Source organism: Somniosus microcephalus, unplaced genomic scaffold, assembly GCF_052327205.1.
Source record: "Somniosus microcephalus isolate GS21.2 unplaced genomic scaffold, FLI_Smic_1.0 unresolved_chr4, whole genome shotgun sequence".
In the NCBI taxonomy this organism is placed as follows: Eukaryota; Metazoa; Chordata; class Chondrichthyes; order Squaliformes; family Somniosidae; genus Somniosus; species Somniosus microcephalus.
In genome coordinates, this window is record NW_028225182.1 from 21,160,636 (window position 1) to 21,232,724 (window position 72,089).

General features: G+C 46.4%; 2 protein-coding genes across 2 annotated transcripts; one reads left to right on the forward strand and one right to left on the reverse strand.

Annotated features, from left to right (window-relative positions):
* Positions 1-21,626: 21,626 nt before the first annotated feature.
* Positions 21,627-23,373, forward strand: LOC147090026 (putative G protein-coupled receptor 139). The gene is made up of 2 exons (XM_085977027.1): positions 21,627-21,672; positions 22,472-23,373. The coding sequence occupies exons 1-2, from the start codon at positions 21,627-21,629 to the stop codon at positions 23,371-23,373; spliced, it is 948 nt and encodes a 315-aa protein (XP_085833153.1).
* A 1,088-nt stretch (positions 23,374-24,461) lies between these two features.
* Positions 24,462-33,738, reverse strand: LOC147090027 (protein NYNRIN-like). The gene has a single exon (XM_085977207.1). The coding sequence runs from the start codon at positions 29,501-29,503 to the stop codon at positions 27,194-27,196; it is 2,310 nt and encodes a 769-aa protein (XP_085833333.1). The 5' UTR covers positions 29,504-33,738; the 3' UTR covers positions 24,462-27,193.
* Between the last annotated feature and the right edge of the window lie 38,351 nt (positions 33,739-72,089).

A 72,089-nucleotide genomic window follows, 5' to 3' on the forward strand; every position in this document is an offset into this window, starting at 1 on the left:
GAACACCTCGCTAAGGCCATCCCCACGCCACCACTACTCGCCATCAAACAGCCGCCTTACCTCAAACAGACCATCATTCGCAGCAAATTACCCAGCTTTCAGGAGAACAGCGACCATGACACCACACAACCCTGCCACGGCAACCTCTGTAAGACATGCCAGACCATCAACACAGATACCATCATCACACGTGAGGACACCACCCACCAGGTACATGGTACATACTCATGTGACTCGGCCAAAGTTGTCTACCTCATACGTTGCAGGAAAGGATGCCCCGGAGCATGGTACATTGGCGAGACCATGCAGACACTGCGACAACGGAAGAACGCACACCGCACAACAATCACCAGGCAGGAGTGTTCCCTCCCAGTCAGGGAACACTTCAGCAGTCAAGGACATTCAGCCTCTGATCTTCAGGTAAGCATTCTCCAAGGCGGCCTTCGAGACACACGACAACGCAAAATCGTCGAGCAGAAACTGATAGCCAAGTTCCGCACTCATGAGGACGGCCTCAACCGGGATCTTGGGTCCATGTCACGCTACATGTAACCCCACCTGACATAGAGTCATCCAGACTCGAGTCGTCATTGGCTTGTTCTCTCTACACAGACGCGGCCGGACCTGCTGTGATTTCCAGCAAAAAAAAATTTTTTTTTTTATTGTCCTTTGTTTGTTTTTTGTTTTTCATACAGACCCCAGCATCTGCAACATTTGACCCCTGGTGACCACACCTCATTGTTCTTTGATGTAATGTTTTCTTGACTGACCTGTTTGGACACCATCCACACCTTTGATTGCTGTGATTATCTCTCTGCTGAGGTAGGATAAAGGGCAGTTAGAAAGATTACCTGTAATCATCTGGCAGTGTTCTCTGACTATATATGCTGTGCCTATATGTATCTCTTCACTTCACCTGATGAAGGAGCAGCGCTCCGAAAGCTTGTGATTTCAAATAAAGTTGTTGGACTATAACCTACAGTTATACAGGGCCTTGGTGAGACCACACCTGGAGTACTGTGTGCAGTTTTGGTCTCCTTAGTTAAGAAAGGATGTCCTTCCCATAGAGGGAGTAAAGCAAAAGTTCACCAAACTGATTCCTGGGATGGCAGGACTGTCGTATGAGGGGAGATTGGGTCGACTAGGCCTGTATTCACTAGAGTTTAGAAGAATGAGAGGAGCTCTCATTGAAATGTATAAAATTCTGACAGTGCTAGACAGACTGGATGCAGGGAGGATGTTTCCCCTGGCTGGGGGGCTCTAGAACGAGGGGTCACAATCTCAGGATACGGGGTAAGAGATTTAGGACTGAGATGAGGAGAAATTTCTTCACTCAGAGGGTGGTGAACCTTTGGAATTCTCTACCACAGAAGGCTGTGGAGGCCAAGTCACTGAATATATTTAAGAAGGAGATAGATAGATTTCTAGAACAAAAGGCATCAAGGGGTATGGGGAGAGAGCGGGAATATGGCATTAAAATAGAGGATTAGCCATGATCATATTGAATGGCAGAGCAGGCTCGAAGGGCCGAATGGCCTACTCCTGCTCCTAATTATCTATTTTTCTATGTTTTTCTATGTTTCCAGATACTTTAGCACAAAAGTCTAGGCTGACGCCTCAATGCAACACTGAGGGTGTGCTGCAATGTTGGAGATGCCATCTTTGGAATGAAACATTACACCTAGGACCTGTCTGTCATCCAAGGTGGACGGAAAAGATCCCATGGAACTATATTTTAGAATAGCAGGGGAGTTTTCCCCGGTGTCCTGGCCAATAGTTATCACTCAAGCAATATTACCATGACAAAAGCAGATTGGGCCGGATATTCTGATCCCTATGGACATTGGAAATGCCGGTTTCAGGCATGCACTGCGAATGCGCTGGAAACCGGCATTTCCGATCTGTCAAGAAAGCTCTCGACAGATCTTCCGGCTGCCCTAGAAAAGGGCCTCTGCGGGTGGATAGTTCTGCTTTTTGGAGACCCTCCACCCACAGAAAACCCTTACAATTCTTGCCCCTGGTAAAAGCAGTTGTAAGGCCTGCTTTTACCAGGATAAGAGTTGAAAATTTTTTTAAATAAACGTTATTTCCACAAATTTATCGTTTAAAATACTTTTTTAAAAAGTAAAGTTTATTTTTAGCCCCGTAAAAAGACTTTAATTATTTTTTTCAAAAATTTAAAGTTTTCTTTAAAATAGTTAATTTATTTGTACTTTCAAGTCATTTTAAAACTGTTATTTTTTAAAAGATTTATTTATAGTTTTACTATGTTTTGGGGGTGATCTCCATTCATATATTTGACAGGTCTTCCTGTCACATGTATGAAGGGAGATTCCCTTCTTTGATTGTCTCCCCATGGCCCACGTGATCCCAAGGACGCTGTGAACTACCTGCGCCTCTGGGATACGTGGGCCCTGCGCACCGGCAATTTGGAGAGGCCCAGCAGCGGAACTCTGCGTCTCCCGGGAGCCCTCGGGTAAGGGCGCAGATTTCTCCAGGTCGCAGTGCACCGCCTGCGGGAGGCCTGCGATTGGAATATCTGGGTCATGATCTGGTCTTCATCGCGTTGCTGTTTGTGTGATCTTGCTGTGTGCAAATTGGCTGCCCTGTTTCCCAAAATAAAACAATGACTACACTTCAAACGTACTTCATTGGCTGTAAAGCACTTGGGTATGGCCTTGAGATTGTGAAAAGCGCTGTGTCAATGCAAGTCTTTCTGTTAAAAAGGAAAAGCATGCAGGCTACTGGGAAAGAGTTGGACAGTGGGACTAATTATAACGTATGTTCAAAGAGCCTGCACATGCATGATGGGCTGAATGGCCTCCTTCTGTGCGGTATGCTTCCAGCATCCTATGACTTCGATTGAAAATAAAATAAAGCAGTTGCAAATCAGGCTGCTGTGTCACAATCAGCTTATGACTGAAAGCCAATTGTGGCCCTTCTGTCAAAGTACATGTGTGACAGAATTAAAAATATTTAAACTTTTTCAGGATTTCATGAATGTTCCTCTCAGCACTCTGCCGTACTTGTGGAAATTGCTCTTTTCCCCGCTGGGAATACAGCGTGCCAGCAATATGGTGCGATGTTTGTTCTCTCTTCTGGAAATGATATCCTTAATCAGGAGCTGAGTTGAGTCTCTGGAGGGTTCTCCCCTGTGTCATAAAGGGAGGCCCTTTTAACGCGAGACCTCAGTGTGTCACTGGCCTCCACCATGGAGAGACATCACCGCTTCTCCCAGAAAATGCACCGGTCCTCCATCGGTCAGGTCGGAGCCATTTACTACCCGATTCTTGCAGCTGTTGGTGTTCCTGGTAGGTGACTGTAACCGGTTAATGTTACCCCACTGCTGATCTTTGCTTTCTGGAGTGTAAGTGGTTGCTTTGCTTTGGCTGCTGTAGAAAGATCCTAAGTTTCTTTGCTTACTTTCAATTAATTAAAACTCATTTTTCTGATTGGGGATGGGGGGTTGGATGGTAGAAACATAGAAACGTAGAAGATAGGAGCAGGAGTAGGCCATTCGGCCCCTCGAGCCTGCTCCTCCATTCAATGAGATCATGGCTGATCATCCAAACTCAGTACCCGTTCCTGCCTTCTCCCCATATCCCTTGATCCCTTTAGCCTTAAGAAATATATCTAACTCTTTCTTGAATATATTTAATGAATTGGCCTCAACTGCCTTCTGTGGTAGAGAATTCCACAGGTTCACCACTCTCTGGGTGAAGAAATTCCTCCTCATCTCAGTCCTAAATGGCTTTAGACTGTGACCCCTGGTTATGGACTCCCCCGCCATCGGGAACATCCTTCCTGCATCTAGTCTCTCTAGTGCTGTTAGAATTTTATAACTTTCAATGAGATCCCCTCTCATTCTTCTAAACTCCAGTGAGTATAAGCCCAATCGACCCAATCTCTCCTCATACATCATTCCTGCCATCCCAGGTATCAGTCTGGTGAATCTTCGCTGCACTCCCTCCATGGCAAGAACATCCTTCCTCAGATAAGGCGTCCAAAACTGCACACAATACTCAAGATGTGGTCTCACCAAGGCCCTGTACAACTTCAGCAAGACATCCTTGCTCCTGTACTCGAATCCTCTCGCTATGAAGGCCAACATACCATTTGCCTTCTTAACCTGCATGCTTACCTTCAGCGACTGGTGCACAAGGACACCCAGGTCTCGTTGCACTTCCCCTTCTCCCAATCTATTGCCGTTCAGATAATAATCTGCCTTCCTGTTTTTGCCACCAAAGTAGATAACCTCACATTTGTCCGTGTTATACTGCATCTGCCATACATCTGCCCAGTCACCCAACCTGTCCAAATCCTACTGGAGTTTCTCGGCATCCTCCTCACAGCACACACGCCCACCCAGCTTTGTGTCGTAAATTCAATTTTTAACCATAAGGTGAACGGGGCGGCTATGGTTCCCCCGTCCTTTGTACAGCTCTCCTGAGTTTTGAGTGAGTTGGGTGATGGGTGTCGGTTCCTATATCATCTGTTTTATGCTGTTGCTGAAAGATAACCCTGTGCCCCATTACGTGATTGCTTTATTTCCAAATTATGGTGTAGGTATCAGAGTAGCAGACTCGGTAGCAGGTTTGCCTTTGAATCAGGAAATTGTAGTTTTGAGATCCAGGACCTGGGAATGAATTTCCTCAGAGATTTCTGATGGCACAGACTAACCTCTGTGGATCTGATCTGGAAACCTCAGCTTACATTGCCGTTAGGTGGGGATTTCCGTGGTTCTTCTCACACAAAGTTATCGGCAAATGTCCCCGAAATTTAGAATGGTAACTGACACTTTGAAGGATGTTTGGTCTGACTGCAATATCACTGGACAAAGCCGGTTCGGTGCTGATTTCCCAATGGTTGGCAGAGAGTTTATTCATGCGGGAGGCAGCGCGAAATGAGCGCTGGTGAATTTTCAGCCTGCTATATGCGGCAATTGAAGGGAATATCTGGCGGAGTGTAAAACAGGCGCTCGATTCGCTATCGCCAGTTTTGAGGGCTGCTCCCCAAGATCAATTTCAGCAAACTGTATCTGGTAAAATGTGGGACTGAACAATGTCGTACTGAAATACTTAGAGATGGTGCAGTAATAGCGCAAAGCATGAGATAAGCACTGCTGACACACACCAGGCAAAAATGGAGACAGAAACAGAGATGTGTCTTTACCTGAATCTTTATAATGTCTTTCTAAAATGAGTCAAATCGCTTGGAATGCAAAATATTACTTTGAAAGTTAGTATTGTTTTAATATAACAGTAGTCAGAATAGACAAAGTCCTATAAGGGGAAGGGAAGGATATTGAAATCTAGAGTTCAGTGAATAACTAAAGATTTAGAGATTAGGATGAAACCGAAAAAAGACTGTTATGATAAACGACAGATTCATAGTACAGTGGAGAATCAAACAGAATACAGGAAGTGCCGAGGAGAACTGATAAAGGAAATAAGATAGGCAACGTGAATATGTGAGAAAAGATTAGAGGGTAAAATAAGAGGAGACAGTAAAATCTTTTAATCATATAAATAGTAAAATCATAGTCAAAGGAGGGGTAAGGCCGATTCGGGATCAAAAGGTAGATCTTCTTGTGGAGGCAGAGGCACTAAATTAATATTTCGCACTTGTCTTCACCAAACTAGAGGATTTTGCCAAAGTCATAGTAAAGGGGGACGTAGTCGAGAAATTGAATAGGATGCAAATAGATAAAGATGAGCCAATTAAAAGGAAAGCAGCGCTCAAAGTAGAAAAGTCACCCTTTGGATGGGATGCATCCTGGGTAACTTAAGGAAGTAAGGGAAGAAATAGCAGCGGCTCTCGCAACACTCGTTCCATCCTCTGTGGCTATGTGAGTGGTGCCAGAGGACTGTAGGGTTGAAAATGTTACAAACCTGTTCGAAAAATTGGACGCTGTTAAAACCGGTAACTTCACAAAGCAGATGTGAACAAATTTGGAAATATAGTGGCCAGTGAGAAGGATAGTGATAGGTTTCAAGAGGACATAGACATGTCCAGGTGGAATGGGCGGACACGTGGCAGGTGAAATTCAATGCAGTAAATTGTGATGTGGTACATTGTGGTAGGAAGAATGAGGAGAGTCCACACATACTAAACGATACCATTTCAAATGGGGTGCAAGAACAGAGTTCTGGGCTGTTGGTGCACAAACCTTTGCAGATGGCAGGACAGGTTAACAAAGCAGATAATAAAGCATGTGGGATCGTGGGCTTTATAGAAGCTTAGAATACAAAAGCCAGGAAGTTATGTTAAAATTATATAAAACACTAGTTCGGCCCCAGCTGGAGTATTGTGTTCAATTCTGGGCACCGCACTTTATGAAGGACGTGAATGATTTGGGGAGTGTACAGAAGAGATTTACTAGAATGGTTCCAGAGATGAGGGATTACATTTCGGTGGATAGACTGGAGAAGCTGGTGCTGTTCTCCTTAGAGCAGAGAAGACGTGAGGAGATTTGATAGAGGTTTAAAATCATGAAGAATTTAGACAGAGTCAATAAAGAGAAATTGTTTCCAATGGCTGAAGGGTCGGTAACGAGAGAGCACAAATTTAATGTGATTGGCAAAAGAGCTAAAGGCGACAGGAGGAAATAAATATTTAGGCAATGAGTGGTTAGGATTTGCAATGCACTGCCCGATAGGTTGGTGGGTACAGATTCAATAGCTGCCTTCAAAAGAAATGTGATAAATCCTTGAAGAAGAAAACATTGCAGGGATATGGGGTAAGAGCGGGACTAACTTGATTGCTCTTCCAAATAGCCGGCGTAGGCACGATGGGCTGAATGGCCTCCTTCTGTGCTGTAATAGTTTATGGGCTAGATTTTCAGTTGCTTGCGCCAGCAGTTAGCGCCTTAAGAGAAGTGATTTTCGGGCACTATGTGTGTAGCGCCCGGGCGCAGCGCAGTTTGCGCCCCACCCCAAATTAAGTTGCCCGTTAGCGCCGGCGCAAAGTTTAGCGCCCGCCCGGATGCGCGTGCAGAAAATGACGTCACATCCTCGTGCAACGCCCTTTGGCCGCCCCGATTGCAAACTTCAGTCGGACCGCCCCATTGTGCGGTGGGCGGCCGGAGCGTTTGGAAAAAGGAACGCAACACAACCAGTGCGGGCCCCGGGGGCGCTAATTAAAGGGAACGTCCTCTCCAGTATAAAGGCCAGCCTTTTTTCAGAAAACAGTCTTGTGCAACGCATTTCTGGAGACACAACAAGGAGGATAGCTAACTGGTTTCAAGCAGCAAGAGCCAGGTATTTTTGGACTCAGGCCATAGCGCTGCAAGTGGCCATTTGGAAATTAGACTGTTTGCCAGGATTTGATGGGGGCTGCATGGGGTGCCAACGCGCAGCTGCAGCGCCATGTCCGTAGGGCTCGCAGACGCATTGGGAGAGGGGCAGCCCTGGCTAGAGGCAGAGGGGGCTACAGGCGTCGGCCACGTAGGCCTTACCCAGTCAGGCTATACCGCCAGCAGCGCTCCTACCTAAACATGAGTGCCGCGCGATGTGTTAGAAGGCTCCGATTCTGAAAGGAGGTGATTGCAGAGATCTGCCACCTGCTTCGCTGAGATCTGCGGCCAAAGCTCAGGTGCAGGACGTCTCTGTCGGTGGAAGTGAAGGTGACGGTGGCATTGAACTTCTATGCCACCGGCTCCTTCCAATACGCTGCTGGGGACATAGCAAACATCTCCCAGTATGGCGCGCATCGCTGCATCCGCCACGTGACCGAAGCACTGTTCAGAAGGAGAAGCCAATTCATCTCCTTCCCCATGGCTCTCGAGAGCCAGCATCAGCGCGCATTGGGATTTGCCAGACTCGGGGAATTCCCCTTGGTGCAGGGTGCCATTGACTGTACGCATGTGGCTTTGCGGGCCCCTCTGGAGCATGGCGAGCAGTATCACAACAGGAAGGGCTACCATTCTCTGAATGTGCAGCTGGTATGTGACCACAAGCAGCGCATCATGGCAGTCAATGCCAGCTTCCCAGGCAGCAGCCACGATGCCTTTACCCTGCGGCAGAGTACTGTGCATGACATGTTCCAGGCACAGCCTCCCCCAAGAGGATGGCTCATCAGGGACAAAGGCTATCCTTTGTGCACCTGGCTCATGACCCCGCTCCGCGCGCCCAGGACCGCTGCTGAAGAGGCCTACAACGAGAGCCATCAAACCACCCGCAACATCATCGAGCTAACTATTGGGGTCCTCAAGCAGCAGTTCCGCTGCCTTGATCGCTCCGGAGGAACTCTCCAGTATTCGCCGGACCGGGTCTCCCAATTTGTGGTGGTTTGCTGCATGCTACACAACCTGGCTATCCGCAGGACTCAGGCACTGCCACCTGACGTTGGACCAGCACCTCAGGAGGAGGAGCAGGAGGAGCATGAGGAGGAGGAGGAGGAGGAGGAGCAGGAGTACGTTCCCAGGAGGGAGCGACCAGGGCCAAGGGCCGCACGACGCCACCTTATTACACGGTACTTCTAAGCCCCCTGTCAGGGAATGGCCAGGGGCCATGAGGGAAGATGAATGCAGCCGCTCCACAAGCCCTCAGCCGGCGAAGCCAACAAACACTAAGAAGAACAACCATGGAGACTGCATGAATAAAGATAATTTTTTATTGCACAAAAATGAAAAGCCCTTCCCACATGAATCCCCAAAAACAATAAACGGGCCCCACAAAAAGCCCAACAAACGACTCACTCCCACAAACTGGGGAGGAGTCACTCCACCTTTCTTCAAACCGGGCCTCAACGTCGGCCTAACGCAAAAAATAAGCCCTTCAAAAGCAGAACCATGGGCAAAATAAAGATGGCCACCGCCATATAAAAGGAAAGCTGCCCACACCCTCTACTGAGTGGCCCACGAGGGCGAGACCTTGGCCAGCCTTTTGCCTCCCTTGCCCGGCCTGCTGCTCCTTCGCAAGCTCTGCCCAGTGGCTGCTGCGAGGCTGGGGGAAGGCACCTGAGGCTCAGATACACATCCGCCAGATGCCACTTTGGGGTGGCCTACACGGCGTTTGGGCCTCGAGGGGCCGTCTGCTGAGTGGCGCACCTGAGCCTGGCCACCATCAGCTGCAGCCGCTTGCCCTTGACGCCCCAGTGGGGGAATGGCGGCGACGGATGGCGCAATGTGGGCCAGCTGGCGTCTGGGATGCGCTGGCTGGTGCTGTGGCGCGGTGGCACTCGGCCGGGCCCGCACTGCAGGATCCGCAGCAATCAGCCGACGGGCGGCTTGCTGGGATGGTCCAGCGCGGCAGCTGCCCTGGCGATGCCTGCCTGAGACAGCGCGTGTGGCAGCAGTGAGTGCCCCTGTGGTCCTGGTGTGCGCGCATCACATCCACCAGGGTCTTGACGGCATCAGTCAGCATGCAGCCACTCGCGGCAGTTGCTGCCCCGAACTCGCGCACACTGGTCGCCAGCGACTCGATGGCCTCAGGCATGCGCCCCACCATGCTCATGAGCTCCGTGTGGTGCCGCTCCGAGTCGTCAGCCACCTTATCCAGCTTCCGCACCTCCTCCGAAGTGAAGGTGTCCGGACTGGAGTCGCGACTCTCCCGCTGGGGAGGAGGGGGCCGAACTAGGGGACCCTTGCCGCGTTGGTGACGGCGAGTGTGCCGAGCAGCAGCACTCCCCTCTGATCCTTCCCCCCTTTGGGGGGAAGGCCGCGGGCCACGCGCATGGCTGCTGGGTGGCTGGACGCCACTGGTCCCAGAAGCTGCATTGCCCTGCGACAGTTCCTCCAGGCACTCGTCCAGTGAGGAGGTGTCAAGCATTTCCTCCTCTCCTGCGGGAAGTGACTGTTCCCCGAAGGTCCGGCTTGCTCCTCCTCCTCCTCCTGGTCGGAGGTGCTGTCACTGGCAGCTTCAGGGTCCTGGTCGTCACCAGCTGAAAGCAGGAATGCACAAGAGTAGCTTCAGAGTGAGGAGACGGCGTCAGCGAGGGAGTTAGGACTGGTGGGATTCAGCGCATTGGTGGGACAGTGGCAAAGGAGGTAGCTTACATGGGCCAGTGTGACGCGAGAGGGCCAAAAGGCGAGGTCCTTACCATTGCCGGGCAGTGGAGGGTCGGATACACTGCACGCTGTGGGGACAATCACACGGGCTCCCATGAGCACACACACGCGCTCCTCCAGCCGAGTGAGCTTCTGCAGCTTGGCGCGGCCACCCCTGGCACGGGCCTGGCGATTAAACGCTACTTCAGCCTGCAAGAGAATGGACGGGCTGTAAGTGCGCAGTGAAGCCCTGATGTAGTGTGCACTGCCTCCCATGGTGGAATAGCTTGGACAGAGTGAAGCCCTGATGTAGAGTGCACTGCCTCCCATGGTGGAATAGCTTGGACAGAGTGAAGCCCTGATGTAGTGTGCACTGCCTCCCATGGTGGAATAGCTTGGACAGAGTGAAGCCCTGATGTAGTGTGCACTGCCTCCCATGGTGGAATAGCTTGGACAGAGTGAAGCCCTGATGTAGTGTGCTCTGCCTCCCATGGTGGAATAGCTTGGACAGAGTGAAGCCCTGATGTACTGTGCACTGCCTCCCATGGTGGAATAGCTTGGCCAAAGTGTAGAGTGCCGAATGGCCATTTGATGCTCATGACTGTCCCAATGCTGCTGGCTGAGGGCTGGCCAATAGGACTTTCAGCTCCCTTTGCCCATCATGTCAGGTGTACATGCAAGAATGAGGAGGAGACTGGAAAGGGTACTCACCCTGACAATCCTGGTCAGGTCGTTGTATTTTTTACGACATTGTTTGTGGGTCCTGGGGGCATCGCCGGTGAACGTCACCCTCTGGGCGATCTGCTTCCAGGCTTTGGTGTAGTCATGGTGGGTTGGATTCCTCCCACTCTCTGGAAACAAGATCTTGCGCCTCACCTCCAGAGCTGTGACCATTATGTCCAGATCACCCTCTGAGAAGCGCAGGGCACGCTGACGGGCCTTCTCTGGCGTTGCCATGACTCCCTGGGGCTGAGCAGCAGTGTTGAGGCCTCTTTGCAAGGCTGCAGTGTGCAGGGCGTGGCAGCAGCCCAATTCGTCCCTTCCCCCTTTAACAGCTGGTCGGCACCACGGTGTCTGCTGTCAGTGCAAAAATGACCGCCCCTGCGCTGCGCCCCGCCTGGGCGCTATCCCTCTGGACCGCCGGCTTAGCGCCTAAAGGTAGGAGTGGAACGCCTCTTTTAGCGCTCCACCACTCTCTTAGGGCGAAGCCACTGAATTTCCGGCAACGGGGCGCTACTTTGGGGCGGGCGCTAACTTCGGGCGGGCGCTAAGGTTAGCGCCCCAAAACTGTCTATACTGAAAATCTAGCCCTATGAATCTATGATTATGTACAGACTAGTCAGCCTAACATCGGTGGTAGAGAAAGTGTTAGAGATAGAACTCCGGGACAACTTTCATTGTCACATTGAAAGACAAGGGTTGATGAATGATACAATAGAAACATAGAAAGATAGAAAAATAGGAGCAGGTGTAGGTCATTCGGCCCTTCGAGCCTGCTCCGCTATTCAGTATGATCATGGCTGGCCCTCTATCTCAAAACCATATTCACGCTCTCTCCCCATACCCCTTGATGCCTTTTGTGTATAGAAACCTATCTATCTCCTTCTAAAATATATTCAGTGACTTGGCCTCCACAGCCATTCTACGGTAGAGAATTCCACAGGTTCACCACCCTCTGAGTGAAGAAATGTCTCCTCATCTCAGTCCTAATTGTCCTACCCCGTATCCTGAGACTGTGACCCCTCATTCTACACCCCGAAGCCAGGGGAATCATCTTCCCTGCATCCCGTCTGTTTAGCCCTGTCAGAATTTTATACGTTTCAATAAGATCCCGTCTCATTCTTCTAAACTCTAGTAAATACAGGCTTAGTCGACCCAATCTCTCCTCATACGACAGTCCTGCCATCCCTGGAATCAGTCTGGTGAACCTTCGCTGCACTCCCTCTGTGGCAAGTATATCCTTTCTTAGGTAAGGAGACCAAAACTGCTCACAGTACTCCAGGTGTGGTCTCACCAAGGCCCTGTATAACTGTAGTAAAACATATTTGCTCCTGTACTGAAATCCTCTTGCAATGAAGGCCAACATACCATTTGCCTTCCTCACTGCTTGCTGCACCTGTATGTTGGCTTCAGTGACTGCTGTACAAGGATATCCAGGTCCCTCTGTACATCAACATTTCCCAATCTATTTCCATTTAAATAATACTCTGCCTTACTGTTTTTCCTACCGAAGTGGATTACTCCACATTTATATTTGTTACACTGCATCTGCATTGTATTTGCCCACTCACTCAACTTGTTTAAATCGCCTTGAAGCCTCTTTGCAACCTCCTCACAACTCACAATCCCACCTATCACAGAAATCACAGAAACCCCACAGTGCAGATAGAGGCCATTTCGGCCCAGCGAGCCTGCACCGACACATATCCCACCCGATCCCCGTAACCCCAACACATATCCCACCCTATCCCTGTAACCCCACGTATTTAAGCCCCCTAACACTAAGGGTCAATTTATCATAGCCAATCAACCTAACCCGCACATCTTTGGACTGTGGGAGGAAACCGGAGCACCCGGAGGAAACCCACGCAAACACGGGGAGAATGTGCAAACTCCACACAGACAGTCACCCGAGGCCGAATTCGAACCCGGGTCCCTGGCGCTGTGAGGCAACAGTGCTAACCACTATGCCACCTAGTTTCGTGTCATCAGCAAACTAGTAAATACTTTGAGTTCTGACGAAGGGCCAGCGATCTGAAACTTTAATTCTGTTTCTTCTCCACAGATGCTGCTTGACTTGCTGAGTGTTTCCAGCATTTTCAGCTTTTATTGGAAATATTACATTTGGTTCCCTCATCCGAATCATTGATATATATTGTGAATAGTTGGGGCCCAAGCACTGATCCCTGCGGTACCCCACTAGTCACCGCCTGCCACCCTGAAAAAGACCCATTTATTCCTACTTTCTGTTTCCTGTCTGTTAATCAATTTTCAATCCATGCCAGTATATTACCCCAAACCCCATGTGCTTTAATTTTGCACACTAACCTCTTATGTGGAACTTTATCAAAGGCCTTCTGAAAATGCAAATACACTACATCCACTGGTTCTCCCTTATCTATTCTAACAGTTACATCCTCAAAAAACTCCAGTAGGTTTGTCAAATACGATTTCCCTTTCATAAATCCATGTTGACTTTGTCTAATTCCGTTGATATTTTCTAAGTGTCCTGTTATCACATCCTTTATAATAGACTCTAGCATTTTCCCTACTACTGATGTTAGGCTAACCGGTCTGTAGTTCCGTTTTCTCTCTCCCTTTTTTTTATATAGTGGGGTTAGATTTGCCACCCTCCAATCTGCAGGAACTGTTCCATAATCTGTAGAATCTTTGGAAGATGACAACCAATGCATCCACTATTTCCATGGCTACCTCTTTTAGTACTCTGGGATGCAGATTATCAGGCCCTGGGGATTTATCAGCTTTCACTCCCATTAATTTCTCGAGCACTTTTTTTTTTACAAATACTAATGTCCTTTAATTCCTCCTTCTCGCTAGACCCTTGGTTCCCTAGCATTTCTGGGAAGTTATTTGTGTCCGCTTCCGTGAAGACAGAACCAAAGTATTTGTTTAATTGCTCTGCCATTTCCTTGTTCCACATTATAAATGCTGCTGCTTCTGAGTAAGGAACCTACATTTGTCATCCCTAACCTTTTTCTTTTTACATATTTGTAGAAGCTTTTACAATCCGCTTTTATATTCCTTGCAAGTTGACTCTCATACTCCATTTTTCCCTTCTTAATCAATCTCTTGGTCCTCTTTTGCTGAACTCTAAACTGCTCCCAAACCTCAGGCTTGCTACTTTTTCTGGCAACTTTTTATGATTCTACTTTGGATCTAATACTATCATTAATTTCTTTTGTTAGCCATGGTTTGACCACTTTTCCTTTTGTGTTTTTGCACCAGAAAGGAATGCATAACCGTTGCAATTCATGCATTCATTCCTTAAGTGTTAGCCATTGCCTATCCACCATCATGCCTCTTGATGAAGCTCCTCAATCTATCATAGCCAACTCACTCATCATACCTTTGTAGTTTCCTTTGTTTAGATTTAGGACCCTAGTTTCGGATTGGACTACTTCACTTTCCATCTTAATGAAGAATTCTATCACGTTATGCTCACTCTTCCCTAAAGGACCTCGCACAACATGATTATTAATTAACCACTTCTGATTGCACAATACCAATCTAGGATAGCCTGTTCCCTAGTTGGCTCCTCAATGTACAGGTCTAAAAAACCATCTTGTACACAAGCACGGATCTATCAAATATGTTGGTGTAACGGATACGGTTCCTGAGGGTAGTACGGTTGCGGTTTGTATCTGAACTGTCAGAAGGCGTTTTATAAAGTGACAAAGAATAGAGTTGCTCGCAATATTGATGTCCACGGCATTAATGAGGATATGGTAGCATGGCTACTAATTTCAATAAAGGACAGAAAACAGAAAGTAGTTGTAAACAGTGTTTTTTTAGAATGGGGGGAATTAACATAAGAGCATAAGAACAGAAGAAATAGGAGCAGGAGTAGGCCAATCGGCCCCTCGAGCCTGCTCCACCATTCAATAAGATCAAGGCTGATCTGATCCTAACCTCAAATCAACTATCACTCTACATCCCTCCCGAACCCATGTGATCTCCTGAGAGAGGCGGCAAACCAGATAAAAAACCCAATGGCCAATTTGGGAGAAAAAAATCTGGGAAATTCCTCTCCGACCCATCTAGGCGATCGAAACACGTCCAGGAGATCACTGTCCCTATATTTTCTACAGTACTTACCTTCTGTAAAAGGTGATCTCCATGCCAGCCAGGAACAGGAATAGAACCATCTCCTGAAATCTAACACATAATTAGAACACAAGAAGTAGGAGCAGAACCAGGCTACATAGCCCCTGGGACCGCTCCGTTACCCACAGGGCCATGACCATTCTGAACATAGACTCATGTCCAATTTCCTGCCCACTCCCCGTAACCCCTAATTCCCTTTACTTCTAAGAAACTGTCTATTTCTGTTTTAAATTTATTTAATAATGTAGCTTCCACAGCTTTCTGGGGCAGCAAATTCCACAGACCTACTGCCCTCTGAGTGAAGAAGTTTCTCCTCATCTCAGTTTTGAAAGAGCAGCCCCTTATTCTAAGATTATGCACCTTGTTCTAGTTTCACCCATCATTGGGAACATCCTCACCACATCCACCCGATCAAGCCCCTTCACAATCTTATATGTTTCAATAAGATCGCCTCTCATTCTTCTGAACTCCAATGAGTAGAGTCCCAATCTACTCAACCTCTCCTCATATGTCCACCCCCTCATCCCCGGGATTAACTGAGTGAAGCTTCTTTGCACTGACTCGAGAGCAAGTATGTCTTTTCTTAAGTATGGACACCAAAACTGTATGCAGTATTCCAGGTGCGGTCTCACCAATACCTTGTAAAACTGCAACAATACCTCCCTGTTTTTATATTCTATCCCCCTAGCAATAAAAGCCAACATTCCATTGGCCTTCTTGATCACTTGCTGCACCTGCATACTAACCTTTTGAGTTTCGTGCACCAGGACCCCCAGATCCCTTTGTACTTCAGTACTTTCCAGTTTCTTGCCATTAAGATAATAACTTGCTCTATGATTTTTCCTGACAAAGTGTATAACCTCACACTTTCCAGTATTGTATTCCATCTGCCAAATCTCTGCCCGCTTACTTAGCCTGTCTATGTCCCCTTGCAGGTTTTTTATGCCCTCCTCACTCACTACTTTCCTTCCCATTTTTGTATCATCTGCAAACTTTGATATGTTACACTTGGTCCCCTCCTCCAAATCATTAATATAGATTGTAAAGAGTTGGGGACCCAGCACTGACCCCTGCAGAACACCACTAGTTACTGATTGCCAGTCTGAGAATGAACCATTTATCCCAACTCTCTGCTTTCTGTTAGATAGCCAATCCTCCACCCATGCCTGAATATTACCCCCAATCCCATGATTTTTTATCTTGAGCAATAATCTTTTGTGTGGCACCTTGTCAAATGCCTTTTGGAAGTCTAAATACACTACGTCCACTGGTTCCCCTTTATCCACCCTGTATGTTACTTCCTCAAAGAACTCAAGCAAATTTGTCAAACATGACTTCCCCTTCATAAAACCATGCTGACTTTGTCCTATTAAATTATGTTTATCCAAATGTCCCGTTACTGTCTCCTTAATAATGGACTCTAAAATTTTACCAACCACAGATGTTAGGCTAACAGGTCTATAGTTTCCAGCCTTCTGCCTATTACCCTTTTTAAATAAGGGTGTTACATTAGCAGTTTTCCAGTCTGCCGGGACCTTTGCTGAGTCCAGGGAGTTATGGAAAATTATTACCAATGCATCCACAATCCCTACCGTCACTTCCCTCAAGACCCTAGGATGTAAGCCATCAGGTCCAGGTGATTTATCCGCCTTGAGTCCCATTATTTTACTGAGTACCACTTCCTTAGTGATTTTAATCGTATTTAGCTCCTCCCCCCCTAGAGCCCCTGTTTGTCCAGTGTTGGGATATTCTTAGTGTCCTCTACCCCCAGTGGTTGGTACTAGCACAACTGCTCTTTTTGAAATACATTACTGACTTGGGTTAGGGAATGTAGGGCGTAATTTCAAAGTTTTGCAGATGAAAGAAGGGGAATCCCAGGATATGGGGATAGTGCAGGAAATTGGAGTTGAGGTCGGAGATCAACTTTGATCTTATTGAATGCTGGAGCAGGTTCAAAGGGCCGTATGGCCTATTCCTGCTCCTAAGATCCCTAGAAGAATATTTCATGGAGCCAACCAGGGAACAGGTTATTTTAGATCTTGCACTGTGTAATGAGACAGGGTTAATTAGAAATCTCATAGTAAAGGATCCTCTGGGGCAGAGTGATCATAATATGATAGAATTTCACTTTACTTTTGAGAGTGACTGGCCTACATTCGAAACTAGAGTCTTAAACATAAATGAAACCAATTATTGAGGTATGAGGGGCGAGTTGGCTAAGGTAGATTTGAAAAATAGATGAAAAGTTTTGGCAGTAGGTAAGCAGTGGCTAGCATTTAAAGAACTATTTCAGAGATCTCAACAAAAATACATTCCATTGATAAACAAAAACTCCACTGGAATAGTGATCCAACCGTGGCTAACTAAAGAAGTTAAGGATAGCATTAGATTGAAAGAAGAAGCTTATAATGTTGCAAAGAATAATAGTAAGCCTGAGGATTGGGAGAGTTTCAGAAACCAGCAAAGGATGACCATAAAAATTGATAAAAATGGTAAAATAGAAAATGAGAGAAAACTAGCAAGAATTATAAAAACAGATTGTAAGAGCGTCTACAAGTATGTAAAAAGGAAGAGAGTAGCAAAAGTGAACATTGGTCCCTTAGATGCTGAGACAGGAGAAATGATTAAGGTGAATAAGAAAATGGCAGAAACGTTAATCAAATATTGTGTATCTGTCTTCACAGTAGAAGACACAAAAAGCATATCAAAATGGTGGGGACCCAAGGGTCTAATGAGGGTGAGGACATTAACATATTTAATATAAGTAAAGAATAAGTACTCATGAAAATAATGGTACTAAAAGCCCACAAATCCCCTGGACCTGACGGTCTACATCCTCAGGCTCCAAAAGAGGTGGCTGAAGAGATAGTGGATGCATTGGTTTTGATCTTCCAAAATTCCGTAGATTCTAGAATGTTCCCAGCAGATTGGAAGGTCGCAAATGTAACACTGCTATTCAAGAAAGGAGGGAGAGAAAAACCAGGGAACTACAGGCCAGTTAGCCTGAAATCAGTCGTCGGGAAGATGCTGGAATCCATTGTTAAGACACTGGTATCAGGGCACTTAGCAAATTATAACATGGTTAGGCAGAGTCAACATGGTTTTATGAAAGGGAAATCGTGTTGGACAAATTTATTAGAGTTTTATTTCTTATGTAACTGGAAGGGTAGATAAAGGGGAACCAGTAGATGTTGTATTATGGAATTCCAAAAGGCATTCGATAAGGTGCCAAATAAAAGGTTATTACACAAGACTAGGGCTCACGGGGTTGGGGTTAATGTAGTAGCATGGGTAGAGAATTGGTTAACCGACAGAAAACCGAGAGTAGGGATAAACGGATCTTTTTCAGGGTGGCAGGCTGTAACTAGTGGGGTGCCGCAAGGATCAGTGTTGGGGCCTCAGCTATTTACAATCTATATTAATGACCTAGATGAAGGGACCGAGTGTAATGTATCCAAGTTTGCTGATGATACAAAGCTAGGTGGGACAGTAAGCTGTGAGGAGGACACAGAGTCTGCAAAGGGATATAAATAGACTGAGTGACTGGGCAGTAAGGTGGCAGATGGAGTATAATGTATGGATATGTGATGTTATTCACTCTGGTAGGAAGCATAGAACAACAGAATATTTTTTAAAGGATGAGAAACTTTCAAATATTGGTGCCCAGAGAGATTTGGGTGTCCTCGTGCAAGAAACACAGAAAGCTAGCGTGCAGGTACAGCAAGCAATAAGGGAGGCAAATGGCATGTTGGCCTTTATTGCAAGGGGTTGGACTATAAGAGTAAGGAAGTCTTGCTCCAATTGTACAGGGCCTTGGTGAGACCACACCTGGAGTACTGTGCACAGTTTTGGTCTCCTTATCGAAGGAAGGATATACTTGCTTTGGAGGCGGTGCAACGAAGGTTCACTAGATTGATTCCTGGGATGAGAGGGCTGTCCTATGAGGAGAGATTGTGTAGAATGGGCTGATACTCTCTGGAGTTTAGAAGAATGAGAGGTGATCTCATTGAAACATACAAGATTCTGAAGGGGATTGACAGAGTAGATGCTGAGAGGTTGTTTCCCCTGGCTGGAGTGTCTAGAACTAGGGGGCCTAGTCTCAGGATAAGGGGTCGGCCATTTAAGACCGAGAATAGGAGGAATTTCATCACTCAGAGGGTTGTGAATCTTTGGAACTCTCTGCCCCAGAGGGCTTTGCATGCTGAATCTTGAATATATTCAAGGCTGAGATCGATAGATATTTGGACTCTCGGAGAATCAAGTCGATATGGATGTCGAGCGGGAAAGTGGAGTTGCGGCCAACGATCAGCCATGATCTTATTGAATGACAGAGCAGACTCGAGGAGCCGTATGGCCGACTCCTGTTCTTATTTCATATGTTCTTATGTTCCAGTGCTTATGTTCTTATATTCTTGTGACACAGTATTCAGAAATACAGTACAGGAAACTCTCTTTTTACCGGCACCTAAATAACCGGAAACCTCTCTTAACCGGCAAAATTCAGGAGTAGGTTCAGGTAAGCTTTACTTCATATTAGTGGCTGTGGAACCGGGGCTCCTGCACCTGTTGCCATGCAACTGGGACGCCTGGATCTGTGGCCGTGTACGGGGCTCTCGTACCTTGGTAAGTATACCTCTCTGTAATCCGGACTTTTTGATCAACCAGCACCACGCCGGTCCCGTCGGTGCCGGATAAAAGAGAGTTTCCTGTAAACAGTGTGGAGAACAGCAACAGACTTCAGGAGGACATAGAGAGACTGGTGAACTGGGCAGATACATGGTGGGTGAAATTTAATGCAGAGAAGTGTGAAGTGATGCATCTTTGATGGAAGAATGAGGAGAGGCAATATAAACGAAATGGCACAATTTTAAATGGGGTGCAGGAAAAGAGAGACCTGGGGGGGTTACGTACAATGCAGTTTCGGTCCCCATACCTAAGAAAAGACATACTTGCTCTCGAGTCAGTACAAAGAAGGTTCACTCGGTTAATCCCGGGGATGAGGGGATGGACATATGAGGAGAGGTTGAGTAGATTGGAAGTCTACTCATTGGAGTTCAGAAGAATGAGAGGCGATCTTATTGAAACATATAAGATTATGAAGGGGCTTGATCGGGTGGATGCGGGGAGGATGTTTCCACTGATGGGTGAAACTAGAACTAGGGGGCATAGTCTTAAGATAAGGGGCTGCTCTTTCAAAACTGAGATGAGGAGAAACTTCTTCACTCAGAGGGTAGTAGGTCTGTGGAATTTGCTGCCCCAGAAAGCTGTGGAAGTTACATCATTAAATAAATTTAAAACAGAAATAGATAGTTTCCTAGAAGTAAAGGGAATTAAGGGTTACGGGGAGTGGGCAGGATATTGGACATGAGTCTAGGTTCGGAATGGTCATGGCCCTGTGGGTAGTGGAGTGGGCCCAGGGGCCATGTAGCCTGGTTCTGCTCCTACTGTGTTATAATTCTGTGTTAGATTTCAGGAGATGGTTTTATTCCTGTTCCTGGCTGGGGTGGAGATCGCCTTTACAGAAGGTAAGTACTGTAGAAAATATAGGGACAGAGTGATCTCCTGGAAGAATTTCGATCGCCTCGATGGGTCGGAGAGGAATTTCCCAGATTTTTTTCTCCCAAATTGGCCATTGGGTCTTTATCTGGTTTTTCGCCTCTCCGGGGAGATCACATGGGTTCGGGTGGATGCAGAGTGATAGAAGATTTGAGGTTAGGATCAGATCAGCCATGATCTTATTGAATGGTGGAGCAGGCTCGAGGGGCCGATTGGCCGACTCCTGCTCCTATTTCTTATGTTCTTATGTTCTTATTAAAAGTCTCTGAAGAGACAACCTGTTATGGACGTTATGCATATGGGATCCTTGGCTTTATAAGTAGAGGGATAGAGTACAAAGCAGGGATATTATGCTAAACATTTATAAATCATTAGTTCGGTCTGAGCTGGAATATTGCATCTACTTCTGGGCACCACACTTTCGGAAGGATCTGAAGACCTTGAAGAGGGTGCCGAGGAAATTTACAAGAATGGGACCAGGTGTTACTGACTGCAGTTCAGTGAAGAGATTCCCGATGCTGGGATTGTTCTCTTTAGAGCAGAGAATGTTAAGGGGAGACTTAATAGATGTATCCAAAAATCAAGATTGATTTTGATAGAGGACATAGGGAGAAATTAAATCCATTGGCAAGAGGGTCGGTAATCGGAGAACACAGATTTAAGGTCATTGGCAAATGAACCACTGGGGAGATGAAGAGAATTTATTTATGCAGCGAGTTGTTATGATATGGAATGCACTGCCTGAAAGTGTACTGGAAGCGGATTGAATAGTAATTTTCAGAAGGGAATTGGATAAATACTTGAAAATGAAACTAACTTCAGGATATGGGGAAAGAGCAGTTTAGTGGGACTAAGTGAATCACACTTTCAAAGAGCCAGCACGATGGGCCGAATGGCCTCCATCCTTGCTCCAAGTCCTTTTCCAACACTTTGTGAAGTAATAAAGAAAAACATCCATCTGCGATTGAGACGAAACAAGCCCAACCGCAAACCGGTGGGTCCACCGCCGACTTTACACCGCGTCGAATTTCACTTCCCTTTGATGCCTGGCAGGGGAATCTGGCGAGGGGTATAATTGGCAGTCGCTGGGATAGCGCCTGTTTTACGCTATTGGCCAAAGTTAAGATTAACGCCAGTGGAGAGTAAATCTGGTGGGTGCAAAACGGCCACGGGGTTTGAAAATGCGTTGACCCAGCCAGACCGATTCGGTAACAATCAAGACTCAATTTTCACACAAATGACTGAAAATCCAACTAATGGCCGAGAAATTCGGGTCTCCACGGGTGAGTATGCACGGGGTACTCACCCGTAGGCCCAATGGAAATGCCGGTTTCGTGCATGCACTGCACATGCGCGGGAAACCGGCACTTCCGTTCCCCTGAAAGAAGGGGTTCAGGGGTCGAACACGTGCAAAGGAGAGGCAGCGCGTGCGCATCGAACTTCGGGTTTTTTTGCAGGTTTTCCCGGGAAGGTAAATCTCCAGGAGTTACACATATAAAAAGCAGCCGCAAGGCCTGCTCTTTACAAGGTAAGTGGTGAATTAATTAAAATTAAAACATTTTTTCCACAGGTTTATTATTTTTTAATACTTTAAAGAAAGGTAAGTTTATTTTTAGCCCCGTTAGAAAATAAAATTATTATTTTCAAAAATTTAAATTATTGTTTAAAATAGTTATTTCATGTAATTTATAGTTATTTTAAAAATGTGATTTTTTAAAAAATGTATTTGAAGTTTTAGTGATGTTTTGAGGCTTGAAGTATTGATAGGTTTGACAGCTCTTCCTGTCAAATTTATGAATGGGCATTCCCTGCTACCATTGGCTCTCCATGGCCCACGTGATCCCAGGGGACGCTTCGAACTAACTGCGCCCCTGGGATACGCAAGCACTGTGCGCCGGCAGTTGGAGGAGGCCCAGGATCGGAATCCCATGTGGGCCCACAGCACAATGGCCGGCGCGCTAGGTAAGTGCAGGTCGGGGGCTTGCACCCGCGGGAAGCCTCCAACCCGAATTTCTGGGCCAATGTTTTGGGAGCCTAATGGTCATTTCCCTGTTGATGTTTTTCTTCCTCCATTTCTTGCAGCGAACCTGGTGACGGTTGTGATTTTATCTCGTGGGAAGTGCGGCCTCTCCCAAGCCATCACCCGCTATCTGTTGGCCATGGCAGTGGCGGATCTACTGGTTGTCATCACCGATGTGATATTCAATCGGATTAACGACCTTTATTTTCCCGCTTGCTTCCTGGACTACACTCCTCTCTGCAGTTTGAAATTCGTCCTGGTTTACGCCGCCCTGGACTGTTCCGTCTGGTTGACGGTGGCTTTCACCTTTGACCGATTGGTTGCCATTTGTTACCAAAAGTTGAAGAGGAAATACTGCACCGAGAAAACGGCAGCGGCGGTGATAGGGGCCGTGTCCGCGCTCCTCTGTGTAAAAAACATCCGCTGGTACTTCACCTACCAACCGCTCTATGTAATTAACAACGTCCCGTGGTTTTGCGACGTGAAACTGAGCTTCTACGATTCGGCCGCCTGGGTAACCTTTGACTGGGTTGACACGATTTTAACTCCGTGCGTGCCGTTCTTTCTGATTCTGTGCCTCAATGTTCTGACAGTCAGACACATCTTAGTGGCCAGCAAAGTGCGCAGAGGTCTCCGGGCACAGAACAATGGTGATAATCAACACGACCCAGAGATACAGAACAGGAGAAAATCTATCATGTTACTCTTTACTGTGTCGGGCAGTTTCATCCTGCTGTGGGCCACCCATGTCGCAGTGTTCCTGTATTGGCGAATCACTCAAAGGTATTCGTACCAAAGTTTGGAGGATCCATTTTACATAGCGCTGGAAACGGGGTACATGCTCCAGGTTCTCAGCTCGTGCACGAACACCTATATTTATGCAGTGACTCAAACGAAATTCAGGGAGCAGCTGAAGGATATGTTGCAACGTCCTCTGGTGTTATTTACCCAACTTGTTAAATAAAAAGCAATTTCACGGGCGTCCCATCTGGAACCGGATTTGGGAGAGAGAATAGGAGACAGAGGGGGAAAAATTCGGTATCGCCCTATTTGGGGCGCCGTTATCGGCCGTGAGCAAAAGTTCAGCGCCTGGTGCTAATTATCGCCTCCGACGGCAAACTTGGCTTTTATCGCCCCTGGAGGTGATTGGAGCGCTAAATCAGGCACTTCACACCTGTCTTAAAGCGCAAAGGCCGAGGAGCGAGGCGCTACCTCAGAGTACTGGCGAAGCAAGGAAGGGCAAATCAAAATAAACCTGCAAAGTGCTGCTCAGTAGTCAAAACTCCTTCACACAGCGTTGAATCTCTCCAGAAGTCTCTCTCTCTCTCTCAGAGATGTCACCAACAAAAAAAGGCAGGAAGCGGTCGACGTTAAATAGCGCTCCCCTAGTCCCTTTCTGACAGCAAAACACTCCCCTCAACCTGTCATTGCTAGCGGCAGGCGGTAAGGAGGGGGCGCCACTCAATATCAGGTCCGGGGCGCTACCGGGGCATTGTGCACTCGACTGACGTCACGATCTGCCGACGGAGGAGATCATGGCGGTAGTGTTTAGCGCTGCCGCAAAATGTCTAGCTAATTTCGCGAGCAGCGCAAACATCGCCGCGCCCGGGCGCTAGTTGCTTTGTGCCCCAATTGGTGCCCTCTTAAGGCGCTAATGGGAGGCGCAAACAACTGAATTTTTCCCCCGGAATTTCAAAACGAGACTGGGTCTGCTTCAACCTTGGAAATGATTTTGTCTGAAACAGCCTAACTTATTAGAGATTACAGATGTTGGGATTGTTTTCTTTAGAACAGAGAATGTTAAGGGGAGACTTGGTTGATGTATCCAAAATAATGAAGGATTTTGATGGGGAACATAGGGAAAAATTGCTTCCATTGGCAGGAGGGTCGGTAACCAGAGGACACAGATATAAGGTCATTGGCAAATGACCCAGAGGGGAGATGAAGAGAATATATTTAAGCAGTGAGTTGTTACGATCTGGAATTCACTGCCTGAAAGTGTTCTGGAAGTGACGATCTTGATTCTTTTAGGCGTCAATCTGGTTCAACAATAATCGACTCGAACACTGTTTTCTCAAAGAATAGTCTTTTATTCTTTATCGGCCGAAGCACTCGGTTCTGCTTGACTACCCAGAACTCAGCCGAGTCTGGAATACCAGCTAGGAGCGAGAGCTACGGACTCCCAAAAAGTTACAGGTTATATACACTTCAAAAAGTACAAATTCATCAGTTACTACGCAATTTCCCTTCGCAACACATTACCCTTCAATCACATTCTTTTGAAGACAACTTAGCTATAATCTTATCACAACATCAAAGCCCATTCTTTTACGATCTGTCTTTTTTGATCTAACCATCGGACCTCAAGGGCCGGTGTTTGTTTACTATAGCCTAGGTCCATTTGAGTTGTCAAACCGTGATTGAGCACCGCTCAGATACCAATTGATTATCAAAGGACAGTTGACATTACATGATCTTTATTGTTCTACAATCTAAATTGTTTCAGAGCGGAACTGCCATCTCTGCAAACTGCCATGGTCTGCAAAGTAAGGCTGAAGTACCCCTTTCCGGTCTCACCTAACTAAAAGCAATCATCCCTTACACAAAGCCATTTTGTGCCCATTCTATTTACACTGAAAGGTTCCAGACACCATTTTAATTCATCAGACTGTATTCCAGTAAGGGGTACGTTTCCACATTCCCCCCTTTTATCATTCCATGATAACCATCTAAGGTACCCAGTGATTCTGAGCTTCATCATACTGGTCCATCTCTATCTTATTGAGCCTATTATACTCCTCCTCCATTAATTCTTTCTCAACTTGCTCCTTTACCATCTCACTCGCTTCACCCTCTATATTCAGTAATTCAGTTTCTTCATCTGGTGATTTCCTTTGTACCATTTGACTTGGAATTACAGTTGCTCCTAATCTATTGCAGCAACACTTAATCAGCATGAAAGCCAGAAAAATGCACATGATTATTGCAAGTACCACCACTAACCCATGTAGCAGAGTCTGTCCCATTGATCCCAGCCATCCTCCAAGGATCCAATCAAACCAGCCATCCCCGGGCTTAGGTTTCTTATACTGACTTACTGCATCCCGGATATGTTTGACAATGTTGGTTACATTTTCCGAACTATCAGGGATATAAGTACAGCACTCACTTCCTATCAAGGCACAGGTTCCTCCTTGTGCTGCAAGGAGATAATCTAAGGCCATTCGATTCTGGAGGGCTACTGTTCTAATGGCTACCATTTCGGCACTCATTTCTGCTAGAGCTTCCTCAGTGTCATTGGCAACTATCTCTATTAGCCTTGCCAGGTTCCTTGTTTCATCCATCAAGGTCATTATTCCATAGGGAGGGTTTACTACACCAAAGAATCTTTGAAAAGTTCCTAACTCTCTTATGGTCCTGGATTTCTTAAATTCATGGTGTTCCCCAATCTCATTCAAGTGGTGAATGTAGGGTACTACATAACCTAAGTAACACGAACCCGTCCAATTCCGGGGTAACCATGGGTAGGCTCTGTGACCACATATAAAATAGGTCCCATTATACGCAGTTAGATTATTACCTAGTGACTTACGAACCCTCCACCTCCATCTGATTTCCTCCCCTTCCCACGGTCCCCCATGTGTTCTATTGGGGGTTCCGGTATGATTGAATTGGAAGAAACCTTGGCCACAGCCTTCAGTGAGTTTACATTCCGTTATGTTAACCTCTTGAAAACATTTACTGCGTCCTACTTCTGTACCGCCGGACACATTCTTCGTTAAACATATTGGCCCCTCCGGCCTACCAACCCCTGAGGTATTAACAAGAACAAAGGCTGGAGGCTGTCTATTCCGATTATAATTAGGCTGATACCACCATTGGAAAGTGGTTAAGTCATAGCCTGCCGACATCCATTTATCCCTGTCACCTTCCTGGTTGTATGAATCGTTATAATCGCCGCTGGCGTTCTGGCGCATGACCCATTCTGCCATCTCTGAGGCATTGAACGGGATGGGTCTCAAGGGAATCCCTCCTTTACTATGGATGGGAATATGACTGCAGACCCAACAGCGTGTTAGGTTACTGCTTTTGGCATATTCATAGGACATGTACAAAAAGGTGTTGGTACGTAACTCCCTCCTTTTCCTAATTTCCCTTTTCTATCTAGATCCTGAGCGTCTCGGTGGATCCCTTTCCTGCAACCGTGGGTCTTTAACTAGTACCTTTCTGTAACATCCTCCATTATACATCATCCACGATTCTTTTCCTTTTTCTGGGTTAGTCCTACAAGTAAAATCGAATTTACATTTTTGGTGCCAGCATGGCAAACCCCATCTTTTTCTATTGTCCAAATGTACTTCACGATGTTCCTGTTTTAATAGTCCAGTACAGAAGTCCCATTTAGTCACGTTCCAGGATCTGAAAGCTTTAAGATTCTTGTCTTTGCACTGGAGAATATCTCCTCGGCACAGGTGGACTGTTTTTCCAGGTGTGATTTTCTTACATTTCTTTAGTCGATTGAACGCCCCGCCCGCGAGCAGGATAACGCTCAGAAGCAGTAATAAAGTCCTCATCTTGACTCTTGATGATCAATCGATACTACTTATTAACTATTAATCTGGAAAACAAAGAGCTCACACAAGATCAAAATTAAAAATTTAAAAATTAAAGATTAATTAAATATTGTTACTGTCTTATACTGTGTATACTGTAAAATCTACTATATACTGTACTGATTACAGATCATCTTCTCCCCCCCCTTTTGATTGGTTTCTCCAATCAATTTACGGTGGTGGTGGAAGTACCAGTTTACAGTGGTGGAAGTGCACCCATGCGCTTCTTCCCTCGACCTTAGCTGCAGTCGGAGTTGTTAGTAAGACCTGATATGAACCTTCCCACCTTGGATCTAGACTTTTACGGGTCCAGTTCTTAACCAGCACATACGAACCTGGTTCAATTTTTAGAGAACCAGATAAGTCAGGAAATTCACCATATGCAGCACGGACCTGTGAATGGAACCCGCGCAAAACCTTAGTAAGAGCCAAGACATAGGTTGTCATTTCCTCAGTCATATGGTGAAAATGCACCGTGGTAGGAGCATTTTGGTTCCAGGGAGTCTTGAGTGGTCGACCGTAGATAATCTCAGCAGGTGTAAGTCGTGCTTTACCCGCTGGTGTAGTACGACTTTGAAAGAGAGCAACCGGAAGCAATTTCAACCAAGTGGAGCCGGTTTCGGCTACCAATTTAGCAAGTTTGTTCTTCAGAGTCTGAATGGCCCTTTCGACAAGTCCTGCAGCTTGTGGTCGATGAGCACAATGCAATTGCTGATGAATGTTCAACTGAGTACAAAGTTCCTTGTTCACTTGGGCAGTGAAATGAGGACCATTGTCAGAACTTAACCGAGTTGGAATACCATACCGAGGTATGATCTCTCTCAGCAATACCTTAACAACAGTAGAGGCTTTATTGTCTGTGGTTGGATATTCCTCGATCCATTTACTGAATACATCCACAACGACAAGTACATATTTGTAACACTGACATCTTTCCAACTCAATGTAGTCCATTTGCAGGGCCTCAAAGGGACCCTCAGGCAAAGGGGTTTTTCCCCATTCGCAAGGCACTCCCTTTCCGGGGTTGTGTTGTTGACAAATCAGGCATCGATCGCTAATGTTCTGTGCTATAGCCTGAAGTCTTGGATGCCACCAAGTACTTAGGAGCAAATCACTAACTGCCCTGGCACCACAATGAGTTGCAAAGTGTACACATTCAATAACCCATAAAGCTAGCTCATCAGACATAACAGTCTGTTCCGCGGGAGTAGTCCAGAGTTGTAATACAGGGTTATATACACATCCCAATTCTCTCCACAAATGCTTATCACTATCAGGAGCGTCCTCCTGCAACTTACTCACCTCTTGGATGGTTGGCATTAGTTTTTCCGAGGGAGACTGATTCTTTTTTGAATTTTTAGTCTGCCTCATCATTTGGGGCACAATCATTTGGTGACTCCTAGAAGCATTTTTGGCCGCCTCATCAGCGCGGTGATTTCCTATATCTACCGGGCTTTGGCCAGTGGTATGGGCAGAGCATTTGATCACCGCTATCTGTTTGGGGAGTAAAAGGGCTTGCAAGAGATCTGAGACTAACTGACGGTGAGAGATCAAACTGCCCGAAGAGGTCAGAAATCCTCGATTTTTCCACAATTGTCCAAAATCATGAACTACTCCAAAGGCATATCTAGAGTCAGTATATACATTGATTTGTAATCCTTCTCCCAAAGTACAAGCTCGTATGAGTGCAAACAGTTTGGCTTGCTGGGCAGAAAAAGGGGATTCAAAGGCTGCTGATTCTAAGGTGACACCTTCCTGATTTACAATTGCACAACCAGAAATTCGTTTTCCCATCTCATCAATGGAAGAACTGCCATCCGTATACATGTTAATATCGGGATCTGCAATAGGAGTGTCAGACAAATCAGGTCGGACTGAGGTATCTTCTTTAATGAGGTGTAAGCAATCATGGCTTGGTTCATCACTCTCAGAGGGCGGATGTGCAAGGAAACTGGCAGGGTTGATAGTGCTACAGTGTTTAAATGTGAGCCTGGGATTGTTCAATAAGTATATTTCGTACTTATTTTGCCTGGCAGTGGTCAGGTGTTGGGTCTGCAATTGCCCCAATAACGCAGTGACTGAGTGAGAGCTATACACAGTAATGTCCTGCTGAAGTGTCATGTTAGCAGCTGACTGTAGACTGTTGTAGATGGCTGTAAGGATCTGGGTGCAATAGGGATATCCTAGAGCTACCGGATCCAGTTTTGATGAATAATAAGCTACCGGTCGATTCTTATCTCCATGCTTCTGGGTCAATACTGCTGTTGAGCAATCGTTCATTACTGTGCAATATAACTGGAATGGCCTATCATACAGGGGTCGTCCCAGGGCTGGTGCTTGGACCAGATCCTGTTTTAATTCCTCAAATGCTTTCTCTGCCTCTGGTTCCAGCTCAAACTCTCTCTCTTTAGTCGTGTAGGGAGTCAGAAGTTTGGTTAATACTGCAATATTAGGTATCCACTGTCGACAATAATTAACCATTCCCAGCCACTGCCTGATGTTCCAAGGGGGTCAGTACTTGTTGGATTAAAGCCCATAAATCTCGGGATTCAGCGTTGTACACCTGAATGGTGGTTCGTAAAAAGTCCACAAGTTTTTGAGGTGCTTTGAGGCGATCCGGCGCATTAGTTAGGATAGACATTAATTCATTAGGCTTCCATGGGAAGAATACATCTATGGTGGGGTGAGCTGCGGCAGCAGCCTGATCTGGGTTTGGCATTTTTCTCACTGGAAGGTTCCTGGGTGGGTTACCGGAATGATTTTTGGATTCTGACTCATGATCATCAGAAGGTGATAAATCATTTTCTGAATCGGTAAAGTCACTACATGACTCAGTGTCGTATTCCTGAGTGGACTTATGTTGTACTAACTGTCTGAATCTTTTCTTGTTTATCCATTTGTTTTCCTTCTTTTTCTTCTTGTCACTCCGGGTAGGAGTATAATTGGGCACAGGGCCTGTCTGTCCTGCCGTTTGTAACCGGGTCCGACCACTTATGTGATCAGTAAAACCTGTGGCCCCAACGGGTGAGATAGTTGGGGGTATTCCTGGGGTGAATGGGGGACTATTTACGGAGAGGGTTACTGGAGGAGTAATATTAGACGTCGGTGGTGTGGCCGACGTTGGAAGGGGGGGTAAATATAGTTGTACTGGGGTGGCTGAGGAGGTGGCGCAGTAGGGGTTCTGTATGTCCAATTATCTAAGTCCTCATCTTCTCCATCTCCCTCTGTCAACCTAAGGCCAACCATTGAACTACGTAGTTCATTTTGATCCTTTTTATTTGGCGCCTCTTCAGATTTTGACCTTTTCCCATGAGCACATTCTCTCTTAAGTACTTCAACGGGTTTAAGATTCCCTCCTTCGGTTAACTTTATTCCTAATTTAACAGCATTCCCTTGCCAGCTGGCTAATAGGGAACTGTCTTTAATTTCTTGGCAGTACTGTCGCCAGAGTCCAATTAGTTTTTTAGTCTTACTTCCCATGTTCTTTTTCCAAATCATTTCTTGAGCTCGCTTAACCATTTCTAAACTTTTGGGACCCCCTAGAGGCCATTGTTCACTGCCTAACTTTTTATTTAAACCCCCTGAGAGTTGTCTCAATTGTTGGGCTTTGTCCGGATATTGGTCGCATAATGTTCGTAGGGCACTGCCCTCATCACTCGTTGTGTCTAGGTAATTACCCATGGTTTTCTTACACTAAGGGCTCCTTTTCAGGATTAGAAGAGTTACGTTTTACAATTATCTCATATGTTTCACAGATACCGGCACACAAAACTAAACACCACAATACAATAAGTACAACAGTTAGACCAAACAAAAATACACAGTGAGTCGTCTATATTCGTCAAATCGTAATTTTAGCCTCTGTCACCGCCTGGTACAGGTATTCTTAGCCTAATTATTCTAATCGTAAATTTAGCCTCTGTCACCGCCTGGTACAGGTATTAAACCCTAATTATTCTAATCGTAAATTTAGCCTCTGTCACCGCCTGGTACAGGTATTCTTAGCCTAATTATTCTACTTATACGACCCTTATCTTGCACTCCCCGAGTACAAGTTGCTCGAGCTCTAGAGTCCCCGACTCTCTCTTTTTACTCTCTTTCAAGTATTCTTTTTCTTTTTCTCTAAAATCACTACTTATCTACTTTTTAATCCAATCGGAGCCTGAGCGGACCAAGTGATATACGAGGTCGTCGCGTTACTCGACTTGGACACTTATTTCCTAAGGTTACACAGTATTCACCAGATTGACCCGGATTTCATCGGGACACCACACGAGAGTTAGCGAGTGGCCAAACTTTTATCGGACTTACGGATCAGAGGAAAACCAAAGTGGTCAAATTTAACTATACTCACTCTGGGGGCCCATTTCCTCTGCTCGCGTCCAAGACTAGTTCGGTTCTTGGTTCGCTCTTTCTCGGTGATCATCCGTTGAAATCCCACTTCTGACACCAAATGACGATCTTGATTCTTTTAGGCATCAATCTGGTTCAACAATAATCGACTCGAACACTGTTTTCTCAAAGAATAGTCTTTTATTCTTTATCGGCCGAAGCACTCGGTTCTGCTTGACTACCCAGAACTCAGCCGAGTCTGGAATACCAGCTAGGAGCGAGAGCTACGGACTCCCAAAAAGTTACAGGTTATATACACTTCAAAAAGTACAAATTCATCAGTTACTACACAATTTCCCTTAGCAACACATTACCCTTCAATCACATTCTTTTGAAGACAACTTAGCTATAATCTTATCACAACATCAAAGCCCATTCTTTTACGATCTGTCTTTTTTGATCTAACCATCGGACCTCAAGGGCCGGTGTTTGTTTACTATAGCCTAGGTCCATTTGAGTTGTCAAACCGTGATTGAGCACTGCTCAGATACCAATTGATTATCAAAGGACAGTTGACATTACATGATCTTTATTGTTCTACAATCTAAATTGTTTCAGAGCGGAACTGCCATCTCTGCAAACTGCCATGGTCTGCAAAGTAAGGCTGAAGTACCCCTTTCCGGTCTCACCTAACTAAAAGCAATCATCCCTTACACAAAGCCATTTTGTGCCCATTCTATTTACACTGAAAGGTTCCAGACACCATTTTAATTCATCAGACTGTATTCCAATAAGGGGTACGTTTCCACAGAAGCGGAAGCAATAGTAATTTTCAGAAGGGAATTGGATAAATACTTGAAAAGGAAACAAATTTCAGACTATGGGGAAAGAGCAGTTTAGTGGGACGAAGTGAATCGCTCTTTCAAAGAGCCGGCACAGGCACGATGCGCCGAATGGCCTCCGTTTCTGTGCCATGAATCTATAGTTCGTTTCCAACACATTGTGATGTAATAAAGAAAAACAACCACCTGCGATTGAGGTGAAAGATGGCCAGCAGCAAACTGGCGGGTTCGGGCTCGACGCCCATTTTGCAACGTGTTGGATTTGACTTCCCATTGAAGCCTGGCAGGGGAATCTGGTGAGGGGTATAATTGGTGGTCACTCGGATGTCTAAATTTAGTTACGCAAGTTCATCGTCAGTCCGAAACATTAACAATCAACTAAGTGTAACAAAATAATGCAATGTGTTTTAATAAAAGCTTTTCGAAATATTTATTCTTTTCTATTATAGGATGAGCTTCCAAAACTTAGCAACTGCTACATAGAATTATCTGGAGTTTACAGCACAGGCCATCCAGCCCAACCAGCCCATGCTGGCATTTATGCTGCACTTGATTCTCCAAGTTTGCAGATGACACAAAGCTGGGTGGGAGGGTATGCTGTGAGGAGGATGTTGTGAAACTCCAGTATGATTTGGACAGGTTGGGTGATTGGGCAGAAGCATGGCAGATGCAATATAATGTGGATAAATGCGAGGTTATCCCCCTTGGTGTCAAAAACAGGAAGGCAGATTATTATTTGAATGGCAATAGATTGGGAGAAGGGAAAGTGCAACGAGACCTGGGTGTCCTTGTGCACCAGTCGCTGAAGGTAAGCATGCAGGTGCAGCAGGCGGTTAAGAAGGCCTTTGTAGCGAGAGGGTTCGAGTACAGGAACAAGGGTGTCTTGCTGCAATTGTACAGGGCCTTGGTGAGACCGCATCTTAAGTATTGTGTGCAGCTTTGGTCGCCTTATCTGAGGAAGGATGTTCTTGCCATGGAAGGAGTGCAGCGAAGATTCACCAGGCTGATACCTGGGATGGCAGGAATGATGTATGAGGAGAGATTGGGTCGATTGGGCTTATACTCGCTGGAGTTTAGAAGAATGAGAGGGGATCTCAATGAAACTTATAAAATTCTAACAGGACTAGACAGACTAGATGCAGGAAGGATGTTCCCGATGGCCGGGGAGTCCAGAACCAGGGGTCACAGACTAAGGTTAAGGGGTAAGCCATTTAGGACAGAGATGAGGAGGAATTTCTTCACCCAGAGCGTGGTGAGCCTGTGGAATTCTCTACCACAGAAGGCAGTAGAGGCCAATTCATTAAATGGCTCAGAAATTGGTGTCGTGGGCTTCCCGCGGGTGGAAGCCCCCGACCTACACTTACCTAGCGCGCCGACAGTTGAAGCCTGGCCCTGCGTGGATTTCCTGACAGTGGCCCGGTTCAGCTCCCGGCGCGCTGTGCTTGCATGATCCAGTGGCGCAGTTAGTTCGATGAGCCAGCTGGGATCACGTGAGCACTGGGCAACCAATCTGAGGTTGCAAAAGTTCATTCATGAGTTTGATAGTAAGAACTGTCAAACTCATGAAAACTCCGGGCGCCCAAAACAGTACTAAAACTTCAAATAAAAGTTTTTAAAAATCCCACTAATTAAATGAACTATTAATAACAGTAAAAAAAACTAATTTAAACAATTATTCAAATTTTTGAAAAAAATAATTTTTTAACAAATCGGGTCTAAAAATACACTTACCTTACTGTAAAGTCTTTAAAAATAATAAACCTGTGTAAAAAAAATTCTAACTTTGATTAATAGACCACTCACCTTTTAAAACTAAGTACTTGCGTCTGCTTTTTTCTCGCGTAAAAACTGGAGGCCTTCACGCACGGACAACCCCGTAAAAAAAAAGGAATTTCAGCGCGCACGCGCAGACTCCTGCGCGCACGCGTTCGACCTCTGAACCCCTTGGTTCAGAGGAAAGGAAATGCCGGTTTTCCGCACATGCACTGTGCATGCTGAAAACCGGCACTTCCATCGGGCCCACGTGTGAGTACACGGTGCTTACTCACGCGTTGGGACCCGAATTACTGGGCCAATATATCCAAGAAGGAGTTAGATATATTTCTTAAGGCTAAAGGGATCAAGGGATATGGGGAGAAGGCAGGGACAGGGTACTGAATTTGGATGATCAGCCATGATCTCATTGAATGGCAGAGCAGGCTCGAGGGGCCGAATGGCCGACTCCTGCTCCTATCTTCTATGTTTCTATGTTTCTATGTTTCTATCCATTCTCATCTCACCCTATCAGCATATACTTTTATTCCTTTCTCCCTTTTACACTTATCTAACTTCCCCTCAAATGCACCTCAATTCACATTAACTGATCCCTGTGGTAGCGAGTTCCACATTCCCACCACACGCTGGGCAACCAAGTTTATTCTGAATTCCCTATTTGATTTCTTGTTGACTATGTTATAGTGATGGCCCCCCAGTTTTTCCCTTCTCCATTAGTGGAACCGTTTCCCGTGTTTCTATTCTATCAAATCCCGTCACAATTTTAAAGACACCCAATGGGTCAGCTCTCGGTCCTCACTCCTAAAGAAAAAAGATACACACCCGTTCATCATTCCCTTATAGGTACCACCTCGCATATCTTGCACCGTCCTTGTTAATCCCTTTTGCACCCTCTCCAGTGCCTCTACATCCTTGTCGTGTGGCCTTCGAGACACACGACAACGCAAAATCGTCGAGCAGAAACTGATAGCCAAGTTCCGCACCCATGAGGACGGCCTCAACAGAGATCTTGGGTTCATGTCACGCTACATGTAACCCCACCTGACGCAGGGTCATCCAGACTCGAGTCGACATTGGCTTGTTCTCTCTACACAGATGCGGCCGGACCTGCTGTGATTTCCAGCCAAAAAAAATGTTTTTTGTCTGTTTTTTTGTTTTTCATACAGACCCCAGCATCTGCAATATTTGACCCCTTGTGACCCCACCTCATTGTTCTTTGATGTAATGTTTCCCTGACTGACCTGTTTGGACACCATTCACACCTTTGACTGCTGTGATTATCTCTCTGCCGAGGTGTGATAAATGGCAGTTGGAAAGGTTACCTGTAAACATCTGACATGATTCTCTGACTATATAAGCTGTGTCTTTATGCATTTCTCCACTTCACCTGAAGAAGGAGCAGCGCTCCGAAAGCTTGTGATTTCAAATAAAGCTGTTGGATTATAACCTGGTGTTGTGTGATTTCTTACATTCATCCTTTTTATAATATGGCGACCAGAACTGTACACATAAGAACATAAGCGCGAGAAGCAGGATTGGACCATACGGCCCCTCGAGCCTGCTCCGCCATTCAATATGATCATGGCGAATCTTCGACCTCAACTCCACTTTTCCGCCCAAACCCCATATTCCTTGATTCCCCGAGAGTCCAAAAATCTATCTACCTCAGCCATGAATATACTCCACGACTCAATGTCCACAGCTGTTAGATCGGGTAATTAATTTCAGTGGACCACACTGATTTGAGGTCAACACACTAAAATTAAAGTTTGCGAGTCCGGTGGTAAGTTTGAAATAGTCGATTTATTGCACCACTTGATTTACACTGTTTGACCTCCATTATCCGACTAACATCATATTCAAAATGGCTGGTTTTTATACAGCAGCAGATGTACCCACCCCCTTTATTACCATTGGCTCAGCAGCATGCATGCAGAGCTATGGTTGGTTCAACTACATCACACTGATTGGATCTCTGATACATCAATCATTCCTTTGTTCTCTAGTTAAGCAGAATCATCACTTTCAGTTTTAAGCTAAGATCAGCACTTTCACAGTTTAAGCTAAATCAGCATTTTCATTGTTCTCAGTTTTTAAGTCAGCCGATGTGACGTTACCAGCTGTGATTGGATCTGATACATCACACCATCCTTTGGCATGTGGTCAGCTTAAGCATAATCTGATTTCTTTAAATCATTAGATTTTAATCATATTAAAATCTATGTTATTAAAATATATATATATATATTCCCTAACACTCCCCCCTTTGATTCTTTCAAAAATTGAATCATAAAAATAAAGAGTCAGTTTAAAAATATAATCAATCATTGCTGTGTTTTGCCACTGTCCGGATCAGTGGCTTTTGCACAAATTTACATCAACCAGGATTTTACGTGGCCACAGTAAAAGCCTGGTTTTAATAAGTTAATTGATTTCATGATCTTAAATTAATTAGTGCATCTTAAAAAGTGGGAGGAGCTCCCCTCAGCTTATGGCTTTGAAAAATACATTCAGGTAAAAATTAAAAAGTAAAAAGGTACAAAACAATCTAGCAACTAAATATAACATGCCCCTTTAAGATGTAAAAACAGTCTGCGGCGACCTGCAAGGCGTCTTGGCCGCGGGGCAGCAGCCGCCTGGTGGCAAGCACATTTAATCAACAGAAACACACAATTTGATCCCCATCCTATTGTACAAGGCCTCCCTCTTATCTTTCTGAGGAGTGTTTTGTCAAGATTCTTCAACGGCATTTTATGGCTTCGTGGCTCCTTGTTATCTAGCAGGTGCTATCCTCCCTGTTTCCTTGCATTTTACCATTCCCTTATCATTTCTATTTGTCTTTTGATGCTTGATATTCGACCTTGCTGGCATATATGCTATCTTTTTCCGCTTGCCTGTTGTCAGTCCCTGGTCTAAGAATTAAAATGCATCTTTGAATCTAACAGCTATTTCTTACAATTCCCTTCTTTGAGAAGGAAATATCCTTATTGATTTCTCACAATCGGCTCTTGACTAATCTAGCTAGCTCTTATTGCACTCTCAACTTGGGTGTTAGTTAGTAGGGAGTCTTAAAGATTTCTCCCTTCCTTACAGTCCATTCCTTTGAGGGGGAGGAGCAACCTCTGACCCCTTACTCAAATTCAATTCACTGTTCCGGTGTTCCAATTCTGCCCGCCTGAGAAATCCTCTGTTTCTTCTATCTTTCCTGATGTTATCCCGCCTGGGGTCTCCTCTACATTACTTCGGATCTTCTCTTTCAGTGTGCTCAATTAATTTGTTAGTGCTTGTCAGTCATGGGCATGAGTACCCAATTGGCTTATGTATCAAAGTCTTACTACACACGTTACATATATCAAATACACTATCATTACAAGTTGGATAGCTACCAGAGCATGTGAAATAATACGAACCTAAGGGTGTGCTGATGTATTAAGCCCAATATCCCACCACTGTGAGTTGTCCCCTATGCTGTCAATTTCAATATCTATTCTCGAGTTGTCTTGCTCCAAAACATAAAAATGCTTTAGGGAGGAGTTCAGTCGCATCATGAGCTCACTGAAACCCACAAACAACAGGGGAATGTCGTATCCGAGTATCCGAATTGTGCCACATAATTGTGTAGCTCATACTTTAAAATGTGTTGGTTGATGGGACAGGTCCCGTTAGACCCGTAAAGCATGGTAATTGCAATAGTAGTGACACAGGAGGCACCACTAAAATCACCTCATACTGGATTCGTACTGGTTTTTCCCACGCTCTGTTACCTACAAAACACAATTATTATAGTCACAGTTAAATTCAGCCTTACAATCATTTCAAGTGACATTACAGTTTAACATCTAATCAACATATCATGGATTTAAAAGATTCTCCAGATCTCTTTTACTCGTATCCATCTTGTGGATAATTCTTACTAAACATGATTTCTCCTTAGCCCTCAATTGTCCCAATCCAGATTCCATGTAACTCTCCACTTCAACTTCAATTTCAATCCCTCTAGCAGGTACCAGTGTGTTTAACTCTATTCTGATTGTTTCATTAATTAGATAGTTTCTCGATGGAGTATGTGTCAATGCTTTAAAAGTTGTCTCGCTCTCCTGAGCCACATTAACCATGTCATGTTTTGCTGTTGTCAAGTAACTGAGCATGTCTGAAACCCGTTCTTCAGAGCAAATTCACCATACATTCCTGGATGGTAATTACTTCATATATAACAAATCACATTTGCACACTCATACCGGTATCTCACTATCATGCCACCCATGCCATCCATTACAAGCCTTTCTCGGGCTTTCAGGTATCTTATCAAAAGATTGTAGTCGTCTAATGGCTGAATACTTTTTCAAGGTCTTACTTGCTGCTATTTAAGCTTTGACCTGAGCTCTTGGCCCTCTGCCTGTGATCTGGCCACTTCAGCATGCTTGATTTCAAGCTGATTTTTAGCAGTAACTAGCCCTACATTAATCTCTTCCATTTCTTTCTCCTGAAGTGCTCTTTCCTGTAGTTGTGCTTTCACTAATGCAGATTTCTCAGCTATTAGGCTCTCTAAAAGCATAATCTGTTGCTTAAAGTTATTCTCAAGATTCTACTTTTCTTTTTCCACGGTCTCTATTGTTGCCTGACTTTTCTCAATGTTTTCCGAAAACTGCTTTAACCTGTCAACTTTTTCAAGTAAAGCATCTTCCTTCTCAGCTAGAAGGGAGGCAAGAGAATTTTCATTCTGCTTTGACTTCATTCATTTATTCTCCAAGTCTGAAACCAGTTCTTCCTTGGTCTGGCAATCTACCTGGAAATTTAGTAAGCGGTCGTTCAAATTATTTTCTTCTGCTTTCAGATCATCGATTTCAGACTGATTTTTTTTTTTCAGTTTTGTTTCTGCTCTTTTAAACTGCCTGAGAGCATTTTGCAAGTTCTCATTCAGTAGTGTAATTCTCCTGTTTCAATCTTACACTCTCAATCACTTTCCTTTAATTACATGTGGGATATGTGCATTCCGTCCTTCACTACCCCAATGTTCTGTATTCGGTACACCTCTCGTCCTTGGGCTTGGGGTGCCATTACCGGTATTACCAATACCAACCCTAGGAGCCCATTCAGTAGTGCAATTACACCTCTCGTCCTTGGGCTTGGGGTGCCATTACGGTATTACCAATACCAACCCTAGGAGCCCATTCAGTAGTGCCTTGGGCTTGGGGTGCCATTACGGTATTACCAATACCAACCCTAGGAGCCCATTCAGTAGTGCTTTGGGCTTGGGGTGCCATTACGATATTACCAATACCAACCCTAGGAGCCCATTCAGTAGTGAGTTTTCTTAGAACACCACGTAGGTAAAGCCGTATCTGTTAAATCTAGCACTACCAGTACAAGTTCATGTTGCACATTATCATGCAATTAGTTTACAAGATAACTTCCATTTATCAAATCATAATTTTCTTTCTATCACTGTGGGGAAATATTAACTTAAAATTAAGAAACTTAAATTTAATAATGTCCCATATCTTTAAATTTCATACTAAAGTTGTTGCTTGGTGAACTTAAACAGCTGTCAGTGGAAAGGGTTAACTCCTTTGCAGGTTTTTAAGAAGGTGGAGCAAAACATTATCAGGCGCAATTGCATCACTTCACGTAAATTAAAAAAAACTTTCCTGATCGAAAAAGACAGTTGTGTTTTCACACTTTAACTAAACACGAACAGAACAGATAAAACAGAACAAAATAGCACATTCTTGCAGAAAACAGTAAATTATGTCATATTTCTTATTGTCCTTTCTTCAAATGTCTTTCCAAAATACTGTAAAAACATAACTGGAGAAAAATTAGTTTTTCACATTTAAACAAATCAAATCAAACTGCTTTAGAAGATTTCACCATAGCAACCACGACTCCAAGGTTAAATTTTAGACTGAAACTTAATGTAACATTGTACAGTTTGCACTGCAAGTACAAAAATCTATCGCAATCTTTTGTTAAAAAAACTTTTTGTTGCTCTTCTCAGTTTTTACACACCAGCTTAACTTAAATTATTTCAAAGGTTTTTTTTTTCAATCCTTGGGGCACAATCTTATTCGCACATTCTTAAAACTTCCAAAATCCAAGACAAGACAAAAGATTTAAACGCTTTTAACACAGAGAAGTGGGTGGAGCTAAAACACACATAACAGAATCTTTCTTTTAAAGAACATCTAATCAGACAAAAGAAATACTGTAACTTCTTAAACATTCATAGTCATTTTTCAAGGTTCCTTTCACTCAGCAAATCTTGTGTTTTATTTGTCTCAGCACAGATGTTAATAACTTCCATGTCAGTAAAACTTTAAGTTTCTCTTTTTTTTCCTCTTTTTCCATCGGCGTCTCAGCATTTCCTGGCTTTCCAAATCCCTGTTTTTTTCCTTCCTTTGCTGAGTTTTCAGATTGGTTAGCCTGCAAATTAGATCTTTTTCCTTCTTTATCTCTCCTGTGTTCAGCCCCGAGTTTTCCAACCAGTTAGTTTTAAATCTCCCGTCGTACTCTAACACTTCCTCCGTCCCTTTCTGTCAACAGGCTATGATCTTTCCCCAATCCGTTTTTGTAGGGCTAACCACTTGTAACCACTGTTGGATCGCATCCCATCCGGCATCTAATTCTTGCTCATCATTTCCCAGGCCAGTCTTTACTTTGCTGTGTAACTTATTTCCCTCTCTCCTGGGTATCATTACAATCGGAATTTGGACTCCGTCCCACGGGTGGAGTTGATACTTCGCCCTTTCTTCCCCATCTTCTTTCTTCTCATACTCCTTTTCTACTCTTTTCCTTTTCTGTCTCAACGGGGCCAAATGGGGTCCTGTTTTCCCTTCTTCACTTTCACTGACATTACTAGAGGATCCCGAGTCGGTCTCTTGACCTGCTTCTTGTCTTTGTCTCCCACGACCTTCCTCCTTTATTTCATTTAGACCTGGGTATCCCTTCCAGGTCCCGACACATTTTCCCTTTTCTTCAACTACCGGGACTATCGGTTGTTTATCCAATTGTTTTTTACAGTCCTGAACTTCATCTTTAAGTTTTTTAACTTCCACTTCTGACTTTTCAAGCTCATTTGTTTTCTTTTTCAATTGTTCATAAATCGCATCTTTCTGCTCTTTTGCATTGGTCAAATCGTGATCGTGTTGGGAGTTTGTCTTAATCTCATTTCGCCATCGGATCTGGCCCATAAGTGCCAAGGACCATCTGATCCATCTTTTATCTTTCATACGGGTTGTTTTTCCCCAGACCCTTTTTATGTCATCCAAAGACCATCGTCCGGAGGAGGTACTGTACTTTTGTTCGATTTCGAACCAGGTTTTAGGTGAGTCAAACTGTAATTCTATATAGTCTTTCAACTCCCACAGAATTTCATCTTCTGAAATATCAGGTGGGGCACGCCCCCCTTTAATAGTTGTAGGTTTATCGAGTGATGCCATAATATCGATTACTTTACTTGGGGGTCTCAAGTCGAAGGCTTTTCAGCCGAGTCAGTAAGTTAGAGCTCTATATTGGACCTCAAGCCATCTTACCACCCAGAGGGTTCGCTACCCGGGAGGTTTGCGGAGTTGCGTGGAGGGGAGATGACTAGACAACTGACCGAGGACTTTTATAATGAGGAGTCCTTACCTCCAATATAGGTCTGGTGTCTTAGATTCAGTCTCTTCCTTCAGCAACCCTGCTCGCAGCGCCAAATTGTTAGATCAAGGTAATTAATTTCAGTGGACCACACTGATTTGAGGTCAACACACTAAAATTAAAGTTTGTGAGTCCGGTGGTAAGTATGAAATCGTCGATTTATTGCACCACTTGATTTACACTGTTTGACTTCCTTTATCCGACTAACATCATATTCAAAATGGCTGGTTTTTATACAGCAGCAGATGTACCCACCCCCTTTATTACCATTGGCTCAGCAGCATGCATGCAGAGCTATGGTTGGTTCAACTACATCACACTGATTGGATCTCTGATACATCAATCATTCCTTTGTTCTCTAGTTAAGCAGAATCATCACTTTCAGTTTTAAGCTAAGATCAGCACTTTCACAGTTTAAGCTAAATCAGCATTTTCATTGTTCTCAGTTTTTAAGTCAGCCGATGTGACGTTACCAGCTGTGATTGGATCTGATACATCACACCATCCTTTGGCATGTGGTCAGCTTAAGCATAATCTGATTTCTTTAAATCATTAGATTTTAATCATATTAAAATCTATGTTATTAAAATATATATATATATATATTCCCTAACAACAGCCCTTTCAGATAGAGAATTCCAAAGGTTCAAAACCTACTGAGTGATGAAATTCCTCCTCATCTCCTCCGACCTCTTATCCAGAGACTCTGCCACCCACCCTCACCACCCCCCCCCCGCCCAGTGCTAGACTCTCCATCCACATGCAAATGACACAAAAAACAAATTATAGTTTCAGTGTCACTCTGTAAACATGTTAGCGTTTCCTCCAATGTGTAACAACAAGTTGTCAGTTTATTAATGGTGATAGAAACAACTTTCACCATCTGACGGAGTGAGTGACACTTTATTTGGGCCTCAGTTTGGAAATGAGTGAGAGTGACCCCAACCTTACTGAGTTTAGATGGCCGAGGTTGGGTTGAGGTTTCTGCGGGAAGCACAGGTAATGATCCCAATTTCAACATTGAGTAACATTGCATATATACAGAGCAATATTTTTGTGAATTTGGATGCAGGTGAGTTTCGGTCGAGTAGCTTTTCTCCCTACAGAAAACCAACCCGACCTCCATCCACGGCAGGTTTTGACTCTTGTGAAAAAATAGCGATAATCAGATGTTCCTGTTAAATTTAACAGCGGATGCACCAATCACTGGAATGATAAACACAACATTTGAACCCGACTCTTAAAATACACTCTGTAAAATGAGAACGGATGAAAATTCATCACATGCAAAACGATAAAAACTTATTAAAGTTTTGTGAGTGACCACTTTTAAAACCCTAGGATTTAAGTTATCAGGGGCAGGGATTTGCCAAATTCCAGTCCCATTAATTTCTCCAGTGCAATTTATTTATGAATAATAATTTCTTTAAGTTTCTTATTCTTGCTGGACCCTTGGTTCCCCACTATTTCCAGAAAGTTATCGATGTGTTCTACCGTGAAGACAGATACAAAGTATTCAGTTAATGTCTCGGCCATTTCCTTGTTCCTCATTATATTTTCTCCTGCCTCTGCCTCCACGGGACCCTCATTTACTTTTGCTAATCTTTGCCTTTTTACATATCTATAGAAGCTTTTACAATCTGTTCTTATGCCACTTGCTAGTTTACTCTAATATTCTGTTTTCACTTTGTGTATTAATGTTTTAGTCATCCTTTGCTGAAGTCTAAAATCCTCCAACTCCTCAGCTTAATACTCTTTTTGGTAGCAAAATATTGGCAAATAAAATCAATGAAAACCCAAAGCTGTTTTATAATTACATAAAGAGCAAGAGGATAACTAAAAAAATGTATGGCCAATTAGAAAACAAAAAGGTAACTTGTGTGTGGAGGCAGAAGACGTGGTTATGGTTCTTAATGAAAACTTTGCACCTGTGGCATATTAGATGAGATAAACATAGTGAGAGAGGAAGTATTAAGGGGTTTAGCATCTTTCAAAGTAGATAAGTCGCTAGGCCCAGATGAAATGCATCACAGGATTTTAAAAGAAGCAAGGGAAGAAATAACGGTGGCTCTGAACGTCATTTTCCAATCCTTTCTGACTACAGTTGTGATGCCGGTGGGCTGGAGTACATAGTGCCATTGTTTAAAGAGGGAGAAAGGGAGAGTCCAAATAATTACACACCAAGTCAGCCTAACCTCGGTAGGGGGCAAATTATCTGAAAAAAATCCAAGGGGACGCAATAATCGTTATTTAGAAAGGCACAGATTAAACAAGGACAGTTAGCATGGATTTGTTAGGGGATGGTCGTATCTGATTAACGTGACTGAATTTTTGGAGGTAACAAGGAGCGTTGATGAGATTAGCACATTTGGTGTAGTCTGCATGGATTTATCAAGGCTTTTGACAAGATCCCACATGGCAGACTGGTCAGAACAGTAAATATCCATGGGATCCAACGGGAAGTGGCTAGTTGGATCCAAAATTGGCTCAGTGGCAGGAAGCAAAGTGTAATGATTGATGGGATTTTTTTTGACCGGAAGGCTCTGTCTGGTGGGTTTCCGCTGCTCTCAGTACTAGGTCACGTGCTTTTTGTGGTGTTTATCAATGATTTAGACTTCCATATATAGCGCATGATTAAGAAGTTTGCAAATGATACAAAAATGCCCATGTGGTTGATAGTGAGGAGTAAAGCTGCAGACTGCAAGAAGTTCTCAATGAACTGGTCAGGTGGACAGCAAACTCGCAAATGGAATTCAATCAAGAAGTGTGAGGTAATGCATTTCGGGAGAGCGAACAATACCCAATAAATGGTAGGATGCTGAAAAGTGTAGAGGAACAGAGGGACCTTGAAGTATATGTCCCAGATCCCTGAAGGTAGCAGAATAGGTAGATAACGTGGTTAGGAAGGCATACGGGATACTTTCCTTTATTAGCCAAGGCATAGAATACAAGAGCAGGGAGGTTATACCAGAACTGTTTAAAGCACTTGTTAGGCCACAGCTAGAATACTGCATACAGTTCTGGTCACCACTGTACAGGAAGGATGTGATTGCACTAGAGAGGGTACAGAGCAGATTGACGAGGATGTTGCCAGGACTGGGGAATTTTAGCTATGAGGAAGGATTGGGTAGGCTGGGGTTGTTTCCCTTGGAGCAGAGGAGGATGAGGGAAGAATTGATTGAGGTGTATAAAATTATGAGGGGCCTAGATAGTGTGGATAGGAAGGACGTATTCCTCCTGGCAGAGAGGGCAATAATAGGGGGCATAGATTTAAAGTAATTGGTAGGAGGATTCGAGGGGAGTTGAGCAGAAATGTTTACACCCAGAGGGTGGTGATGGTCTGAAACGCACTACTTGAAAGGATGTTGGAGGCAGAAATCCTCATCACATTTAAAACGTACTTGGATATGTACTTGAAATGTCGTAACCTACAGGGCTATGGACCAAGAGCTGGAAAGTGGAAAGCTCGATAGCCCTTTTTCGCCTGGTACAGATACGATGGGCCAAATGGCCTCCTTCTGTGCCGCGAATTTATTTTATTCTATGAATATATAGGGGGAGAAATTCGGTTGTTAGCACCACCGATTAACACCTAAAGAGGCCGAGAAGTGGGGCGCTAGCCAATTTCCAGGCGGGCGCAAGGCGCCTAGCGCCTCGCCCCGTATTGAGCATGCATTTAGCGCCAGTGCTAAATCTTAGCGCCCGCTCATGGGCGCAGGCTGATTATGACGTCATTTGAGTGTGCAACGCCTTTTGGGTGCCCCGGACCGGAAATTCAGTGGCGCCCCCCTCCGTAGCGCCTGGCGCTAATAGTGACAGCTTACCTGGGCCTTACCAAGTCACTCCCGGGCTGGAGGAGTGTTATTTAAAGGGGACTGGTGTGGTTTAAAAGCGGCAGCCATTTTTGGAGCACAACTTCCTCGAGAGCTACAAAGAGTTGCTGAGCTGCACACTGAGAGCCATTTGACCACTGAGCCAGCGCAGGCAGATGATCTTCAGCCTTCTGACCATCAACTTGCTGTTGGTGAGCCTTGACAACGGGGAACATTCCTGTGGGCACTTATTATGGGGCCTGCATTGGAGGGGAATGTCCTGCTGCTGAATCATCCTGAAAGGGCACTGAGGTGCTGGGAGAAGGGGGCGGGCATGGCCAGATGGAGGAGGACCAACAGATGTCGCCACAGCAGACCTTACGCTGGCAGGGTGGGAGACTGTCTGTAGAAGCAAAACACCAGCAGTTTACTTTTAAAACACTGGGATGTTTTTCACTTCGGGGCAGTGAAGATCTAAGTTCACAGGACACGGAGCAGGCATTTCCAGTGGTGAGCATATATTTTTCTGGCCTTCCACAAGGCAACTTAGAATAGGTATAGGGGTAGGAGTAAAGTGGGAATTTCGTTAGTATTGTGATTTTAGTCGATTTCCTTCATTGTGTCCGTTTCTCCTCCCCTATTTAAGCAAGACAGTGTTGCACCTAGCAGAGAAGTGCTATAGTGAACATTGAATTCGGTATTTAAAACTGTATTAAAAAGGAGTAGCTGTTTTAAAGTACTCTATGTAAAACTGTATTAAAAGGGGTGTTGCATCAAGCTGTAGAGCTGTGGTGAACGCTGTGTAGCTATTTTTTAAAGTCTATATTAAAGTACTGTATTTAAAATAAGGTAGTGTTGCACTGGGCAGGGAGCCCTCTAGTGGACACTAAGTGTACTGTGTTTAAGCAAAAGTGTTGTACCAGGCATAAGAGCAATATCGATTTTTCTATGTTGTTTCTTTCTTTTGTTTTCAATAAATACTGGTCTGTTTTGCACCCAAACCACGAGTCACATTGTTTTCTGTCTACATCACCACCGAATAAGTCCGGGGGTCAGAACCCAGGAATAGGGGAGTGCTACAAAACCGCAAGGGGGTCCCTGGAGCATTTCAGAGGCTTCTGACTGGCCAGAGACAAATAACCCCAGCCCCGCTAGCATGTGTGCTAATTCCTTACAAAATGGCAACTGCGGCAGGACCTTCGGCAATGGTGTTCGATGTAGCAGACAGTGGTTTGAGTCTGGAAAGAGCAGCAGTTATTGGGTTTCTTTTTATCCCACTGGTTTGTTTGTGGTTATGTTCCCGCAGGCTTGGGGAGGTTACCCACAGGCTTAGGGAAGCCAGAGCAGAGAGTTGGGATAGGGAAAGGGAAGTTGAAAAATACCAGGCCAAGGTAGAGTGCCTGGTCGTTCAGTTTAGTGAGGGCAAAATCCACACGAGGCACGAGTCAGAGTACCTGAAGTGCCTAGTTGCAGAGGCCAAGAGCAATGAGATGAGGGTGTGGGAAGAGAATGCTCACCTCATACAAGAATTAAAAGAGCAGGAGGGAAAGGTTAGGGAAGTAAAGGCAGCGTATAAGCTGGCCTGCGAGCAAGGGTTTGAGGAAGCAGATCATGGTCCCTGTAGAGCAGAGATAGAAAGCCTGAGTATGGCTTTAAAAAGAGCAAAGGGGATGATATGCCTGATCAGCCCGAAGGCAGGTCAGTCGGATTTTACCGGCAACTCAATTAAAACCATCACAAAGGCAACACCCAGGGAAAGGTCGGTCAAGGAATCAGAGGTACCACGACTGCCACCCACGGCTCCGAGCATTCAGGAGCTCTGGCAGCAAAGGGGGTGGAGGATGAGGTGGTAGAGGAAGCACAGCAGGCCCTGCTAGATAGGCCGTGACCAGGACCAGTGCACCCCCTCCGACAGCGGAGGTACGGTCCGCCCGTTGAGGAAGATGACCATGGGGATATCCAGAATCAGTTTCTGGTACTGCATGGCTGCCACCAGCTCAGGGACATGGTTAGCCACGTCCCCAAGCTCACTAAAAAGGGAGACCCCTCTCTGCACTTCAGGGAGATAGAGCAGGCAGCTACTGTAAACGACTGCAATGAGGCAGAGCAAGCGAAAATGCTGCTGTTTTCCCTGACAGGTGACCTCCTCCAGTCCCTATCTGGTGAGTGCAAAAGGGGGCAGAGGGATTATGAGGGCCTTAAGAATGAGGTATTGGAGGCCATGGGACTCAATGATGGTAGCCCGTTCGCTCGGGTGGAAAGAACAGTGCAGCTCCCAGGGGAGTCCCCGCAGGTGCCCGGGAATGCCAGGGCGGGCAGCACTGGACCCAGTCCAATTGACCCACTGGCTCCGGTGTCTCATGACAAACAGCCTACCCCAGATCCAAGCCCAGGTCATTGCTTGGTTTGACCCCCGAAACCAAGAAGCACACTGAAGAAGCGTTGATCCGCCAGCTCACGGTAGCCTTCAGGAACATGAGGGGTGTCGAGGCTCCCCAACCCAAGGGAAGAGTCCATGTGGTTAAACCTGGGAGCCAGAGTAAGAAAGAGTGGCACCAGGAGCGGAACCGGCCCTCTCAGACTAGATTAAATTGCTACGGGTGTGGGAAAGACGGTCACTGGAGAAAAGACTGGAAGGACAGGGGAAAGGATCCCACAGCCCCAGCCCAGAAGGCACTGTGGCTTGTGTGGGGGGAGGAGCCATTCATGATTTTGAACAGGATTACTGGCAGGCAGCCAGTTATAGCAAATAAAGCAGTTTGTTTAAGCAGGGGGCAGGGGAACAGGCAACTGGGATTGAAGAAGCTCCCCAGCACTTGGCCCGAGCGATTCCCACTCTCTTGTGGGACTCCGGGGAGGAGCCTGAACCAGGTTTTAGACCTGAAGGGGGAAGGCTCTCAGCCACCGGCAGCCAGTGGCAAGGGATTGCCTGTCCCCAGCCCAGGTTTGGGAAGGGAGGGACCCAAAGGAGGAGGTCCCCAGCCAGCAGGGAGTGTGACCCGAGCTAAGGGTCTGCTCGCCAGGGTAGCCCCACTGGCGACACTCCCTAGGAGATCTCTTCAGGTACACCAGCCCAAGAAAGTATGGTCACCCACTTTTCAGTGGAGTAGGGCGGCCTCCCGAGTCAGGGAGAGGCCAAAGAACAGAGGTCCCCAACTAGCAGACATAAGCTGCGAGGGACGAGAATCTGGAATCAGTCCAGCCATGCAGCAGGGAGCAGCCTGTTGCAGCCCAACCAGGGACTGAGCTGGCCGCCCGGAGACGGGCGGTGCTTGTATATAGCTTTGTTAAGGTAGAACGTGTATTAAGGTAGAACGGGTTAATTTTGTTTTTTAAGGTAGAACATGTTATTAAGGTAGAATGTGTGTTAAGGTAGAACGTGTTAATTTTAATTTCAGTGACATACTAGTGTACAAGTTTTGAGTGTTGTATGGTTCCAGGATTGTATTGTGGATCAAGGTCACGGGACCTGATTACACTTCCCCGAGCCAGGGAACCTGGTAAGATATTTTCTTTTGTTTTCCAGAGTTCCGGAAGGTACCAGGGAACAACGAGTCATGGGATTCACGAGAGGAAGCACCCCTAGTCCACGAAGGAAGAGGTCTGCAGGAATCAGATGCCCACAACATTTAAAAGTGCTGCTGGAAATACAATTTAAGACTAAGAATTTATAGAACTGGTTAATTATTTAACTGCTTGTTTGTAGTTAAAGGAAGCTCGTTTGTCTTCCATCTTTTTAGCAGACATGTTGGCTGGATGACAATCCCTTTAAAGATGTTAAAATTATGGTACAAGCGATGCAGGGGCATAGGACCACCTCCATGCTTGACTTATTATGAATATAAGCAGTGCAGGGGCGTAGAACCCCCTCCATGCTTGACTTATTGTGAATATAAGTGGTGCAGGGGCACTGCACCCCCTCCGTGTATTGATCATCTAATTAATTTTGTGTTTTCTGTCAATAGATGCCTGCCATACTACGATTCTCTCTGGGCAGGGGAGATGGAGGTGTTGGGGGATCAAAGATAGATTTAGTTAAGTATAAGGGAAGGTTGTTTGTGGGGGGGTCAGAAATTATTGCTCACTTTTGGCAAGCAAGTTTTAGTATCCAATGGGGCACTGTAAGAATTTGCAATAATTTACAGCTCCAAAGATTAATTTCTTTGATTAAAGAATCCCTGGGTGATACACCTTTAAAAATTTCAGGGATCAAAAATGGCCGTCAGACCGCACGGCCATAGACAAAGGACTTGGAAAACGGCTTTCTGTGTCTGTGAAGAAAGGTTCAATGGCAGTCAAATCTGTAAATCAAAGGGGAATTTCCCCCCACCCTGCAGCAGGGCAATCGATGCCTGTTTACAGAACGTTATACAATGTTGACTCTGAGATCAAGTGCTTGAAACTGCCAGCATGAACAAAGGAACTTTGTTTGCTAAGCACTCAAGACTGTCAATCAATTGCGGTTCCAGATGACCACAGGACAATGCATTGTTTACAAAGAAATTGAATGCTATTAGCATTTGTTTGTATATCAAGTGGACACATCCAAACTGAGGAGAAACCGTTTAAATGAATGGGAGAACACATTCAAACCCATTACTGGACAATGAGACAGTTGGATCCCTTTTGTTTTAGCCCAGAAACATCCAGATCTGGGCGGGCCCCAAATGGGGATATAAAAGATAGCTTCCCAGAAGCTCTCTCTCTCTCTGGCCTCACCTCCGTGTCCCTCTACAGCGTGGGAGTCTATCTGTAGAAGCAAAACACCAGCAGTTTACTTTTAAAACACTGGGGTGTTTTTCACTTCGGGGCAGTGAAGATCTAAGTTCGCAGGACACGGAGCAGGCATTTCCAGTGGTGAGCATATATTTTTCTGGCCTTCCACAAGGCAACTTAGAATAGGTATAGGGGTGGGAGTAAAGTGGGAATTTCGTTAGAATTGTGATTTTAGTCGATTTCCTTCATTGTGTCCGTTTCTCCTCCCCTATTTAAGCAAGACAGTGTTGCACCTAGCAGAGAAGTGCTATAGTGAACATTGAATTCGGTATTTTAAACTGTATTAAAAAGGAGTAGCTGTTTTAAAGTACTCCATGTAAAACTGTATTAAAAGGGGTGTTGCATCAAGCTGTAGAGCTGTGGTGAACGCTGTGTAGCTATTTTTTAAAGTCTATATTAAAGTACTGTATTTAAAATAAGATAGTGTTGCACTGGGCAGGGAGCCCTCTAGTGGACACTAAGTGTACTGCGTTTAAGCAAAAGTGTTGTACCAGGCATAAGAGCTATATCGATTTTTCTATGTTGTTTCTTTCTTTTGTTTTCAATAAATACTGGTCTGTTTTGCACCCAAACCTTGAGTCACGTTGTTTTCTGTCTACATCACCACCGAATAAGTCCGGGGGTCAGAACCCAGGAATAGGGGAGTGCTTCAAAACCACAAGGGGGTCCCTGGAGCAGCTCAGAGGCTTCTGACTGGCCAGAGACAAATAACCCCAGCCCCGCTAGAGTGTGTGCTAATTCCTTACAGGGTCATTCCACAGTTGCTCATTTATGTTAGGATTGGACGTGAGTTTAGGGTCATTTCAGTGCGGCGTCCATGTTATTTAGGTTTGTGGATCAGCTTGAGAGTAGTTAGATTTTTTAGTGTCACTGTAGGTTTCCGGTTAAGGTTAGGGTGGTGACTCACCACGGTTCTGCTTCAGTTTGGGCTAATGGTGGAATTTCTGATTTAGGGTTAGTTTGAGGAATTAGGTTATTTTATACTTTAGTGTCAGTTTTGGATTGCCTTATTGTATACTTGCCTTCTACTGCACGTGTCTATGTGAGTTTGGGGTTATAAGTCACTTCGTCATTCTGGTCAGTTTATGGTTAAGGTTCAGTTTGGAAATCTTCAATATCATTTCCACCTCAGTATTTATAAAGTTACTCATCACAGCTTTAACTGAGGATTTATTCCGTACACATATCACTTCTCAATGGGGGAAATCCTTCCAATCGGACCATATGGTTTGTTAATGCTGTATCCACATCACGTAGTTCTGTGCCCCAATAGCCTGTCTTGAAACGCCATCCATTTCTCTTGTTCTATTTTATGCCAAAATGTGTGTGTTTCTGTACCTGTGGGTTCACGTGGGCAAGATGTTGGTAATTGCAGCCTCTGATGCCTTTGCTTGAATACAACCCACACTGAGAGGAGGCATATCTGTTCCAGCTGTTGGTTGTAAGGGTCATGCAATTAATAAATCTGGGCAGGATCAGCCCATTACTGACTGGGAATTGGTCCACTGCAAAAAATTCATTTAACGAATGACCTCACTCACAGAAGCTACAGAATGGCTGCTGTCAAAAGTGAATGAGTGTCAAACTGGTGAAAGTTGTGGTGCTACCCAACTCCTATTCTCTCTCAGCCTGCTTCTCCTCCCTGCATCCACCTCACCATGTTCCACTGCCCCTCCCTCTTTCCCCTTCTTGCAGTCCCTCGCTTTCATCCTCATCAGTCGCTCTCGGTCCTCTTCTTCCTTCCTGGGTCACAGTCTAAGGATAAGGGGTAAGCCATTTAGGACTGAGATGAGGAGGAATTTCTTCACCCAGAGAGTGGTGAACCTGTGGAATTCTCTACCACTGAAGGCAGTTGAGGCCAATTCATTAAATATATTCAAGAAGGAGTTAGATATATTTCTTAAGGCTAAAGGGATCAAGGGGTATGGGGAGAAAGCAGGGACAGGGTACTGAGTTTGATTGATCAGCCATGATCACATTGAATGGTGGAGCAGGCTCGAGGGGCTGAATGGCCTACTCCTGCTCCTATCTTCTATGTTTCTATGTTTCTATGCTATTGAGGTGTTGGAGCCGCATCACATTCATTAGAATGAACTTGATTCAATAGTAACACAACTTCACTCGCTTAATATTCCAATATGCACAGCATAACTTTGCTCAGCTGACAAGTAATGAAGGTAGGCCCTTGCAGGTATAATTGCAACTGACTGTCCACGATGTTTACTGGAAAATGAGGAACTTGCAAATTATCACCTGTCTGAAAATATAATCTCTGAACATCAGCCATGGAGTGCAGTGAACACAGAGGCACAAAGGGATAGACGGCAGACAGAGAGATCGGTGGACGCGATAAAACGGGATGATTGTGGAGAAAATGGGTCACGGAAAGTACTGATAGCAGGGCCAGGCACAGAGGGAAAGTGGATAGGGTTGGTCCGGGTAGGACGAAGAGGACCGGGAGCGACTGATGAGGATGAAAGCGAGGGGCTGCATGAAGGGGAGGGAGGGAAGGGCAGTGGAAAAGGGTGAGGTGGACGCAGGGAGAACAAAGCTGACAGAGAATAGGAAATAACAACAGAAAATGCTGGAAAAACTCAGCAGGCCAGGCAACATCCGTGGAGAGAAAATAGAGTCAACATTTTGGGTGAAAACCCTTTGTCAAGACTGGGGTTTGACTTGACAAAGGGTTTTCACCCGAAACGTTGACTCTATTTTCTCTCCACGGATGTTGCCTGGCCTGCTGAGGTTTTCTAGCATTTTCTGTTGTTATTTCGGATTTCCAGCATCTGCAGTATTTTGCTATCAAGAGAGAATAGGAGTTGGGTAGCAAGACAGAGAGGGATGCGGAGAGAGTGTAAGGGACAGGGAGGTAAGGAGAAATGCCAGTATGCAAGGTTTGAGAGGAGTAAGTGCGGGGGGGGTGGGGAACTGGGATAGTGAGATAAGCAATGGGAGATAGAGAGAGACAGGGAGAGACAAAGACAGGTACCGATCGCGTCAGAGAGTGTGAACCAAAGAGGAGTAAACAGCAGGGTCGGAGACAGTAACGGAGACAGACAGGGAGATATATAAACAGACACAAAGGCAGACAGACAGCTGTGTTCATACTGCAGGCCAGCCATTTATCAGATCGTCTCAGCTATTTTGATTCACTGATTATTCATTTTATTGAGATACAGGGCAGTTGTTATGTTGAATTGCAGGTGATCTCATTTGCGAAGTTAGTTCAGCCATTTTCTGCGGCAGGTCATGTGCAGTCTGCAGATTAGCACTCGGAGGATCTCGGAGTCAGTTTATCGGCTCTGGGATTTGGTTGGGAGGGTCCACACATTTACTTGGAGGACATGGACTGTATTTTATAGTCTCAGGGATGTAGCTTCGTTCTGTGTACACATCGGGCCCCAGCTGGAGCGAGATGTAGGTTGTCATTAATCCAGTGCGGGGTGTGGCAGCACCTGGAGATTCATTACAGTAAACAGAGAGCAGGTCCCATGTGATACCAGGAGCAGAGTTTTATTAACACAGCAAGGGGAAATGTCTTACACAGTCCAATTTCAAAGTTTGAAGATGGCACAAAGCTTGAAAATGTAGTAAACAGGATGGAGGGTGGGATTGAGCTCAGGAGAACTTAGACAGACTAGTCAAATGTGGAGCCACATGGCAGCTGGTATTTACTGCACAGATGTGTATAGAGGTCTCCAACATTATGATAGACTTTGATACAGTAAATCAGGAGAAACTGGTTCACTGATGTCCTTTAGGGAAGGATGCCTGACATCCTAAGATGGAACTGTATCCCCAGAGTAATGCAGATCGCCGCCTCACTGCCCCAGAAGTGGCAGAGAAGGCAGTGCATTGTATGAAACCGCTAAATTATACAGACTGCAGCGGTTCAAGAAGAAGACTCACTACCACTTACTCAAGTGTCCGCCTGTCCTCCAGGGCAGCCATCTTGCTTCTGAGTCCTGTAGGAATTACACAAGCGGGGTTGGGGTTATTGTCTCTGGCCAGTCAGAAGCTTCTGAGCTGCTCCAGGGCCCCCCGTGCGGTTTCGGAGCGCTCCCCTATTCCTGGTTCTGACCGCCGGACTTATCGGTAGCGATGTAGACAGAAAAACGTGACTCGTGGTTGGGTGCAAAACAGACCAGTATTTATTGAAACAGAAAAAAAGAAACAACTTAAAAATAATTGATACAACAAACTTATGCCTGGTACAGCACTTTTGCTTAACACAACACCGTTACTTCAATACAGCACTTTTAATACAGCACACTTAGTGTCCACTACAGCACTTTTCTGCTTAGTGCAACACTGTTACTTAAATACAGCAATTTTAATACAGCGCACTTAGCGTCCACTACAGCACTTTTCTGCATAGTGCAACACTGTTACTTAAATACAGCACTTTTAATACAGCACACTTAGTGTCCACTACAGCACTTTCCTGCTTGGTGCAACACTGTTACTTAAATAGGGGAGAAGAAAATGGACACAACGAGGGAAAATTGACTAAAATTACAGTTTTAACAAAATTCACCTTAATTCCCACCCCTACACCTATTTTAAGTTGCCTTGTAATGGGCCAGAAAATGTATGCTCACCAATGAACGCCTGCCCCATGCCCTTGCGGTCTTAGATTCTTCACCACCCCGAAAATGGAAATACCCCAGTGTTTAAAAGTAACTGCTGCTATTCCACTCCCTTGGGCGGGCTCCCGAGTTGTAGATGGGGCATGGAGGTGAGGCTGCAGAGAGAGAGAGGGAGCTTCCTGAGAAGCTATCTTATACCCCATTTGGGGCCGAAATCTTCCCGCCCAAATCCGGATGCATCTGGGCTGAACAAAAGGGATCCGATGTCCCCATTGACTGTGATGGGGTTTGGATGAATTACCCATTTCCCTTATGATGGGTTTTTGAATGTATTCCCATTCATCGTGATGGGTTTGAATAGAGCTTCCTTGGTTTGAAAAAAAACACATGTCTATTTCCTTAATTGCTGAGTAAACAGCCTTTGGATGTTAGTGTAAACAATCTGATTGTCCTGTGGTCACTCCCAACCGCAATTGATTGGCAGTCTCAAGTGGTTAATCCTTTGTGTCAACATTGTAGCAGTTTCCTGTAAACAAACATCGATTGTCTTGCAGGGAAACTCCCCGAATTGCCTTTGATTGACAGTTTAAATACTCCATTGTTTCAGGGCTGGGTTTTTTTCTAAATCCTTTGTCAGCCATCTTTGATTTTCCCTTTTCATATGCACACAGGCTGTGTGGTGTCTTCTGCCACGAGGTCGGACAGCCATCTTTGATTATCCTTTTTCACAGACACACACAGGCTGCCTTTCAAGTCCTTTTTGTCAGCCGTGCTTTGAACAGAGACTGTCTTTTGTCTTCTGCCACGAGGTCTGACGGCCATTTTGATCCCTGGATTGTTAAAGGTATATTCTACCCAGGTATTCTTTCATCAAAATCAATGTTCGGAACTGTAGAAAATTTCAAAATTATTGCAAAATCCTACAGTCCCCCATCGGATACTAAAACTTGCTTGTAGTATTCTGTCCAAAGGTGAGCAATAATTTCTGACCCCCTCCCCACAAACAACCTTCCCTTATACTTATCTAAATCTATCTTTGATCCCCCAACACCTCCATCTCCCCTACCCAGAGAGAATCGCAGTACACGGTAGGCATCTATCAACAGAAAAACAAGATTAATTAAATAATCTACACATGGAGGGGGTCCAATGCCCCTGCACCACTTGCATTCACAATAATTCAAGCATGGAGGGGGTTCCAATGCCCCTGCACCACTTGAATTCATAATAATTCAAGCATGGAGGGGGAACAATGCCCCTGCACCACTTGTGACATCGTTTTTAACATGATACAACATCTTTAATGGGATTATCACCAAGCCAACATATCTGCTAAAATACAAAATGGAAGAAAACGAGCTTCCACCTTTTTTAAAATTTAAAATGCAATTGTCTGACACTTTATTAGATGGCACTATTCTTCAGCCATGAATGTATCTTAAATTTTCACCATGCAAACATAACTATTCATAGGCATATACAATTTGTTGCCTTAACTCCAAATAATAATTAACAAGCTTTGTAAATTCTTAATCTTAATGGGATTATCAATAACAGTTTAAATGTTGTTGGCATCTGTTTCCTGCAGACCACTTCCTTCGTGGGCTAGGGGTGCTTCCTTTCTCGAATCACCCAAAACACAATGGTCCTCTGTATCTTCCGGAACTCTGGAAAAGACTAAAAAAAACCTAGCCAGAACCTTTGGCTCGGGGGAGCATGATCAGGTCCCGCGACCTCGATTCACAATACAATTCTGGAACGGTACCATACTTAAAACTTATACACTAATAATACAACAACTGAATTTCAATATACAATCTAAAATTAACACGTACTACCTTAACCTTTTATTGCACATTACTTGCACAAAGCTAGATACAAGCGCCGCCCCTCTCCAGGCAGCCAGCCTAATCCCTGTTTGGGCTGCCACAGGCTGCTCCCTGCAGCGTGGCTGGACTGATTCCACCTTCTAGTCCCTTGCAGCTTATGGCTGCTGGTTGGGGACTTCCAACTTTTGGCTTCTCCCTGACTCGGGAGACCGCCCTACTCCACTTGAAAGTGGGTGACCATACCTTCTTGGGCTGGGGTACCCAAAGAGACCTCCTAGGGAGTGTCACTGGTGGGGCTACCCCGGTGAGCAGACCCTTAGCTCAGGTCACACTCCCTGCTGGCTGGGGACTCCTCCTTCGGGTCCCTCCCTTCCTAAACCTGGGCTGGGGACAGGCAATACCTTGCCACCGGATGCCGGTGGCTGAGAGACTTCCCCTTCAGGTCTAAAACCTGGTTCAAGCTCCTCCCTGGAGTCCCACAAGAGAGGGGGAATCACTCGGGCCAAGCGCTGGGGGACTTCTCCTCTCATACACGCAACTGTGCCTGCGTGTGCAGTCTGTGTGTGGGTACACGCTGCAGGCTGGGGATTTCTAATCTCAGGCACAATCCCAGCTGCCTGTTCCCCTGCCCCTGGCTCAAACAACCTGCATTGTTTGATATTGGCTGCCTGCCAGTAATCCTGTTCAAAATCCTTTTCCCTCACCAGGGCGGCTTTAAACAGGGAATCTTGGGCTTGGACCTGCTTTTGGTCCGGGGCCAAAGCTATCCCCTGTGTGCCCCCCTTATCCCGGATTATTGCTACCGGATCTGCTCTACAGGGTTCCCAGAATTCTCCTTTCCTGTTCCCCTGCTTAAACAACTCACACTGGTCATGAATGGCTCCTCCCCTAACACAAGCCACAGCGCCTGCCTGTGCAGCCTGTGAGCTTGTACCCACTGTGAGCTGAGGATTATTATTCTCAGGTTCACTCCCAGCTGCCTGTTTCCCTGTGGGTACCATTAAGCTAAATGGGACCTCATTTGACCGGGGTGAATTGGTCAGGTCTTCCGAGTGGACCACCATGCTGGAGGCTCCAGTGTCCACTGAATATCTCCCCTGCACCATCTTCACCCCCATCTCAACATAGGGCCTGTTCCCCTCAGCATTTTCACGGGGACACAGGTCAACAGGCTGCGCTGGCTCTAGTCATTGCTGGGAGAGAGGTGGGGCAGATGGGGTCAAAGCACCGGTGGTGGCTGCTACTCTCCCCTGGCCAGTCAGAAGAGACTGTAGGGAGTGTAAAAATGACTCAATCACTGCGGGAGGGATGTCTGGCCCTGCCTTATGGGCTGGGGCTATGGGATACTTTCCCTTGTCCTTCCAAGGATTTTTACAGTCCTTTCTCCAGTGACCATCTTTCCCGCACCCGTAGCAATTTAATCTAGCCTGAGAGGGCCGGTTCCCCTCCTAGTGCCAATCTTTCTTACTTTAGCTCTCATGTTTAAACCCATGGGGCTAGATTTTCAGTTGCTTGCGCCAGCAGTTAGCGCCTTAAGAGAAGTGATTTTCGGGCGCTATGCGTGTAGCACCCGGGCGCAGCGCAGTTTGCACCCCGCCCCAAATTAAGTTGCCCGTTAGCACCGGCGCAAAGTTTAGCGGCCGCCCGGATGCGCGCGCAGAAAATGATGTCACATTCTCGTGCAACGCCCTTTGGCCACCCCGAATCCAAACTTCAGTCGGACCGCCCCATTGTGCGGCTGGCGTCCAGGGCGTTTGTAAAATGGAACGCAACACACCCTGGGGAGCACAAATTAAAGGGCACTCCTCCTGCACTATAAAAGGCAGTCTGCATGTGTTGTGTGGAAGGATCCAGTGTGTTGTTGTGAACGGTGTATTTATGTTTCCGGCCACCACCACCACCACCACCTCCTCCTCCTCCTCCTCCTCCTCCTCCTCCTCCTCCTGTTTTCCCCCCCAGACTCTGCCTTTGAAAAAAACACATGCACCCTTCCCCTTTAAGAGCTCACTGGCACCAGAGTGTCTGCCGTGCGCTGCACCCGAGCTCGGGTGTTGCGCTCTGCACCGCCGGCTTAGCGCCTAAAGATAGTAGTGGAACGCCTCTTTTAGCGCTCCACCAACCTCTTAGGGCGAAGCCACTGAATTTCCGGCAACGGGGCGCTACTTTGGGGCGGGCGCTAACTTCAGGCGGGCGCTAAGGTTAGCGCCCCAAAACTGTCTATACTGAAAATCTAGCCCATGGACACTTCCCTTGGGTTGGGGAGCCTCGTTATGCCTCATGTTCCTGAAGGCTACTGTGATCCAGCAGATCACTACTTCTTCGGTGGTCTGGGGGTTTTGGTGGTCAAACCAAGCCACGGCCTGGGCTTGGATCTGGGGTAGGCTGTTTGTCATGAGACACCGGAGACAGTGGGTCAATTGGACTGGGTCCAGTGCTGCCCGCCCTGGCATTCCCGGGCATGCGCTCTGGTAGACTGGCCACAGCCTGTCTGCAAATGCCTGCGGGGACTCCCCTGGGAGCTGCACTGTTCTTTCCACCCGAGCGAACGGGCTACCATCATTGAGTCCCATGGCCTCCAATACCTCATTCTTGAGACCCTCATAATCCCTCTGCCCCCTTTTGCACTCGCCAGATAGGGCCTGGAGGAGATCACCTGCCAGGGAAAACAGCAGCATTTTTGCTTGCTCTGCATCATCACAGTCAGTAACACAAGCTGCCTGTTCTATCTCCCTGAAGTGCAGAGAGGGGTCTCCCTTTTTAGTGGGCTTGGGGATGTGGCTAACCATGTCCCTGAGCTGGTGGGTGCCATACGGTACCAGAAACTGATTCTGGATGGCCCCTGGGTCATCTTCATCAACAGGCGGACCGTACCTCAATTGTCGGAGGGGGTACACTGGTCCTGGACCCGGCCTATCTAGCGGGGCCTGCTGTTCTTCCTCTACCACCTCATCCTCCACCCCCCTTTGCTGCCAGAGCTCCTGAAAGCTCAGAGCCGTGGGTGGCGGTCATGGGACCTCTGATTCCCTGACCAGCCTTTTCCTAGGTGTTGCCTATGGGACGATTTTACTTGGGTTGCCAGTAAAATCCGACTGACCTGCCTTTGGGCTGATCAGACATATCATCCCCTTTGCCCTCTTTAAAGCCATATTCAAGCTTTCTATCTCTGCCCTACAGGGGCCATGATCTGCTTCCTCAAACCCTTGCTCACAGGCCAGCTTATATGCTGCCTTTACCTCCCTAACCTTTTTCTCCTGCTCTTTTATTTCTTTTATGAGGTGAGCATTCTCCTCCTGCACCCTCATCTCATTGCTCTTGGCCTCTGCAACTTGACACTTCAGGTACTCTGACTCATGCCTCGTGTGGCTTTTGCCCTCACTAAACTGGACCACCAGGCACTCCATCTTGGCCTGGTATTCTTCAACCTCCCTTTCCCTATCCCAACTCTCTGCTCTAGATTCCCTAAGCCTGCGGGTGACTTCCCCAAGCCTACGGGCACCCAACCACAAACAAACCAGTGGGATAAAAAGAAAACCAATAACTGCTGCTCTTTCCAGACTTAAACCACCGTCTGCTACATCGAACCCCATTGTCAACGTCCTGCTGTGGTCGCCATTTTGTAGAAATTAAACAACAAGCGGGGTTGGGGTTATTGTCTCTGGTCAGTCAGAAGTCTCTGAGCTGCTCCAGGGACCCCCGTGTGGTTTCGAATTGCTCCCCTATTCCTGGTTCTGACTGCCGGACTTATTCGGTAGCGATGTAGACAGAAAAACGTGACCCGTGGTTGGGTGCAGTATTTATTGAAACAAAAAACAAAAAACTTAAAAATAATCGATACAACTCACTTATGCCTGGTACAGCACTTTTGCTTAACACAACACTGTTACTTCAATAAAGCAGTTTTAATACAGCACACTTAGGCCTAGAAATTGAGTGGGGTTAGCGCCCATTTTGAGGCACTAGAGGGCCTAGCGCCGCAAGTACAGCCGATTGAGAAATTCACTTGGGCGCTGCCATCGGCGTTAGCCGGTTGCACTGCGCCGGCACCGATGACGTCATCGGTGTGCGCAGCGTCCCGGTTGCCGTGGCAACGCGCCCGAACGCCGAAATTGAGTTGCGGCCGCCTCGCCCGTGGCAGCCGCAACCAACGATTTTTCAAAAGTTCGCTACGGGTCTTAGCGCCGGCGCATTAAGGTCGCGCGGCGGCCGGCCGCTTTCCCGGCGGCCGCCTGCCCGCACCACCCTCCCCGACTCCTCCAACACCCCCCCGTGGCACAGATGTGTGTGGGCCGCGAGCCCGGCACTTCTCCGAGGTGCCGGGCTCCTTTTTCTCCACAGATCAACGGCCAGCGGTCGGGTGCAGGCAGCTCCACCTTAACGGAAGGAGGAGGCCTGCACTTCCCCAGCCTGCCGCACCGCATCGGGTGCCGCAGCGGTGGATTAGCGCCGCAATGCGGCAGTCAGCACCCATTGCGAGGTGCTGACACCCTCCAGTAGCGCCGGCAGCCGTCTGGGCGCGGCGCTACTGAATTTTTGGCGCACGCAGGGGGACTTAGCGCCGGCGCTAAATTTCCGGCGCTAAAGCCCTGGCGTGGCACCAACTCAATTTCTAGGCCTTAGTGTCCACTACAGCACTTTTCTGCTTAGTGCAACACTGTTACTTAAATACAGCACTTTCAATACAGCACACTTAGTTTCCACTACAGCACTTTTCTGCTTAGTGCAACACTGTTACTTAAATACAGCACTTTCAATACAGCACACTTAGTTTCCACTACAGCACTTTTCTGCTTAGTGCAACACTGTTAATTAAATAGGGGAGGAGAAAACGGACACAACAAGGGAAAATTGACTAAAATTACAGTTTTAACAAAATTCCCCTTAATTCCCACCCCTATACCTATTCTAATTTGCCTTGTAATGGGTCAGAAAATGTATGCTCACCAATGAATGCCTGCCCCATGCCCTTGTGGTCTTAGATTCTTCACCACCCCGAAAATGGAAATACCCCAGCGTTTAAAAGTAACTGCTGCTATTCCACTCCCTTGGGCGGGCTCCCGAGTTGTAGATGGGGCATGGAGGTGAGGCTGCAGAGAGAGAGAGAGAGCTGCTTGAGAAGTTATCTTATACCCCATTTGGGGCCGAAATCTTCCCGCCCAAATCCGGATCCATCTGGGCTGAACAAAAGGGTCCGATGTCCCCATTGACTGTGATGGGGTTTGGATGAATTACCCATTTCCCTTATGATGGGTTTTTGAATGTATTCCCATTCATCATGATGGGTTTGAATAGAGCTGTCTTGGTTTGAAAAAAAACGCATGTCTATTTCCTTAATTGCTGAGTAAACAGCCTTTTGATGTTAGTGTAAACAATCTGATTGTCCTGTGGTCACTCCCAACCGCAATTGATTGGCAGTCTCAAGTGGTTAATCCTTTGTGTCAACATTGTAGCCGTTTCCTGTAAACAAACATCGATTGTCTTGCAGGGAAACTCCCCGAACTGCCTTTGATTGACAGTTTAAATACTCCATTGCTTCAGGGCTGGTTTTTTTTCTAAATCCTTTGTCAGCCATCTTTGATTTTCCCTTTTCACATGCACACATACTGTGTGGTGTCTTCTGCCACGAGGTCGGACAGCCATCTTTTATTATCCTTTTTCACAGACACACACAGGCTGCCTTTCAAGTCCTTTTTGTCAGCCCGTGCTTTGAACAGAGACTGTCTTTTGTCTTCTGCCATGAGGTCTGACGGCCATTTTGATCCCTGGATTTTTAAAGGTATATTCTACCCAGGTATTCTTTCATCAAAATCAATCTTCGGAGCTGTAGAAAATTTCAAAGTTATTGTGAAATCCTACAGTCCGAAGGCATTGGGATCAAGTCCCACTCCAGGGGCGTCAACACATAATCTAGGCTATCATTTCAGAGCAGTACTGCGGGAGCGCTGCACTGTCGGAGAGCGTGTGAGTGATATCCTTAACCGAGGTCCCGTTGGCACTCTCTGGTGGATGTAAAAGATCCCGTGAGAGCAATAGTAGAAGGTCAGGGGATTCCTTCACGCTATTCTGGCCTAATTTATTGCACAACCATTAATGGCCCATGTATACCTTTAAGGAGGGAACTATTTTTTACAGCTCATGTATACTGCAGTACCGGCAGTGACCACACCTGTATATAACACTGAGTAGTAACCTGTACAGTTCAGTTGCAGTTTGAGCCACGTTGAGTAAACACCTGTTGTACCGTTCTCCGCAGTCTGTGTCTTATTATACACGGACGTAACAGCACAGAACTTCGGGTCTCCACGGGTGAGTACGCACGGGGTACTCACCCGTAAGCCCAATCAAAGTGCCGGCTTCCTGCATGCACCGCGCATGCACGCGAAACCAGCACTTCCGTTCCCCTGATAGAAGGGGTTCAGAGGTCGAACACGTGCGCCGGAGAGGCTGCGCGTGCGCATCAAACTTATGTTTTTTTTGCAGGTTTTCCTGGGAGGGTAAGTCTCCAGGAGTTAGACATTTAAAAAGCAGTCACAAGGCCTGCTTTTTACAAGGTAAGTGGTGAATTAATTAAAATAAAAACATTTTTTCCACAGGTTTATTATTTTTAAATACTTTAATGCAAGGTAAGTTTATTTTTAGCCCCATTAGAAAATAGAATTATTTCTTTCAAAAATTTTAATTATTGTTTAAAATAGTTATTTCATGTAATTTATAGTTTATTTAAAAAATTTGATTTTTTAAAAACTTACTTGAAGATTTAATGATGTTTTGGGGCTTATAGGCCTAGAAATTCAGTATAGCCACTTTTGGGGAGGTAAAGTCGGGCGGCCGCTAAAGTTTGCGCCCGGTGCAAAGTCGCGCCCCCTTCGCCGATATTCAGTCGCATCGCCCCAAGAGGTTGCTGCTGCGCTAAAACGAGTGATGCATGACTATCTTTCGGCGCTAAGCCGGCGGTGCTGAGCGATACCACCGAGGCCGGGCGCAGCGCAGGTGCGACGAGTTTTTGATTGACGGCAGACACTCTGGCGCTGGTCAGCTCTTAAAGGGGGAGGGTCGATTTGTTTGCCTGCCATGCCCTGCACACTGCAGCCCTCAACCTAGGCCTCACCACTTCAGCTTTACCTGTAGAACGCCCAGGGCTATGGAGAAGGCCAGGGAGAGAGCGCAGCGCTTCAGCGACGGTGACCTGAGGGTGCTGGTTGGCGGAGTGGAGCGCAGGCACCATGTTTTGTACCCAGAAGGTGGCAAGAGGCCGCTGCCCAGCGCCTACCGGAAAGCCTGGAGGGAGGTGTCCAACAGGGTGTCTTCCAACAGCGTGGTTGCCAGGACTGCTGTGCAATGCCGGAAGAAGTTCAACGACCTCACTCGGGTTGTCAGGGTGAGTACCCTTTCCAGTGTCCTCCTCATCCTTGCATGTGCACCTCACATTATGGGCAAAAGGACCTGAAAGCCCTAATGGCCAGCCCTCATCCAGCAGCTATGGGACTGGCATGAAATTCACTTGCGCATTCAGCACTTTACACACTATACAAGCTATTCGACCATGGGAGGCAGTGCAGACAAGATCAGGGCTACACACTGTCCAAGCTATTCGACCATGGGAGGCAGTGCAGACAAGATCAGGGCTACACACTGTACTTAGAGGCCGTCCTTCCTCTTGCAGGCCAAGGTTGCGCACAACCGGCGCAACCAAACTGAGACTGGGGGAGGCCGTCCTGACATCAAAGAGCTCTCCGACCTCGACCAGCATGTGGAGCGCATTATGGGAGGCTGGCTGATTGGCCCCGTCGCCACTGGAGATGCCAACCCTGTTCTGGGCACCAATGGTAAGGGCATGACCATTTGGACCTCTCTCGTTCCACTTGCGCATCAGATCAGCATCCTTTGCCACTGTCTGACCAATGCGGTGAATGGCACCACTCATGCCTCCCTCGCTGCCGCCCTGTCCTCACTCTAAAGCTACTCTTGTGCCTTCCTGCTTTCAGATGGTGAATCGCCAGGTGAGGAGGCGGGCCCTCAAGCTGCCACTGTCAGCCCTTCGGAAGACGAGGAGGAGGAAGAGGAAGCCGGCCCATCAGTGCCACCCTCAGCCGCGCCAGCCCATGCCGATGTAGGGGACACATCTTCCCTGGAGGGGAGCCGGGGGGAAGGGTCGGAGGAGAGCGAAGCTCCGGGGCCCAGCGGCCTGCAGCAACGCAGGAGGGGTGGGGAAGCTCGGCGGACTTCTCCCCAGAGGGTGAGTGCGGCCTCCAGTCCTGCGACGGTCAGCGCAGAGGAGGTGCGCCTCCTAGAGGAAATGGCCGTCCAGGCTGAGCGCAGGCACACTGAGCTCATGGCTGCAGCGGCAAGGATACCTGACTCCATAGAGTCACTGGCAAGGAGTGTGCAGGAATTCGGGTCAGCACAGGCCAGGAGTCTGCAACAATTCAGTGCAGCACAGGCCAGGAGTCTGGAACAATTCAATGCAGCACAGGCCAGGAGTGTGCAGGACATCAATGCAGCACAGGCCAGGAGTCTGCAGGACATTGCGGCAGCACAGGCCACGAGTCTGCAGGACTTCACGGCAGCACAGTCGGCTTCTAGCCAAGTGCTCAGTCGTGCCGTTCATTCACTGGCTGGTGTATTGCGGACACAGACCAGGGCCACACGGGCACTAACTGCTGCCACCCTCGCTGGATCAGCCAGGCCTCGCCAGGGCACTCGCCGCGCAGCAGCAGCCCAGCAATCTGTCCTTCAGCTGGTTGCTGCGCATGCTGCACTGCTGGCCCGTGTGAGTGCCAATGTGTCAGGCGACCAGTGAGCACCTGCGGTCTGCCAGGTTGCCACCATTCCTGCAGCCGACACTGCCACTCTGCCACTGCAGCTGCCACGAGCTGCTGGACACACTGCTGCCGCCCAGCCACAGTTGGAGCAGTCAGCAGCCGGCCCCTCCAAGGCCAGAGCTGGTGCAGGCCGACCCCCAAGGGCATCTGCCGTCTCGCCATCTGCCCCTCAGCAGCCTTCCCCCAGCCTTGCTGCAGCCACTGGGCTCCCATTCAGGAGGAGCAGCAGGGCGGGCAGGGGCCAGGCAACAATGCGCAAGGCATCACCCTCGCAGGGCAAAAAGTAGAGGTATGCACAAATGCCTGGTGCTTGTTGGAAGGCCGACACTTGTGCAGTTGTTTTGGTGTAAGGCCGAGACTGGTGTCTATCTGTTTTTGTGTAAGGCTGAGACTCATGTCTATCTGTTTTTGTGTAAGGCCGAGATTGGTGTCTATCTGTTTTTGTGTAAGGCCGAGACTGGTGTCTATCTTTATTTGTGTAAGGCTGAGACTGGTGTATATCTTTATTTGTGTAAGGCCGAGACTGGTGTCTTTCTTTATTTGTGTAAGGCCGAGACTGGTGTCTTTCTTTATTTGTGTAAGGCCGAGACTGGTGTCTTTCTTTATTTTTGTAAGGCCGAGACTGGTAGTTTTGTGTTTTTGGAGGGGGCTTCTCCACATGAGCATGTAATGTGGGAAGGACAGAGGTTTTCAATAAATTATTGTTGTTAAATTGCAGTGTGCATGGTTTTTTAGTTAAGTCCTGGTTGGCCTGCTCGGCTGAGGGCTTGTGGAGCGGCTACATTCATCTGCTGACATTGGCACAAGCCAGTCCCTGAGAGGGGGCCTAGAACCGACGTTCAATAAGCCGGCGACGGGCGGCCCTTGCACTTTGTGCCTCCCTCCTGTGCTGGTCCTCCTCCTCCTCCTCCTGCTCCTCCTCCTCAGGTGGTCCTCCAATGTGTGGTGGCAGTGGCTGAGTCCTGCAAATAGCCAGGTTGTGCAGCATGCAGCAAACAACGACGAAATGGGAGACTCGCTCCGGCGAATACTGCAGTGCTCCCCCGGAACGATCGAGACAGCGGAACCGTTGCTTCAGGACGCCGATTGTTTGTTCGATGATGTTCCTCGTCGCTTGATGGCTCTCGTTGTATCACTCTTCAGCAGGGGTGCTGGGCGCACGGAGCGGGGTCATCAGCCAGGTACACAAAGGGTAGCCTTTGTCCCCGATAAGCCATCCTCGTGGGTGAGGCTGGGCCTGGAACATGTCTGCCACAGAAATCTGTCGGAGGATGAAGGCATCGTGGCTGCTGCCTGGAAAGCAGGCATTGACAGCTAGGATGAGCTGCCTGTGGTCACACACCAGCTGTACGTTCAGCGAATGGTAGCCCTTCCGGTTGCGGTAATCCTCGGCATTCTCCAGAGGTGCCCGCAAAGCCACATGCGTACAGTCAATGGCGCCCTGCACCATGGGGAAGCCCGCGAATGCTGCAAAGCCCATTGCACGCTGTTGCTGTTTGTCAAGGGCCATGGAGAAGGAGATGAACTGACGTCTCCTTTTGAAAAGGGCATTGGTCACCTGGCGGATGCAGGCAGCAATGCACGGCGAACTGGGAGATGTTGGCAATGTCGCCAGTAGCGGATTGGAAGGAGCCGGTGGCATAAAAGTTGAGAGCCACCGTCACCTTCACTGCCACCGACAGAGACATCCTGCTCCTCAGCTGTGGCTGCAGATCACCGCCAAGCAGGTGGCAGATCTCTGTGACCACCTCCCTTCTGAATCGCAGCCTCCGAACACACTGCTCCTCAGACATGTTGAGATAGGAGAACTGCTGGCGGTATACCCTGGGTGGGTAAGGCCTCCTTTGCCGATGCCTGTTGCCCCCTCTCCATCTAGCCAGGGCTGCCAGTCTCTCATGGCGTCTCTGAGCCCTTTGGATGTAATTGAGAAAGCCAGCGTTTACACCCATTGCAGCCCCCATAATATGCTGGCAAACAATGAGATGTCAATGAAGGCAAAAACTTTTTGAAAGCTGTGGCCTGAAGCCAGAAGTACCTGTCCGAGTGTTGGGCCAAAGCAGAAAGCTATCTACCTTGGTCTCTGTAGTGTCCGTGTGTAGATAAAGACACTGAAGACAGGAGTTGGTTCATAGGTATTTACTAAGCAAGTCTGGGGGGGGGGTTTCTAAAGGATATACACAATACACAGGCTTATATAGCCCAAGTGGCAATTACCGGCATTACGCACACCTGGGGCTCTTAAAGGCACATACACCATAATTGCTCTTAAAGGCACATACACCACAATTCCTCCCCTTCTAGCTAACTAGTACATCATATTTTAAGGAATTATTAATTACATGTTATATGCAAAATAATATACATTGCTGTATTAAATAATTATAAGTTAGTCTCTCAGGAGGCTTCCTGACTCGGTCCGGATAACGCCTCGGGGGTGTAGTAGTTTCTGGTGGTGTAGTAGGATCTTCTGGCAAGGCTGATTCGGCTTGAAGGCCAGTGTCGGGTTCATCGGGCTCCAGTATCACCGGATCGGAGGTAGATATGGGTATCTCTACTTCATCGTTCGATGTATAGAGTGGTGGTGTAGGTTGTCCCTTTTCGGATGACTTGATGATTTGGTCAGCATGGCGCCTTATTATGCTGTCTCCGATGTCCACGGTATACATCAGTGGTCCTAATCGTGTGCAGATAGTTCCAGGCTGCCATTTCTCGGTACGGTAGTCCCGGGCCAAAACCGGTTGGCCTATCTGGAAGGCCCTAGTTGGCCTTTCATTCATGCCCTGAAACTGCCGGTTCTCCACGTCCCTTCGGATGTTGGGCTTGACCAAATCCAGCCGGCATCTTAGGTTTCTATTGTAGAACATCATGGCGGGAGTTTGGTTAGTAACCATATGCGTTGCATTCCTTTATGCAAATAAGAAGTTATCCACCTTGTGCTGAAGTTTTATGTCTTCATTACCCATGGCCTTGATGGCCTTCTTGAAGGTCTGAACAAACCTTTCAGCCAATCCATTGGTGGCGGGATGGTATGGGGCGGACGTGTAGTGCTTTACCCCATTGTTCTTTAAGAACTTTCGGAATTCTTCGGACACAAATTGCGGTCCATTATCAGAACATACCTGCTCTGGCAGCCCATTCCTGGCAAATATGGTCCTTAATACTGTGATGGTTTTTTCCGTGGTGGTGGAGGACATCTTTATTACCTCCGGCCACTTGGAGTGTGCATCAACTGCGATTAAGAACATTGAGTCCATAAATGGACCAGCAAAGTCGATGTGCACCCTTTGCCAGGGAGATGAGGGCCACTCCCATGGATGTAGAGGGGCCTGTGGCGGAGCATTTTGGACCTTCTGGCATCCTAGGCAGCTCTTGGTCATGTCATCGATGTCTCCATCGATACCTGGCCACCATACAAACGCCCTAGCTAGGTTCTTCATTTTCACTCCACCCAGATGCCCCTCGTGAAGCTCCTTTAGCACTTTATCCTGGAGTGTAGGTGGAATCACCACTCTGGATCCACACATCAAGGTTCCTCGGCACACTGACAGCTGTTCTCTTCTTTGCGAGAATGCTGGCAACAGTGGTTCACCATGTGCTGGCCATCCCTTCACTGTTAAATCGTAGACCCGTGAGAGAGTAGGGTCATTTCTTGTCTCCCTTTCAATGGCAGAATTTGTCACCGGTAGACATTCCACTATGGTAGAGTGGAATATCTCTACTGGGTCTACTGTAGGTGCCTCTTCTATCGTTGGCAACGGTAGGCGTGATAAGCCGTCAGCATTCCCATGCTGTTTTGACCCTTTGTATTCAATGTTGTATTGGTGTGCCCCTAGAAAAAGGGACCACCTCTGTAGTCTTTGTGCCGTCATAATGGGGACACCTTTTTTAGGTTTAAATATGGAGATGAGGGGTTGATGGTCAGTCAGCAAGGTAAATTTTTGTCCATGTTGGTAATGGTTGAATTTCTTCACTCCCCATACCAGGCTGAGTGCTTCCCTGTCTATCTGGGCATAGTTACGCTCTGCTGAGTTCAATGAGCGTGACGCAAAAGCTATCGGCCGTTCCGAGCCATCAGGGAATCTATGGGACAATACCGCTCCTATGCCGTAAGGGGATGCATCACACGCCAGTCTGATTGGTAGTGATGGGTTGTAATGAGCCAAAATTTTCTCGGATGTGATTAAGTCTTTACATTTATGGAAGGCACGTTTACAGTCTTCGTTCCATTTCCAAATCACTCCTGTCTGTAGAAGATCATTAAGAGGGTGTAGAATAGTTGATAAGTTCGGTAAAGATTTATGATAGTAATTTATTAATCCCAGGAATGACCTTAATTGTGAAACATTTTCAGGTGCTGGGGCTTTTATAACTGCTTCAATTTTTTCAGGTGACTTATGCAACCCTTCCTTATTAATTATGTGGCCACAATATGATATCTGATTTTGGAAAAATTTGCACTTGGGGCGATTTGCTCGTAGGCCCCGTTCTTTCAGCCTAGTGAGCACCTGCTCCAAATTGGCAAGGTGCTCGTTGTCGTTTTCTCCTGTTATAAGGATGTCGTCTAGGTAGCATTGAGTCCCCGGAATCCCTTGCAGGACTTGCTCCATAGCTCTTTGCCAGATAGCTGGAGCTGATGCTACTCCAAAAACCAGTCGATTGTACTGGTACAGGCCTTTGTGTGTGTTTATTGTGAGATACTTTTTAGAGGTCTCCTCAACCTCCATCTGTAGATATGCCTGTGCCAAGTCAATTTTTGTGAAACGTTTCCCTCCGGATAGTGAGGCGAAAATATCTTCTATCCTCGGAAGAGGATACTGTACCATGTGAAGGACCGGGTTTACAGTCACCTTAAAGTCCCCACAGATGCGAATTTTTTTCTGTTCCTCAGAGTTATTTTTCAATGTTTTTTTCATGACTGGAACGATGGGTGTTGCCCATTCGCTCCAATCTATTTTGGATAATACGCCTGCCTTTTCCAAATTCTTCAGCTCTGCCTCGACTGCTGGACGTATTGCGCATGGCACCAGTCTTGCCTTAAAAATTTTTGGAATTGCTGTATCTTCCACTTTTATTGAGGCGGTGATGCCTTTCAAGGTTCCTAGTTTCTCTTGAAACACTTCTTTGGCGTTGGCCAAGATGTCTTTTAATCGTTCAGGTATGATGTCATCATTGTTTTTCTCCTTACTGGTCACCGTCAGTGCCTGAATGGAGTGCCAGTCTAAACGTATCTTCCTTATCCATTCACGTCCCAACAACAGTGGACCACCATCTTGTAGTATGTATAAATACAACTTTTGAATTTCTTTGCCGTTGTATACCACAGGCACCCTTATTTTTCCTTTGGGGTAGACTTTCTGCCCCGTATATGTTTTTAAGATAATGGATGTGTCTTTTAGAGGTATATGCGAAAATAGCCTCTCGTAATCTCGTCGATTTATTACGGTTAGAGCTGATCCTGTATCTAGCTCCATTTTAACTGGGGACCCTGCTATTGTGAGGGTAACCCAAATGGTTTGGTAATCCTCTTTGGCAAGTACATTATGTAATTTGAGACAGCTTAGTCTCTTGTTTCCGGAGTCGCTATCGCTATTCTGGTCTTCGGAGCTATTGTCCGTCATCATTTGTGCCTTCCTGTACTTTTCTTTATTGATTTTTTGTTTTCTGTCAATGGATTTATTTTGTCCAGATTGGCATACCCGTGCAATGTGTCCAATCTTACCACATTGCCTGCATGCTTTGCCCTTGAACCAGCAGTCGCTCTGGTTATGGGTGGATCTGCCGCAGCGATAACATCTTCCGAACTCCTGTGTCATTTTATGGGTGCTGAAGTCCTGTGTCTCTTGTTGTATCTCTGCAGCTCCTTTTGCTGCTGCTTCGTATGATACAGCCATACTGAAAGCTTTGTCCAATGTTAAATCTTTTTCAGAAAGCAGTCTTTTTTGTGTTCCTTCACTTAAGAGACCGCAAACAAATTTGTCTCGAAGATAATCCGATAGTCCTGCTCCGAATTGGCAGTACTTTGATAGCTTTCTTAATTCGGTTAGGTAATCAGCGTTACTTTCATTCTTGTGTTGATTTCTCTTGAAGAACTTGAATCGTTCCGCTATCAGCAGCGGTGTTGGGTTTAAATGTTTCTGCAGGGTATCAACAATTTCTTTAAAAGTCTTGTCCTTTGGTTTGGCTGGAGTGATTAAATTTCGTAACAGCCCGTATGTCTTCGCGCCCATTAAGTTCAGAAGTACTGAAGCTTTTTTTTCATCTGTTATTCCATTTGCAGTGCAATAAACCTCTACTCTTTCCACGTATGTGGTCCAATCTTCTATTTCGCCATCAAAAGCCTCAATATTACCAGATTTAGGCATTTCAGAAAAGATATGGCGCTTCCCGCGCTTTTTTTTTTCTCTCTGTAGCAACGATATGGCGCTTCCTGCGCTTTCCCGCCGCTGCTACCGATAACAACGCTGTTTTACTGTGGTTTCCATTTATTCACTGTTGGAGACTCGTTCCCGACGGAGGTCTAAACGCTGACCTGCTTGCCGCGCCAGCTGTCTCTTGAGTGCACCCTCCCAGTCCGTTATTGCTTGCCTCCAATTTCGCTGCCTGTCTCAGCTGTAGAGCCCGCCGCTGGAGCTCCAGCCTGACGCCCAGGAAGGATTA

What these genes read in the sequence shown, in the direction of transcription:
- LOC147090027 (XM_085977207.1), bottom strand. Translation starts at nt 29,503, where the DNA reads ATGGTTAATTATTGTCGACAGTGGATACCTAATATTGCAGTATTAACC.
- LOC147090026 (XM_085977027.1), top strand. Translation starts at nt 21,627, where the DNA reads ATGACTGAAAATCCAACTAATGGCCGAGAAATTCGGGTCTCCACGG. An exon ending in AGAAATTCGGGTCTCCACGG is followed by an intron (nt 21,673 to 22,471) that starts GTGAGTATGCAC and finishes CATTTCTTGCAG; the next exon opens with CGAACCTGGTGACGGTTGTG.